Source organism: Coregonus clupeaformis, chromosome 39 (genome assembly GCF_020615455.1).
Source record: "Coregonus clupeaformis isolate EN_2021a chromosome 39, ASM2061545v1, whole genome shotgun sequence".
In the NCBI taxonomy this organism is placed as follows: Eukaryota; Metazoa; Chordata; class Actinopteri; order Salmoniformes; family Salmonidae; genus Coregonus; species Coregonus clupeaformis.
The window spans coordinates 912,090-984,178 of NC_059230.1; the positions used below are offsets into that span (position 1 = coordinate 912,090).

The 72,089-nt window shown below is 44.0% G+C and overlaps 1 protein-coding gene across 2 annotated transcripts; it reads right to left on the reverse strand.

Annotated features, from left to right (window-relative positions):
* Positions 1–24,328: 24,328 nt before the first annotated feature.
* LOC121554153 (histidine N-acetyltransferase) lies at positions 24,329–57,350 on the reverse strand. Of its 2 annotated transcripts, XM_041867617.2 has the most exons (5): positions 57,163–57,350; positions 31,390–31,613; positions 30,598–30,822; positions 30,011–30,280; positions 24,329–29,854 (listed from the first exon to the last, which is right to left on the reverse strand). In XM_041867617.2, the coding sequence occupies exons 2-5, from the start codon at positions 31,603–31,605 to the stop codon at positions 29,522–29,524; spliced, it is 1,044 nt and encodes a 347-aa protein (XP_041723551.1). In that variant the 5' UTR covers positions 31,606–31,613; positions 57,163–57,350; the 3' UTR covers positions 24,329–29,521. The 2 variants fall into 2 exon arrangements, 1 of the variants encoding a protein (XP_041723551.1); XR_005997647.1 differs by lacking the exons at positions 24,329–29,854; positions 30,011–30,280; positions 30,598–30,822; positions 31,390–31,613 and adding an exon at positions 43,874–44,250.
* Positions 57,351–72,089: the final 14,739 nt, after the last annotated feature.

Sequence of the window (72,089 nt, forward strand, 5' to 3'; positions counted from 1 at the left end):
TCTCCTCCTCCTCTCCTCCTCCCCTCCTTCTCCTCCTCCTCCTCCCCTCCTTCTCCTCCTCTCCTCCTCCTCTCCCCCTCCCCTCCCCTCCTCCTCCTCTCCTCTCCTCTTCTTGCTACTTTTCCTTTTCTCTGATGCTGTGTCATGTGTCTTTCTGTCTTTCTCCCTCTTTTTTTCTCTCTTCCTCTCCTTCTTTCTTTACCCCACCTCTCTCTCCTTCTCTCTTTACCCCACCTCTCTCTCCTTCTCTCTTTACCCCACCTCTCTCTCCTTCTCTATTTACCCCACCTCTCTCTCCTTCTCTCTTTACCCCACCTCTCTCCTTCTCTATTTACCCCACCTCTCTCCTTCTCTCTTTACCCCACCTCTCTCTCCTTCTCTCTTTACCCCACCTCTCTCTCCTTCTCTATTTACCCCACCTCTCTCTCCTTCTCTCTTTACCCCACCTCTCTCTCCTTCTCTCTTTACCCCACCTCTCTCCTTCTCTCTTTACCCCACCTCTCTCCTTCTCTCTTTACCCCATCTTTCTCTCCTTCTCTCTTTACCCCACCTCTCTCTCCTTCTCTCTTTACCCCACCTCTCTCTCCTTCTCTCTTTACCCCACCTCTCTACTCCTCATTTCCCCCCTCTCTACTCTGATACTGAGGCATGTGCTTGGCATGGACGCCCAGGGGTTCTGAGAGACGCTGCCAGCTGGGATGACTGTGCCAGCGTTTCTCGTGCACGAACACACACATGCATAAACACACTACGCGCACACACTCCCAACCCCCCTCCCGCCCTTTGCCCTGACTCTGTCCAATCAGCATTCCGCCCCTCCCTCACAGCGGAATTGAGAGGAGGAGTGGATAAGAGGGGGATAACAGGGGAACAGGGGGAGGGGGAAGGGAGGGGGAGGCGGAGGCGGAGAGGAAAATTCCACTGGGATATTGTCTGCTCCAGTGGTCTTATACACACACTAGTCTCGCGTTGCCATACCTCCAAAATCACATCGTTGTCACGCCTCCCATGGAGGTCTGGAAAATGTTGTATTGCAAAAATGGTTTGAATGGTCCCCTGGCTCCCAGCGACAAGATTTTGATTGGATGTTACATATAAAGAACACTCCGTCCACACGCCATAGGCAAAATTTCCTTTCGTAGAATAGCCGGAAGCAAAGTCATTAATATTCATGAGTTACGTTGGGTTATTGGTTAAGACTTCTTGGGTGTGTGCCGTAACACAGCTGCGCTGCAGAGTCATCTGTTTATCTTGCTCGCCACCCAGCATGACTTTGGAAACCCAGCTTTAGCTTAATTCATTGTGAAATAAATGAAATCTTCCCAGCTAGCTACCAATCTATTTTAGTGTCACTGTCCGATCATTCATAAAACGAGTCCACTGATTGTTATTTTGACTTTTCCACAGACTGTCTGTTGCTTGATATGACCAAGTTACCCCAAATGTATCAAAGAATAGGTCATCCATGATTTTTTTTTTTATAACATCTTTTTTTTCCTTCTTTAGGGGGTAGATCAGCTTTAATATTGCAGATAGATTGTAACTTCCATCAATGTAATTGTCTGCATCACTTCCAATCCCCCATGTTTTTTTTCTCTCGCATATATATATATATATACAGTGGGGAAAAAAAGTATTTAGTCAGCCACCAATTGTGCAAGTTCTCCCACTTAAAAAGATGAGAGAGGCCTGTAATTTTCATCAGAGGTACACGTCAACTATGACAGACAAAATGAGATTTTTTTTCTCCAGAAAATCACATTGTAGGATTTTTAATGAATTTATTTGCTAATTATGGTGGAAAATAAGTATTTGGTCAATAACAAAAGTTTCTCAATACTTTGTTATATACCCTTTGTTGGCAATGACACAGGTCAAACGTTTTCTGTAAGTCTTCACAAGGTTTTCACACACTGTTGCTGGTATTTTGGCCCATTCCTCCATGCAGATCTCCTCTAGAGCAGTGATGTTTTGGGGCTGTGGCTGGGCAACACAGACTTTCAACTCCCTCCAAAGATTTTCTATGGGGTTGAGATCTGGAGACTGGCAAGGCCACTCCAGGACCTTGAAATGCTTCTTACGAAGCCACTCCTTCGTTGCCCGGGCGGTGTGTTTGGGATCATTGTCATGCTGAAAGACCCAGCCACGTTTCATCTTCAATGCCCTTGCTGATGGAAGGAGGGGTTTCACTCAAAATCTCACGATACATGGCCCCATTCATTCTTTCCTTTACACGGATCAGTCGTCCTGGTCCCTTTGCAGAAAAACAGCCCCAAAGCATGATGTTTCCACCCCCATGCTTCACAGTAGGTATGGTGTTCTTTGGATGCAACTCAGCATTCTTTGTCCTCCAAACACGACAAGTTGAGTTTTTACCAAAAAGTTATATTTTGGTTTCATCTGACCATATGACATTCTCCCAATCCTCTTCTGGATCATCCAAATGCACTCTAGCAAACTTCAGACGGGCCTGGACATGTACTGGCTTAAGCAGGGGGACACATCTTGCACTGCAGGATTTGAGTCCCTGGCGGCGTAGTGTGTTACTGATGGTAGGTTTTGTTACTTTGGTCCCAGCTCTCTGCAGGTCATTCACTAGGTCCCCCAGTGTGGTTCACCGTTCTTGTGATCATTTTGACCCCACGGGGTGAGATCTTGTGTGGAGCCCCAGATCGAGGGAGATTATCAGTGGTCTAGTATGTCTTCCATTTCCTAATAATTGCTCCCACAGTTGATTTCTTCAAACCAAGCTGCTTACCTATTGCAGATTCAGTCTTCCCAGCCTGGTGCAGGTCTACAATTTTGTTTCTGGTGTCCTTTGACAGCTCTTTGGTCTTGGCCATAGTGGAGTTTGGAGTGTGACTGTTTGAGGTTGTGGACAGGTGTCTTTTATAAATAATAAAATAATAATAATTGGTCATTTAGCAGACGCTCTTATCCAGAGCGACTTACAGGAGCAATTAGGGTTAAGTGCCTTGCTCAAGGGCACATCGACAGATTTTTCACCTAGTGGGCTCGGGGATTAGAACCAGCGACCTTTCGGTTACGGGCACAACGCGCTTAACCACTAAGCTACCTGCCGCCCGGTTTTATACTGATAACAAGTTCAAACAGGTGCCATTAATACAGGTAATGAGTGGAGGACAGAGGAGCCTCTTAAAGAAGAAGTTACAGGTCTGTGAGAGCCAGAAATCTTGCTTGTTTGTAGGTGACCAAATACTTATTTTCCACCATCATTTGCAAATAAATTCATAAAAAATCCTACAATGTGATTTTCTGGATTTTTTTTCTCTCAATTTGTCTGTCATAGTTGACGTGTACCTATGATGAAAATTACAGGCCTCTCTCATCTTTTTTAAGTGGGAGAACTTGCACAATTGGTGGCTGACTAAATACTTTTTTTCCCCCACTGTATATATATATATATATATATATATATATATATATATATATATATATATATATATATATATATATATATATATATCATTTTCATGATGTCCATCTGGTTTGGTTCTATATGCCATATCTTTCTAACTGTGCTCTTTCACAAAAGCTCTCAACCTATAACCTATATACTTATTATGGACACAGTATCCATGATTAGTTGACTAGTAGTGGCTGCTGCCTGGCCAGTGAGCTAGCTAGCTACATTTCAGTAATTATCCTCCTAAATGTGGTGGTCAGTGGATAAACTAACTATGAGTTTAATATATTTGCTGAAAACGAACTAGTCGTCAGTTACTATTGCTCATGGTGTTATCATGTCTAACCATTTGGCTATTGTAGCCTGTGTCCATGAGCTCCCGAGTCTAGCTAGCATTGTCGTTTGGTGTCCACGATTAGCTAACTGTTAGCTAGCTAGTTGGCTACTGCATGGCCAGTGTGAGCCAGCATGCTAGCTAGCCACATTTCAGTCAGTAGCTATCCTTCTAATTGCGGTGGTCACTGGATAAACTTGCTATGAGTTGAACATATTTAGGTAAAAACAAACTAGTAGCCAGGCCCGCCACATGGAGCGCGATGAGACAAGGAAATCCCGGCCGGCCAAACCCTCCCCTAACCCAGACGACGCTGAGCCAATTGTGCGCCGCCTCGTGGGTCTCCTGGTCACGGGCTGTGACACAGCCTGGGATTGAACCCAGGTCTGTAGTGATGCCTCAAGCACTTAGACCGCTGCACCACTCGGGAGGCCCCGGATTTAGTACTTAACAATTAAATTCACAACAAAATAAAAACAAAGTGGTAGCTAGGGCCTGCTAAAATTATGTGCAACAACGTCATTTGGGCCGCCATGACTTGATCAACTGCTTAGCCAACTTGTTGTAGCTAGCTTACTAACGTTAACATAGCTAGCTACTGACAAATAAACAGCTTGCCCTGAAGTTGTAGATATGCTGCCCCAAAATTAAGTTATCAGAAATCAGTCCGTAGATCAGCATGTTTCTTCGCAATCGTTACTAGCGTTGGAGTAAGACAGGAGGCTACTGACTCGCGACAGAAGAGGCAGCGCTAGCTGCTTCTTCAAAACTCATTCATTGTGATGACATAATGTTGCTAAAGTAGCTTGCTAGTTGCATTTGGTATTCAGCATTGAGTGTGTGCACTAGGTTAGCTTCCTATTCATTTCAAACGAAGTGACTGGCTTAGAGTTACATTAGCAAGCTAATGGACAAATTTAAGCTAGTTGTCGTGCACACTGTCAAACTCCAGAAATACTGCTCCGTCAAGCACCAAACTTCTGCGCTAGATGTAAAATTCATAAATTGAGTGACTAAGACTTCCTCAGCAAAAGAAAACAACTTCACAATCAATTACGGATGTATTTATTGATGTAGCTAGCAGTGTAGACCATTTCTCCCCTCTTGCTGCAGCTTTAGTTCACCTCGAAATAACGTAATGTTTTGTCACAAGTGCTTGTTTTGACATTTTTGGTGCTCATGCACTGTTGCTCCTACGGCACTAATCTCAAGTGGGTTCAGTTCGCTTAAACGTTTGCTCCGTTGCGGAACGGTTTGTACTAAATGCCACAAAGTCATAAACCCCGCCTATTTAAAAAATATATCTTCTTAAAATCAAAGTAATTAAATCAGATTTTAAACCTAACCCCTAACATTAACCCTAACTTTAACTACACTGCTAACCTTATGCCTAACCCTAACCTTAAATTATGTCATTCATTTTTTTGATACAGCCAACTTTGTGGCTGTGGTAAGTAGTGAAAACGCAACAACTCTTCAACCAATGAGGGCCTATCAATTAAGACAGTCTTAACCAATGACAAGCATGCATTCTTTTGATCACGCGCTGAACAAGTGCATGCAATTTAACAAATAGGCCGTGCACATACAACTCTGACGTGTGATTCTCATACGCAACAATGTGAAACCTAACTATTTTCCTAGGAACCCTGCCATGTACAGTATGAACTTCCCCCTGATCTAGGATCAGTTTAGCCTTTTAGATCAAAATGAATAAGATCACATGGATACAGGGGGGATGTGATACTAGACTCCATGGCCCCAGATTATTACATGTCAATCTTGTGAAACATCATCCCTATTACCATTATGCTGACAGACAGTACAGTAGGAAAAAACTGTTGTGAACTGTTTGATCTTTAGCCTAGTTATTATCTCCTAATGTCGGCCCCATGGGGACCCCTCATTACCCTCACGCCTCAACTTACACCCTGTTGTGTGTGCTACAAAAGAGCAACAATTACACCCTTTGCATTAGAGAGGAAATCCTACACTCTTAGAAAAAACCTAGAACCTAAAAAGGTTATTTGGCTGTTCCCATTGGAGAACCCTTTGAAGAACCCTTTTTGGTTCCAGGTAGAACTATTTTGGGTTCCATGTAGAACCCTCTGTGGAAAGGGTTCTACATGGAACGCAAAAGGTTTTGGAACCAAAAAGGAATTCTACCTGGAACCAGAAAGGGTTCTATCTGGAACCAAAAGTGGTTCTCCTATGGGGACAGCTGTATAACCCTTTTGTAGCCCTTTTTTCTAAGAGTGTAGAACCTCTCCATAGAACATAGAACATGTTCCATACCTCTTTGCTTACACCGTCATGTATGACCCAGGGTAAAACTCAGCTTGACTGAAAAACAGATCCCTTTACAGAGTTTATATGTGCATCACATTTTGAGTCCTAATTGTCTCAAAACCCCCCACCACTCCATTACTACATCTTTCTATCCAATAACCCCTCCCACCCCACCACTTCTCAATCTCTCCAACCCACACCATCCCTTCACCTCTCCATCCCTCCACCAATCCACCTCCACCTCCACCCCTCCATCCCACCCTATCCCTCCACCAATCCACCTCCACCCCTCCTCCCACCCTATCCCTCCACCAATCCACCTCCACCCCTCCATCCCACCCTATCCCTCCACCAATCCACCTCCACCCCTCCATCCCACCCTATCCCTCCACCAATCCACCTCCACCCCTCCATCCCACATCCTCCTTCCCTCCATCCTTAGGGCCAGGTTTAGAGTACTACAAAGGTGTTATTACCATAGACTACTTATCAGTGGTGTAACCCTAACCCCTAGCCTGGAGTGGGGCTGTCTGTCTGTCTGTCTTTCATCTAGAAGATTAAAGAGAAGTGAGAGGAGCGACTAAGGCCTAGATTGAATCAGATCAAGTGTTAACCGGCGATAGCCGACACCCGCATAGCTGATGTTTTGTCGTTGTCGGAGATGGAACGGTGTTGTGATCATTGTGACGAAGCCACACCCGTCCCACTTGCGTTAGATGTTTAGAACAAGAAAGTGTAGGCTATATAGAAATAATGACGCTCAAATTGAATTAGGATTTCTATCATCCTAATGGAGGTGTAGATTACATCTCACATTCCAGTGTTTGAACTTGTAAACAAGGCTGCATGGGATTTATGTTAATGTGACTCTGTGCAGCCAATGGCAATGCCCGCTTTAGGTATAATGCCAGGAGCCGCTTGTGGATTTGACAGCTCTAACACAGTTCCACCTCAGACACCGCCAAAACAACCGCTATGCGGATGTTGGCTAAAACAGATCTGATTGAATCAGGCCCTAATGTGTGTGTATAGTATGTGTGTGTGTGTGTGTGTGTATGTATGTGTAACCGGTGTGAAATGGCTAGCTAGTTAGCGGTGCACGCTAGTAGCATTTCAATCGGTGACGTCACTCGCTCTGAGACATTGAAGTAGTTGTTTCCCTTGCTCTGCAAGGGCCGCGGCTTTTGTGGAGCGACGGGTAACGGTGCTTCGAGGGTGACTGTTGTCGATGTGTGCAGAGGGTCCCTGGTTCAAGCCCAGGTAGGGGCGAGGAGAGGGACGGAAGCAACACTGTTACGTGTGTGTGTGTGTGTGTGTGTATGTATGTGTGTGTATGTAAACACTATATCCTCTTACTATTTATAAACTGCTGAGGGGAGAACGGCTCATAATAATGGCTGGAACGGAGCAAATGGAATGCACACCTGGAAACCATGTGTTTGATGCCATTCCGCTCCAGCCATTACCACGAGCCCGTCCTCCCCAATTAAAGTGCCACCAACCTCCTGTGACAGCAGCATAGCCTCAATGCCTACCCTATTGCAGCGCCTTCAGGGTCATACACTCCTGTGTCTGTCTGTGTCCTATCCACCCACAGCACATGTGACTACTCATGTATACCAACAGTGCATTAGAAACAAATTAAACTTATTTGTAGCCTATAGCACATTTCATACACAGACTGCAGCTCAAAGTGAAAACTGTTCTTAACTGTATGTGTGTGTGTCTCTCTCTCTCTCTGTGTGTGTGTGTGTGTGTGTGTGTGTGTGTGTGTGTGTGTGTGTGTGTGTGTGTGTGTGTGTGTGTGTGTGTGTGTGTGTGTGTGTGCATGTCTGTGTGTGTGTTAACAGTACATGTTACTGGACCTGCCACCTTGTAAACTGAAGAGATCCTCACCTAAGATATTCATTGAGTGTAACTCTATAAGAGGCTGTAGAGTCTGTGTTGCTATGGCTGTAGAGTATGTGTTGCTATGGCTGTAGAGTCTGTGTTGCTATTTCTGTAGAGTCTGTGTTGCTATGGCCAGCGGTCAGAGTCTGTAGAGTCTGTGTTGCTATGGCTGTAGAGTCTGTGTTGCTATGGTTAGCGGTCAGAGTCTGTAGAGTCTGTGTTGCTATGGCCAGCGGTCAGAGTCTGTACAGTCTGTGTTGCTATGGCCAGCGGTCAGAGTCTGTAGTGTCTGTGTTGCTATGGCTGTAGAGTCTGTGTTGTTATGGCCAGCGGTCAGAGTCTGTAGAGTCTGTGTTGCTATGGCTGTAGAGTCTGTGTTGCTATGGCCAGCGGACAGAGTCTGTAGAGTCTGTGTTGCTATGGACAGCAGTCACAGTCTGTAGAGTATGTGTTGCTATGGCCAGTGGTCAGAGTCTGTAGAGCAGGGGTGTCAAACGTACGGCCCGCGGGCCGGATCAGGCCCGCAAACGGGTTTAATCCGGCCCGCGAGATGATTTATAAGTATAAAAATGCGCTGCAATTTTTCAATAAAATAAACTGCTGTTCCAATTGCGTCCACTGGATGGCGCAATAGCAATTGTGTTAAGCAAGCAAACTGTTTATACCGGGGCAGAGCAAGTAGGTCAAGCACGTGAGCCAATGAGCTACTTTGTTTTGCCCGCGATATTTATTACGGCTTCTACTTTTAACATTATGTGCTTTGGCACCCTCATTGCCCCAATATGTCTCTGTCAAAAAAGAGAAAAGTGGACGCAGAGTGCAGAGTGTTCCAAGAAAAATGGTAATCCTATTTAATCACGGAATTGAATGGGAAAGCTGTATGTTTGGTGTGTTCAGAGCATGTTGCAGTGCTGAAAGAATATAACCTTCGTCGCCACTATGTGAGTCTTCATGCCGACAAATATGACAACTTTCAAGGACAGCGGAGATGAGAGAAGGTGAATGAACTGTTGGCGGGTCTGAAGAAACAGCAGTCTGTGTTTACTCACAGCCGAGACATCAGTGACGCTGCAGTGAAAGCTAGCTACCTCATTGCTAATGAAATCGCAGTGGCTTCAAAACCATTTAGTGAGGGTGAATTTGTAAAAACATGCATGATGAAGGCAGCGGAGATTGTGTGCCCTGAAAAGCGGCAGGCTTTTGCAAATATCAGCCTGACAAGAAACACAGTTGCAGACAGGATTTCCGATCTTTCAGTGGATTTGGACAGCCAGTTGAAGCAAAAAGTAAAGTCATTTATTGCGTTTTCGGTTGCAATTGATGAAAGCACGGACATTACAGATGTTGCACAACTGGCCATTTTTTCATCCACGGAGTTGATGACACATTGACCGTCACCGAGGAGTTCGTGGAGTTGGTGCCGATGACAGATACAACGACAGCAGCTGATATTTTTACCGCACTCGTCGGCGCGCTGGACAGGGTCGGAGTGGACTGGTCCCGCGCTGTCAGCCTGGCTACAGATGGTGCGCCCTCAATGATCGGGAAAAAAGCAGGCGTTGTGACAAAGTTCAGAGAGAAAGTGCAATCTGCAAATGGAGGGACGTGATTTTTTGACTTTTCACTGTATTTTGCACCAGGAGGCTTTGTGTTGCAAGTCATTAAAGATGGATAACGTCATGAAGGTGGTCATCCAAACTGTTAATTTCATCCGATCCAGAAGCCTGAATCACCATCAGTTTGACAGCCTTCTCAGAGAGAAAGACCACATCTATGGCCTGCCATACCACACTGAGGTAAGATGGTTAAGCCGAGGTGCTGTGCTGAGGCGTTTCTTTGATTTACGAGAAGAAATTGAACAGTTCATGGAAGAAAAGGGCAAACCAGTGTTAGAATTTCATTCCGCAGAATGGATGCCGGACCTTGCATTTATGGTGGATGTTACAGAGCACCTGAATAACTTGAACAAACAGCTGCAAGGGCGCAACAAAGTTGTCACGCAGTATTATGACAGCATACGTTCTTTCAAGTTGAAGCTGTCATTGTGGGAGACGCAACTTGCCGGTGGTGATGCAGCTCACTTCCCCTGTCTGAAAAATGTGTGCGCGACCCAACATGTGGCAGACATGAAGCGGTTCAAAGATAAAATAACTGGACTGTTACGGAGTTTGAGCAACGCTTTCAGATTTATGTTTATATGTTTTTATGTTGATGTGCTATTGTTTTTAATTGTTTTTATTTTATTTGTATATTTAACCTATTCTTGACTCTGTGGTTCTTGCACTTGTTTGGGGAACAGGATTTCATTATTGTTATCTACATTTCTGCCTGAGAAATGACACCCTGATATAGTTCTGTGATCTGTGATATACTTCTGTGAATCACTGAGGCATTGTGTGTTTGTGTGTTCTTTGTCCTCAGAACTTTCAAATAACTTGAGGTGTTTTATGATTAATAGTGATGTTGTGCTTTTGGACACTGTCCTCAGGCTCCAGCTTTATGTTTATATGTTTTTATGTTGATGTGCTATTGTTTTTAATTGTTTTTATTTTATTTGTATATTTAACCTATTCTTGACTCTGTGGTTCTTGCACTTGTTTGGGGAACAGGATTTCATTATTTTTATCTACATTTCTGCCTGAGAAATGACACCCTGATATAGTTCTGTGATCTGTGAAACAGTTCTGTTAATCACTGAGGCATTGTGTGTTTGTGTGTTCTTTTTCTTTAGAATTTTCAAATAAACTTGACGTGTTTTATGATTAATAGTGATGTTGTGCTTGTACTATTTTGGACACACTGTCCTCAGGCTCCAGCTTTATGTTGTATGTTGATCGTATTAAAACAAAGAAAACAATCTGAAGTTGTTGTTTTTAAGTTATATATACCATGATTTTTCCGGTCCGGCCCACTTGGGAATAGATTTTCCTCCATGTGGCCCCTGAGCTAAAATGAGTTTGACACCCCTGCTGTAGAGTCTGTGTTGCTATGGCCAGCAGGCAGAGACTGTAGTCTGTGTTGCTATGGCCAGCGGGCAGAGATTGTAGAGTCTGTGTTGCTATTGCCAGCGGTCAGAGATTGTAGAGTCTGTGTTGCTATTGCCAGCGGTCAGAGATTGTAGAGTCTGTGTTGCTATGGCCAGCAGGCAGAGACTGTAGTCTGTGTTGCTATGGCCAGCGGGCAGAGATTGTAGAGTCTGTGTTGCTATTGCCAGCGGTCAGAGATTGTAGAGTCTGTGTTGCTATTGCCAGCGGTCAGAGATTGTAGAGTCTGTGTTGCTATGGCCAGCAGGCAGAGACTGTAGTCTGTGTTGCTATGGCCAGCGGGCAGAGATTGTAGAGTCTGTGTTGCTATTGCCAGCGGTCAGAGATTGTAGAGTCTGTGTTGCTATTGCCAGCGGTCAGAGATTGTAGAGTCTGTGTTGCTATTGCCAGCGGTCAGAGATTGTAGAGTCGGTGTTGCTATTGCCAGCAGTCAGAGACTGTAGAGTCTGTGTTCCTATGGCCAGCGGTCAGAGCGTTCTTAAATGAAGCTCCACTAAATCAATTGTAAAAGATGAAAAGTTTTCCCTATCTTAACCAAACCTGGTCCACCCCATTTCCCCTCTGTAGACCCCAAATGTCAGAGAATGTCCTTGATTCTGAGTGCAGCTCCGTGTCTATCTGTGTCTGTCTGTATCTGTCTGTGTCTGTCTGTGTCTGTCTGTGTCTGTCTGTGTCTATCTGTGTCTATCTGTGTGTGTGTGTGTGTGTGTGTGTGTGTGTGTGTGTGTGTGTGTGTGTGTGTGTGTGTGTGTGTGTGTGTGTGTGTGTGTGTGTGTGTGTGTGTGTGTGTGTGTGTGTGTGTGTGTGTGTGTGTGCGTGTGTGTGTGTGTGTGTGTGTGTGTGTGTGTGTGTGTGTGTGTATCTGTGTCTCCTGTGTGGTCTGGCCCAATTAAATCCTCACACGGAATATTGAATGGCTGTTGCTAATTGCGGGCAGAAAACAAAGAGTCTGGTCCCCACAGATACTCCCCAACCGTACCCCCAAACCCCCCCCCAACACTTACCGTCCCTCACTTCCCCCATCCCCCTCTCCCACCACCCCCTGAAATCCCCATTGATCAAATCAAATTGTATTTGTCACATGAGCCGAATACAACGGGTGTAGACTTAACCATGAAATGCTTGCTTACGAGCCCGTCCCAAAGATGCAGAATTAAAACATTTTAATAAAAAAGAAAAATAGTAACACAAGAGGAATAAAATACACAAGAATGGAGCTATATACAGTGAGTACCAGTACCAGATCAATGTACATAGGTACAAGGTATTTGAGGTAGTAATGTACATGAAGGCAGGGTAAAGGGACTAGGCATCAGGATAGATAATAATAAGGTATTTGAGGTAGATATGTACATGAAGGCAGGGTAAAGGGACTAGGCATCAGGATAGATAATAATAATAAGGTATTTGAGGTAGATATGTACATGAAGGCAGGGTAAAGTGACAAGGCATCAGGATAGATAATAATAAGGTATTTGAGGTAGATATGTACATGAAGGCAGGGTAAAGTGACTAGGCATCAGGATAGATAATAATAAGGTATTTGAGGTAGATATGTACATGAAGGCAGGGTAAAGTGACTAGGCATCAGGATAGATAATAATAAGGTATTTGAGGTAGATATGTACATGAAGGCAGGGTAAAGGGACTAGGCATCAGGATAGATAATAATAAGGTATTTGAGGTAGATATGTACATGAAGGCAGGGTAAAGTGACTAGGCATCAGGATAGATAATAATAAGGTATTTGAGGTAGATATGTATATGAAGGCAGGGTAAAGTGACTAGGCATCAGGATAGATAATAATAATAAGGTATTTGAGGTAGATATGTACATGAAGGCAGGGGTAAAGTGACTAGGCATCAGGATAGATAATAATAAGGTATTTGAGGTAGATATGTATATGAAGGCAGGGTAAAGTGACTAGGCATCAGGATAGATAATAATAATAAGGTATTTGAGGTAGATATGTACATGAAGGCAGGGTAAAGTGACTAGGCATCAGGATAGATAATAATAAGGTATTTGAGGTAGATATGTACATGAAGGCAGGGTAAAGTGACTAGGCATCAGGATAGATAATAATAAGGTATTTGAGGTATATATGTACATGAAGGCAGGGTAAAGTGACTAGGCATCAGGATAGATAATAATAAGTTATTTGAGGTAGATATGTACATGAAGGCAGGGTAAAGTGACTAGGCATCAGGATAGATAATAATAAGGTATTTGAGGTAGATATGTACATGAAGGCTGGGTAAAGTGACTAGGCATCAGGATAGATAATAATAAGGTATTTGAGGTAGATATGTACATGAAGGCAGGGTAAAGTGACTAGGCATCAGGATAGATAATAATAAGGTATTTGAGGTAGATATGTATATGAAGGCAGGGTAAAGTGACTAGGCATCAGGATAGATAATAATAATAAGGTATTTGAGGTAGATATGTACATGAAGGCAGGGTAAAGTGACTAGGCATCAGGATAGATAATAATAAGGTATTTGAGGTAGATATGTATATGAAGGCAGGGTAAAGTGACTAGGCATCAGGATAGATAATAATAATAAGGTATTTGAGGTAGATATGTACATGAAGGCAGGGTAAAGTGACTAGGCATCAGGATAGATAATAATAAGGTATTTGAGGTAGATATGTACATGAAGGCAGGGTAAAGTGACTAGGCATCAGGATAGATAATAATAAGGTATTTGAGGTATATATGTACATGAAGGCAGGGTAAAGTGACTAGGCATCAGGATAGATAATAATAAGTTATTTGAGGTAGATATGTACATGAAGGCAGGGTAAAGTGACTAGGCATCAGGATAGATAATAATAAGGTATTTGAGGTAGATATGTACATGAAGGCTGGGTAAAGTGACTAGGCATCAGGATAGATAATAATAAGGTATTTGAGGTAGATATGTACATGAAGGCAGGGTAAAGTGACTAGGCATCAGGATAGATAATAATAAGATTAAATAAAGAACAGATAGCAGCATATAAAAGTGTATCAGTGAGTGTGTATATAGTGTGTGCATAGGGTCAGTGCAGATAATCCGGGTAATCATGAATTAACTATTTAGCAGTTTTATGGCTTGGGGGTAGAAGCTGTCTCGGAGCCTGTTGATCTGAGAGGATGTGATGATTGGTTAAATTGTTGGACACAAAAGTCTACACACCCAGTGGACCCCTTGGACTGTCGGTAATTGAAGAACATTTGTCTAAAATCTTTGAGGTGGATCTTGAACCTATAGCTTTTTAGCTCTATGGGGGGGTTAGGGTCAAGGTTAGGGAAGGACTCTGTCTGTCTTTCTCCAGTGTGTGTGTGTGTGTGTGTGTGTGTGTGTAGGTGTGTGTGTGTGTGTGTGTGTGTGTGTGTGTATTAGCTGTACCATGGTAGAGGTGGTTGGGTTTAGATTCAGGATTGTGGGAGTGTACTGCCTGTCTGTCTCTCCCCAGTGAGGGGGCCACCATCTGGGGTCTTTTTCTAGAGCAGGTGGGGTCAGCTGGCCCTGGTGGATCAGCCTCTTCTAGCCCCACCTGTCAAACATGGACACCATTTGTTCTTACTAGAAAGAAACCCTAGTCTACTGGTTATCCCAACCCAAACACCGGAGCCATGTATTTAGAGAGTTGGGACATTGAGGATTCTGCATTATGATGCATTTACATGACACTACAACATTCTATGGCAGCCATGTTAGCTCAACATTAACATTAAATGGAGAATATTTAAATAATGCTATCTAACTGTATGTCTAGAATTAGAACAAAATAAAACATTCTAAACGATCAGGGGTTCTGACACCTTTTCAGCTCGAGACCCAAATGAGAAATTGCCTGTCCTCCTGTGACCCAAATCATCCTTCAACGACCCAAATTAAGGATAAATAGTGTGTGATTATAGATGCATTCTCATAACTCGTCACCCACCTCTCACATGCCCAGGACCCACTTTGGGTCCCGACCCATAGTTTCAGAAACCCTGCTCTAACTATATGGCGCTGCCCCAACCGTCTTAGAATAATGTACCTTCTCTCATGTAGTTCCCTTTTCTCTGTCCCAAAATAAAGTATTTACCTTCACTACCTCTTTCTGTTTATAGATGTATCTCTCTGTCATTCTCCCTTTCTTTCCAACCCTCTCCAGGCAGGTGTGTGTGTGTGCGACGTACGTGTGTGTGTGTGTGTGGTGTGTGTGTGTGTGTGCGTGTGTGTGTATGTGTGTGGGTGGTTGGGAGTGTGATCTGGTCATTGCATGTTGTCAAATATTCACAGCCATTTGTTGTTCCCCCTAAATCAACCCACCACCTCAGCAGAGAGGATACCATAGGCACCATTCCAAAGCTTTGGATTTCTATTAAACTGCCAACTTGTCCTTAACACGTGGTGTTGTGTTATTTAACAGTGCTATACAGCAGATAGATATCTTTAGATGTGTGGGTGGGTTGTTGTTTTTTAAATAAAGATAGACACAGAGAGAATTGGATAGGGCTTGAGCTGGAGAGAGAGAGAGAGAGAGAGAGAGAGAGAGAGAGAGAGAGAGAGAGAGAGAGAGAGAGAGAGAGAGAGAGAGAGAGAGAGAGAGAGAGAGAGAGAGAGAGAGAGAGAGAGAGAGAGAGAGAGAGAGAGAGAGAGAGAGAGAGAGATCATGTCACAGAGGCATTGGTAAGAGCTCCACACACACACATAAACACATAACACAAACACACACAACACACACACACAGCACACACACACAGCACACACTAGGCACCTGGAAAAAACAAACCAGAGGACTAAATACACCCACTGTCCTTGTCTCTGTGCTTTGTTTTGTTTTGGTGGGGGAGGGGGGGGTTATTTGTTTACTTTCTGGGTCGGGGAGAGCACAACACACACTGATTTTCTTGTCAAAGAAAAAGGGAACGACATTTGACTACCCAAAGTAGCTGGGCAGGTACTGTCGCTACAGGACTTTTCTGACAAATACTGACCAACAGCAACCTTGACTCATGGACCCCTGACTAATGGAAGCCCTGACTAATGGAACCCCTGACTGATGGAACCCCTGACTCATAGAACCCCTGACTGATGGAACCCCTGACTCATGGAACCCCTGACTGATGGAACCCCTGACTCATGGAACCCCTGACTCATGGAACCCCTGACTGATGGAATCCCTGACTGATGGAACCCCTGACTCATGGAACCCCTGACTCATGGAATCCCTGACTGATGGAACCCCTGACTGATGGAACCCCTGACTCATGGAACCCCTGCCTCATGGAACCCCTGACTGATGGAATCCCTGACTGATGGAACCCCTGACTGATGGAACCCCTGACTCATGGAACCCCTGACTCATGGAATCCCTGACTGATGGAACCCCTGACTGATGGAACCCCTGACTCATGGAACCCCTGACTCATGGAACCCCTGACATACAGTGTGCTTGTATTGCAAACCATAATGACAAGGAAACCCTTGTAACCCTTTTATAACCTCTATATAGCCTGTTATAACCTCTATATAATTATTTATAACATGTTATATCCTTTGATATAAGTCCCAGTTTGTGCTATGTGGTAATTGTGCCATTGTATTGTATTGTTGTGTTTCAACCACCTCTTGTTTTGCATTTGCATTTGCATTAAACATTGAGTTCCAACATCAACCGTGTCCCTGAGGCGTATATGCCGCTGTGTTTGGCTATCCTGTTGTTTAGTAATAGCTCTATCAAACCCAGTGTTAGGGCCAAGGCTGGGACCCAAAAGTGTAAGCGTGTGTCTGTGTGTGCATGCGCGACCCAAAATCCACAGTGTATTTTTAATGATACCTTGATGGAAAAATCCAATCATATTGGTTTTTCATGGTTTCGACCCAACCCTGTGACTCTCTATGCTCTACCACATATGAACTGCTTGAGTACCATTGTCTCCCATTTAAATATGTAAAATAATGACAATCAGCTCTGGTAGCCTACACTCTTAGAAATAAAGGTGCTATCTAGAACCTTAAAGGGTTATTTTGCTGTCCCCATAGGAGAACCCTTTAAATAACCATTTTTGTTTGCATGTAGAACCATTTTGGGTTCCATGTAGAAACCTTTCTATAGAAGGTTCTAAATGGAACCCAAAAGGGTTCTACCTGGAACCAAAAAGGGTTCTACCTGGAACCTGAAATCCTATAGCGACAACCTTTTTTCTAAGAGTATATCGGTGAAGAGCGTTGGGCCAGTAACCAAAAGGTTGCTTGTTCGAATCAAGCCCCTTTTAGCTTCACTATTTCAGAAACCATCCACCCATCAAGCCCCTTTTAGCTTTACCATTTCAGAAACCATCCATCCACCCATCAAGCCCCTTTTAGTTTCACTATTTCAGAAAACATCCACCCATCAAGCTCCTTTGAGCTTCACCATTTCAGAAACCATCCACCCATCAAGCCCCGTTTAGTTTTACTATTTCAGAAACCATCCACCCATCAAGCCCCTTTTAGTTTCACCATTTCAGAAACCATCCACCCATCAAGCCGCTTTTAGCGTCACCATTTCAGACAAGGTTTAAAAAACATTTTTACCCAACTTAACGTTGATTCTTATAACCCACACAACATTCTACTGTGTTTGTGTGTTTGTATGTAAACACACTCTTAAACTTAGTTACTATGATTGATATATGTGGCTGTCTCACCTAGCTATCTTAACATGAAGGCACTAACTGTAATCACTCTAGATTATTAAAATGTTAATGTAAAATGTAAAGAAAGAAAGAAAGAAAATGATATATGTAAGCCTATACATGTGCCAGTTTTGGTCAATTAAGTTCCATGGATAGGCTATAAGTGCTTGGGGGGAAAATCTGTGTATGTTTGTGTGTTTGTACATTGTGGTGCGTAATAACACTCTCACGTTGTGTTGGCGTTTTGTTTGTTTGTTTGTGCCCCTGTAAAACACACACATCTCACCACCCCACCTTTATTTCTCTTGTTTTCTTTTCTTTTTTTTGTCCTTGTAAATTTCCGTAACTAACACAAAAAGTGAGCTCTTTTAATATATAGAAAGAGCCTAACATTCTGGCATGCACTTGTTGTTTTCGTTTTTTAAACTTGTTTCTTTTTAGCTAACAACATCTAACAAAGGCAAAATCTAAACAGAACAAAAATAACAAAAATAATCATAAAGAAACAATCAACAAAGACCTTCTGAAAACGTCAGTCTGTAGTGCTGAGATTCATTTTCTAACAATATGCACTACGGCCCTGTTAGTTACTTTCATCATTACTTCATCTCATAATATACTACTACAAAAATACTACTCAAATACTACTACATACATAAACAGCCTGGACTTAGGTTTACTGTTATCATCACAACGTTAGAATGACTTCACAATAGTTTCTATAGTTACACAAAGTTTCTGTGTTCCACGGCTGTTTTGTCTTTAACAATGTTGCAATATACACTTAATAAGGTTTATATGTTTGTAGATGTTAAAAAGTCCTTGGTTAAACTACTTATCCAGAGAATGGAGAGAAGGGGAGGTATGTTGAAATGCACACATTTTTTACAGTATTACTACTACTACAACAATATTATATAAACGCAAGCAAAATTCAAAATGATTTTTTTTTATCAGTAAATACTACTACTGCCACTTTTGTAGCCATCACTTTACGATTATACAGCATTTAAAAAATTGTATTCCATGTAAGTATATGGCTAGGTTTACACCGAAAAATCATTTTGTGAGTGTGTGTGTGAGGTGTGTTATTTAACATTAACTTCTACCTTTGTGTCCCATACCTAAGTCTATACGTTAATATCTATACAACGTTAATAATACTAGCTAACCTGCCTAGTTTTGACAACGTTAATAATACTAGCTAACCTGCCTAGTTTTGACAACGTTAATAATACTAGCTAACCTGCCTAGTTTTGACAACGTTAATAATACTAGCTAACCTGCCTAGTTTTGACAACGTTAATAATACTAGCTAACCTGCCTAGTTTTGACAACGTTAATAATACTAGCTAACCTGCCTAGTTTTGACAACGTTAATAATACTAGCTAACCTGCCTAGCTTTGACAACGTTAATAATACTAGCTAACCTGCCTAGTTTTGACAACGTTAATAATACTAGCTAACCTGCCTAGTTTTGACAATGTTAATAATACTAGCTAACCTGCCTAGCTTTGACAACTTTAAAATAATGCATAACTCGAACATTAGGTCAAAACAGGAACAAATACTGCCCTAGACAAAGTAAAAATAAAATACTAAAATCGTATTAATTAGTATCTTAAGTATTGTCTTAAGAGATGTTTCTTAAGTATTATGTTGAGTGTGTTTGGACTCTGTGTAAACCTAGCCACATGTTTCTGTGCCATACCAATCGTCACTCCCCAACATTCACACATTTTTGCATCCGAATTGGAGAAAAACAACACGTCTCATAGATCTCTCGTAGATGGTAACGTTTTTTTTTTAAGTATTGTATTTAAAATAGTTTTGCATCTCTCAGTCTCACAAAAAAATGTATCTTCTGAAAACTGAAAAATAATAATAATCAATAATCATAATAATAAATAAAAATAAAAAAACGTAATGGGGGTTTTTCAATCATTTTTTTCTCTCCAAATCACCGCTTGAGAATAAGCGGAGAAAGTTGGGTATAAAATAAAATATTACAACAAATAAAAAGACCAAGAAAAAAAAATGTATACATTTTTTCCAGATTTCCAACATACATTTGAATGGCATGATCACTGTATTTACCACCTCGACAGACACACAGCTGTGAATCCAATAAGAAGTCTCACTAAAATGATTTTAAAACTGTAGAGTTATGAGACTAATAAATATATATCCTGTCTTTTATCACACAGGATCCTGTAATTTTAGCATATATTGATCAGTATAACCTGATTATAGGTTATAACCTGTTATAACTGTGAGTCAATGACATATAGGCTTCAACGCACAATATATTTCGTACTGTACTGTGCGTCTGTATATAATCGTGAAACTCTAGGGGACACTCGACAGCTGCAGCCATATCAAGGAAAAAGGGCTAAATGAAAACACCGGAACCATAACCTTTGCTCTATGACCTTTGACCTTGGTGGTTCCGAGCAGGGGTCAAGGTCTGGGCATTTTCTATATAAGGTATGTATGTTTATTCAGACATTGGTCATTTAGTTGGACCCATATAGTGAAAGCTTGGCAAGGTAAGTGTGAATATTTTTTGTTGTTGAAAATTTAAAACAATCATGAACAACAGTGGCCATGTATTTGACCTAAGCTGTCTGTTTGTTTAATTTGTTTATCTGGCGTCTCCAGATATATCTAATCTCAAAATCTCAAAATCTCTCTAATTATTGTTAAATCTGTTTCAGGCACAGCAGTTATTGGAATAATTCCATTTCTGTACAGGTACATTTACGAGGATTTGTATAGTATGTCGTACAGAGAAGCTGTGTTTGGACCTTGTTATCATAGATCATCAAAGCTGATTCTGATAACAATAGTATATAGATTGACAGATGGGACTTTGTTGCGTTGCCTGGGAGACCATCTGAGAAGTCTTTGGTAGGACTTTAACTGACGTTTAGACCCAAAACACCCCAGTGTTCAGGTGGATTCCACCTAATAAGGGGAATAATATCATATAATGCTGTTTCTTTTCTTTACATATTTGGATGTGAAAAAGAAAGAAATAAGGAAAAGGAGTAAGAGTTTTCACTCAACAACACCTGAGGAATGAATGTGGTGGTGGACTATTTGATCACAAAGCTCTAAAGCCTTTGAATTGAATTGAATGAATTTGTAAGTCGCTCTGGATAAGAGCATCTGCTAAATGACTTAAATGTAAATGTAAATGTAAATGAGAACTCACTGAATGACCATGTCTGGTGTTACACAGAAATCTGTCCCCCCCTTCCACATCTGGTGTTACAGAAAAATAATTCCCCCTTAAAATGTTTTCAGAACTTGGGTGTGGAGACGCAACCGGAAACTGTGTTTTAGTGTTTGTTTTTATCTTGCATATAGCATCTAAAACCTCTGTTCAAACGTACAAAATTACAATGTGACCAGGCCACATATATTTCTGTACTGTATATGCAGGACAGTCAGATGATATTTTGGGTTGGATAACATGCACGTAGCACACGGTTAGCACGATTAGCTATCACAACACAGAGGCTATACTGTGTGCATGGTAACAGATAGATAGGGTAGAAGGTCCAGTTGCGTTTCTCACCCATAGAAATAGAATTCCTAGAACGGCCATCCCCATTCAAATCAATGGTAACAGCGGCCATGTTTCTATTCCTATGGTTTCTACCACTCTCATGTTCCTTACAGTATTTATCATCAACAGTAATATAAGAGATAATTGCACAAAGGCACAAATACAGTAGTTGTTCACAGAAGAGGCAACGGCATGTTGCAGTATGGCCAAGTAGTAAGATTAGATTTGGGTTTTTTCACTGTTTTTCCCCCCTAGTTTTTCCCCTAAGCAGGACATTAAGAAGAACAGACTTAAAAAGCTTGTACCCACTGATTAATTCCAGTTGCCTTTTCAGTTTTGTTTTGTCTTTTCAGATTTGTTTACAGTTTGTTTTGATGGTGGTTTTAGTTTAATTTATAATTTGGCAAAGACTTTACATTTGCTAGTAGTCAGGCAATCAAGGGTTCATTGGTGCTTTTCTTTTTAATTCCTTTCCCAGGTTCAGACAAAATGGAGGTACAAAATTATCCTAATCTTTGTCATAGATTAAGATTTATCTTAACTGAACCTTTAGTTGAATACAGAGGGTTCAGAGGAGGAGAAAAAACAAATAAATGAATGGATGAAAAACTGAGAAGAAAAGGAAATATAAATTCAACGCCGCTTTCTCAAGTCGACAAGGCCATAACAAAACATGCATTAGGGTCGGTGCTTTTATTCATTTAGAAAATATAGAAAAACAGGATTATGAAAAATTCCACTTTTGTTACAGTATATGTGTGTTAAATGTGCAAGCATGTGTATGTCTGTGTGTTACATATGTTGCAAGTGCGTGTGCGTGTGTGTGTGTGTGTGTGTGTGTGTGTGTGTGTGTGTGTGTGTACATCTACATTACTCGTGGCTACTCGATCCCAATGACTGCACGAGACAGCTGTTTGAATCCATTCCAAGCTAAGCCATAATTGAACCATTAATGACAATTTTCATGCCATTATACCCTCAAAACAGACTCCATTCCAACAACCAAAGTGAGTCCCAAATAGCACCCTATTCGCTATATAGTGCACTACTTTTAACCAGAGCTTTATGGGCCCTGGTCAAAAGTAGTGCACTACATAGGGAATAGGGTGCTATTCAGGACGCAGTCGTAGATCCTTATTGAACACTCAGCCAAAACCACATCCAGCAGCAACAGCTTCCAACAGCCATAAAACTAGACAGTACTGTAGGTACCCACAACAAGCATCTGAAAAACTCTCTCTCTCTTTTTCCTAACCCCTCCCCCTCCCCCTTCCCCTCCCCCTTCCCCTCCCCCTTCCCCTCCCCCTCCCCCTTCCCCTCCCCTCCCCCCCTCCCCTTCCCCTTCCCCTCCCCCCTTCCCCCTCCCCCTCCCCCTCCCCCCTTCCCCTCCCCCTTCCCCTTCCCCTCCCTCCCCTCCCCCTTCCCCCCCCCCCTCCCCCTCCCCTCCCCCCTTCCCCCTGTTCTCTCTTTAGCAGAGTTGTTGTCCCAAACGTCACCCTATTCCCTATGGGCCCTAGTCAAACTTAGTACCCTACATAGGTAATATGGTACCATTTGTGACACAGCCAGAGTCTTTCCATTCACAAGCAGCTGAGAAATCTGTCTGAAAAGGGTCTCTGTCTCTCTCCCTGTGCAACCAGACACTGTGACACATCGACAGATTAGACACACACAGACGCAGCCACGTAGGCACGCACCCACACACACCCGCACACACACACACACACACCCACACGCACGCATCCACACACACACACACACACACACCCACACACACCCACACACACCCAAAGGGGAGAAAGTCCAGCTGAAACTCTAGCTAGCTGTCGTCGTAGCCTCTTAAATGTCACTGGGTAAGCAGCAAGCAGTTTAGGAGAGGAATAGACTCTCATGCCTGTGTGTGTGTGTGTGTGTGTGTGTGTGTGTGTGTGTGTGTGTGTGTGTGTGTGTGTGTGTGTGTGTGTGTGTGTGTGTGTGTGTGTGTGTGTGTGTGTGTGTGTGTGTGTGTGTGTGTGTGTGTGTGTGTGTGTGTGTGTGTGTGTGGTGTGTGTGTGTGTGTGTGTGTGTGTGTGTGTGTGTGTGTGTGTGTGTGTGAGTGAGTGTGTGTGTGTGTGTGTGTTTAAGGGGCCTTACTGTATCATGTATCCTAATATCAGCAGGTGATGGGCCTTCAACTCTATCTCATGTGGAGTTAGTCTATAGATATAAATACAAACCTTGCTGGCTCTCACCATACAGGATTAAACAATAAGCCAACTGTATTTTAGCTTGGAAAGGACACTGAGTGTGCGTCCCAAATGGCACCCTAATCCCTATATAGTGCACTACTTATGACCCCCATAGGGCTCTAGTCAAGAGTGCACTATGTAGGGAATAGCTTGTCATTCTGGACACAGCCTCAGTCTGCAGACAGAACAGCACAGCGCTCAGCACAGGAAATCAGCTTTAACTTCACTTCCTGGCTCTCTAGCTACCCTGGACAGCAGATGTAAACACTCGTGACAATCTATCACTCACACCACTGACACTGACTCTAGACCAGGGCTCTCCAACGCTGTTCCTGGAGAGATACCGTCCTCAAGGTTTTCACTCCAACCGTAAACCAGCACACCTGATTCTAATAATTAGCTGGTTAATAAGCTGAATCAGGTTAGTTACAACTGGGTTTGAAACTAAAAGCTACAGGAGGGTAGCTCTCCAGGAACAGGGTTGGAGAGCTCTGCCCTAGACACTACAAGGGTACATAGTGTGGATATATAAAAATGTATTAGGTATAAATAGTTTGACCGGCCTGGTCCTCTGTTGTCATTCACAGCTCCCTCTCTGTTGCTATCTCTGTCTCCCCCACATTTATGTCTGAACTTTTACCCACATACATGTGGGTAAAAGTTCAGACTCTACCGTGTGGAGCTTCATAGAGTGGTTATAAAGCATCTTAGTGTGGCTACAAAGCTTTGTATAATTTGTTCAGGGTTCTGTAACCTACTGTAACCATCGTCCTCTGGTTTTGCCTCTTAGGTAATGCAATAAGAGACAGAGAGACTCCTGTTTCTCAACCCTCATCTCCTCCTCTACAACACCCACACCATCCCTCCTTCCCTCTCTCCTTCCCCCATCCCCCTCTTCTTTATGACCTCCAGCTCCCTCCTGTCCCCCGTCTGTCTTCGCGACCAGGCCACGAAAATAAAGTGAAAAGCCATTTCGTAACTGAGGGATGAGGGTTTCCGTTTAATCTCTCCTTCTCCACCACCAAGCATAGCCATAGCTACCACTAGGATTAGCCACTATAATGGTCCTGAGATCAGTATGTGCTTAAGCCAACTTTCTCTGACTATCATAGAAAGAGGAGTTGGCTAAAACACAAACAGATCTGGGATCCGGCTATGTTATCAATACAAGCTCTACTCTGAACATCCTCCCATCTGTTTCAACCACATCACCATGGCACCTGTCATGCTTCCTGTCAGACAAAATGAAACAGATCTGGGATCAGGCTATGTTATCAATACAAGCTCTTCTCTGAACATCCTCCCCTCTGTTTCAACCATGTCACCATGGCACCTGTCATGTTTCCTGCCAGACAAAATGCTAACAACTGTAACAACTCTCTGATTCATCTACTTCATCTCAGCTCAGGCTTTTTATAATCCTGTCAGTGTGTCCGCATTCAAAATGACCAAATATAGATTTAAAGAGATTAAATGTTGAGACGGTTTTAAGAACAAGGTGAAAAGCGGTGAGGAATTTAAATGAAAAAATGGGATGGGTGGAAAAATACAAGGTATATAAGAGGAAATAATTAGTATAAAAAAAAGGAAAACCACCCCCCGCATACATTTGTACAATTAGAGAACACACAGTCACAGCTAGATGTTAACCAGCCATCAAATGAAGTACGGTTTGTACATCAAACTTGATCGATAACGTCTTAATTAATAAAACATAATTTTTTGGGGGAAAATAGCATTTTTATGTTTAATCAGCCAATATAGAATTAAGCATGCAAACAGATTCATAACGATAAATTATTAACTAATAGCGGCGATCTAATCTTTGCTTTTAGTCACGTAACCGTGGCAACCATAACGGTGTCTGATTAACGGTGGCTGATTAACATTGACGATGACAGCGCGACAGAACACATCAGTCGTTCAGTTGAACTATGAACGACGGATGTTACATCCTTTCGGTTTCACTGGCTGCCCTCCCCGCCATTATCACAGCAGCAGAGAGCCAATGAATCGGCTGAACGAAGCACTTACTTTACCGTCCTCAGACCGAGATCCGACTCAATGGTAGCACAGTACAGTAACAGTAACCACATTGTGTTAAGAACCCCTAATCAAGGGAGAGCTATAGTATTAAGAATCCTCCTCCTGGTTTACCACATAGTCATACAGTAGCTTACAAAGTGCATGTCACATACTAATAAACAGTGCTTTAGGAAACCATTAAAGATAGACCATGTCCATCATATCTATTCCCAAGGCTGTTGGTTTGACACCATTCATTCTCTCGGCTGTGTTTGTGTGGGCTTGGGGACAAAGGAGGAAGGAGAGTTTATATTTTAGAACAGTGGATGACTTGTACTGCTACATAATCTTTTAAGAGTGCCCGGAATTATTTTAATTCTGGAATGAGTCTGGAATTATCAGATTTGGAGCACTCTATAACCAATCAAATCTCTTTGGATCTCTACCAAACATTCTCCTTTGAGTTTTCCCTCAAACACACAATAAAACATACCCTTAGGAACCATCAAAGAAGTACCAAGACAAAAACACACCTACTGCATCTTATTTCAACATTCACATCCCCCTGAAATACTGTGCATATATCTGTATGTCAAATATATACATATACAGTATAGAAATATACCAGGTGACAGTGACAAACCACCAATTCACCAGACAACCATTAAGATAAAACCATAATGTATAGTCCGTATGAAGATGGAGAATAGCGGGGATATATAGTCTTTACTGGATGGGTATGTTGCGGACTGAGGCAGTTTGTACGACAACAACCTTGTCCCTATCGTAGTAGTGGATACAACATTGATTAGAACATGTTGTTGAGTGGGCAAATAGTGGGCATTTGGGCAATAGATTCCAAGGGCGTGGTGAGGCTGTGGGAGTAATCTTTGGGAAGGTGGAATTTCCTTTTGTGTGGATTTGATGCATGTCTGTGTGCATCATATCAGAGATTGTATGTTTACCTGGAGTGTTCACCCTCCAACCAAACACCCTCCAACCTGTCGTATCCCTGGACGTGCTGCAGTCTACTGGTATCCATTCTAGCCATATGGTCTTGTAAAGCCATTGGATCAGTCGGTCTGTGGACTCTGCAGGGTATATTGGCAGTCATACAATACAACACTGTCTGTGACCATGCAAAGTCCACCACTACCACCACCACCACCGTGACACTGCGGAATTATAAGACCACACTCCTCACTCGCACTCAGATGCTTTTAACAACTGAAAGCTCCATCTTTACCATGGCGAGATATGGAGAACAGGGAGGAACAGTAGAACTGCTTTCCATTTGCCAATCGTGCAGACAGAAAGACCATTCCGACACATATATTGGGTGTGGACTGGACTGGAGATTTTAAAATGTTAAACAGGGATATACTATTCTGTCTTATCAGAGAGCCAAATTAGTTCCTATTCTCCCAGCTCAGTGACCTTTTTGTAAATACACTGAGCTCTATTCATTAAATGTCCAACCACCACCAAGGTCAATTCAAAACGATTACTCTCTTCTGAATTGTTCAAACCAGCTTTTTTTTTATTAAAAGGGACAAATTTAACTAGGCGGTTTTCTGTATATGTTATGAACAATAAGTTAAGTAATTCTTCATGTTAAGTTTATAACATGAGTTTATAACACTACCCCATCATCTGATCTCCTGGGCACACACCAGCAGCAGGAAAGCAAGCAGCAAGCTCTCCAAGACCATTTACATACACCAGCTGGTCGGCATGGATATGACAGTACATCCAGGGATCCTTAGCTTTGACCAGCCAAGAGTTTTACATAACCTACATAGTGTTGTTTTAAACTCAGTGGCTTTTAATTGGTCTTTAATCTATTCATGAAGAGGGAGGGAAAGAGAGAGGGGTTGTACGTGCTTGTGAGGAAAAGCTCCACCTTCCCATATTATGGAGAATTTCTTAGAAATGATTTGATTGGGGGTTTCATGTGGGGTTTTGTATGTTGTGTAGGGGAATGCCTTTAGAGACAAGGGTGGGGTGGGGTAGGAATGCTTGTGTACTGCTTCTGCTCTTCACCACTGGAGTCAGGTCACTCACATCTTCATCTTAATCTTTGTCTTCCTCACGACTCGCCACCACAGCAAAAAAGGGGGGTCAGTCCAGGTTTGCTTCTTCGATCGGTGAAAAAAGTAGGAAGTGCTTCTAAGAGAACTGAGGAAATCATCGTCAGCCTTGACGAATTATTGTTTTGTTGTCGTTTTGACGAATATGGAATCCGGTATATAATTTGCTTCATTCTTCATTCCACTTTCTCCAGGCATCTCGTCCATTGTCCGATATCGATCCAGTCCTAAATCCTTAATTTATCATAAGTGATTGTGTTCATCCTTTAGAGTCACAGAAAGACAGACAGACCACGGATCAGTCTACCAAAAAAATGTAAAGCTATTCTCTTCCTCCGTCCATTTCATCCTTTACAACAAGGTCCCTTTTACAACGAGGGCAGGTTGGAGTCAATGAAGTGGCCAGTAACTGATCTGTAGTGGTTTTAGTCTAATGTTGGGGGTTGCAATGTAGGCTTGTTCAGTGCTATGTCATGTCAAGAGCATCATGTCTTAAAAGGAACGTTCAAGAGCCAAAAGCTTATAAAGCTTCTTAGAGAGGCTACGAAGCTTAGTAGAGTGGTTATGAAACCTTCGAGCGCAAAGGGTGTCCCATTTGTTTAGCTGAGCTCTGACCAAGTGCCAAAGCTTATGAAGCTTCTTAGGGTGGCTATGGAGCTCTGTAGAGGGGTTATGAAGCATCTTAGAGTGGCTACGAAGCTTAGAATGGTTTCAGAGGGCTGTTTCACAGCATGTCTGATGACTGAGTCTATGTTGATGAGGGACTAGGATTCAATCTTTACAAAGGTCGTCAGCTAATATTTGCGATGGCGACATTTACCGTTGAAATATTTCTCTAGCTACTGAACAATGTCGTTAATGTTAAGTCAATAATAACTATATTAGTTAAATTGTTTTAGTCTTTGTGGTATACTGTAACGTAAGTACAGCTCCCCTTTTCACACTATTAGCAATGTACTATAGAGTAAGCTTAGATTGAACATTAAGTATTAGAAAGCCTCCAGAAAGCTTCTACTGATAATATATTACCTCTTTAGATACTACGGTTGCATTCAAGTACACAAGGAAAAGTAATAATAAATTAGCAATAATGATCAAGTGCTTAAAAATATAAAAACCAAAAACAACTGAGCAATTGTTTTAAAAAAATGACATTGTTTTAAAAGCAAACTGGCCATGTTTTAGTGTTATAAGCTAAGTGTAATTATAGCTGTTCCGTTTCAGCCATTTTGTGTGAATTATAAGCGTGCAAATGCTCTGTAAGATTCACTGAAGGGCTATTGTTTGTTCGACAGTATTTTGGGATTTGGTGTTAGATAGAATAGGTCCATAAGGATTTCTACCGTTACCATGGGAGTGATGCGTTCTAAATCAATTATATTCTGTTATTTCTAAAAGTTAACCGACTCCTCTCCTCCTCACGTCATCACTTGCACTTTAGCACAACTGCCCATATGGTTTAATAAAGTGCCTCAAGAGTTGTGCAGACTAATTTGCAATTCAGAATGTGTACATATTTATACTTTATATTTACATAAAAAGGATTGAAAGGCATGATATACTTCAAGCTAGCTTGCATTTGTCTTTTTTTCTTTTTTAAAGGAATAACATTAGCATCCTGTTGTTAAGAGTTAGATTTGTGTAAATGACTGAATGGTAAAAAACTGTGCGAAACTAATTCAAACTAATTAGTCAAAAGTATTTCATGTAACTGCCTTTTTTTCGTAAAATATCTTTGTTAGCGGTAGTGTTCGAATCAAACATATTGCAAATATGATGCAGCTTCTGAGGTGTTTTGCTATAGTTGCTTAGGGAAGTTGTTGCCAATCATTCCGAAGTTTCTTGGGGAACTTTTCCATTACATTTTCTAAAGAGAATGCGGTTCGTTCGTTCATTGGGTCTCTGGTTTCTTCCTCCATCTTGCCTCTCCTCTTCCTCGTTCCTCTTACTCTGGCTACACGATATCCGACTCGACCACGCACTGCTCCGTGTATTCCTTCACCAGCTCCACATTCAGTGTCTGGCAACAGAATTCGGCCATGGGTTTCCACATGGGAGGATCCAGGAACATCTGGCACATGACGTGCCCCTTCAGGGTGGTGGCGTGGCGCCTCAGGTGACTCAGGAACTGCTGGAGCACCAGGCCTATGTCCTTGCCAAACACGTCGATGTTGAGGTAGTATGTGTCCGTCCCAACTCCGCGAGGACCTCCGGGCACCCAGAAGGGGTGGGTGCACAGGCTGACCACGGCAGGGGTGTAACGGTCGTCCACCATCCAGTCGATGTCCTTGAATGAATAAATTAATCCATTTTATTTGAGAAATTTGAAATTCGTATAGAGCTGCCTCAGCCATGGGAGTACAACAATACATTTTTTTAAAATCATCGATGATTAAAAACACAACGTTTTCTGAAAGTGATCCTCCTGTGATTATTATCTTACCTTCTTGAGAAGAATGACCATGTTGCTGGGCACGGGCTTGAACGGCTGCCAGTCCTGGACGATGGTAGCGTTAGGGAGCACGTTGGACATCAGGGCCTCGTTGAGGAACATCTGGTGGGCCTCGTTGAGGTCCAGAAGGACCGGGGGAACCAGAGGGGTGTCAGAATCCTGGGGGGTACCCTCGGAGTAGGTGGGGAGGGTCACAACCGGCCCCAGTTCGGAGAGCCGGAGCTTGAGATCTTCAGCATTGAAGCGAACCAGCAGGATGCCCTTAGGGAGCGAGGCAGTGGTGAAATGACATAGGGTAAACAGATGGTTGTATGGTTGGTTAATAGACCGTGAATCAAATTGATCACATACTGATGCATTGTAAAAAGTTCAATCTGTAATTTTGGTAAAACATGCTTCCCTGACAATTATTTGTAAATTGCAAAAGTAGATTTGAGTTACAATGGCTTGATTCAAGTCTGAGTCTAGTCACAAATATAACGACTATAGAAATAACTCGAAAACAAAACGGACAACTTGGAAAGACTTGACATATGGTACCAATCAACCAAGCAATTAACCAATCAACCAATACCTACCTGTTTGGTGATGAGGCGGTACTTCTGGAAGTCCTTGGGCCCCAGCTGGTCGTCGCGGGTCAGCCTGGTCACCTTCACCTCAGGCCACTTGGACTTGACCAGCTGAGAGCAGAACCTCAGCAGCACCCCTGCCACGCCCTTCCCCCTCTCCTGGGGGGCCACACGTAACCCCTCCACCAGCATGGTGTCACCGTCATCTATCACACACACCGACTCCAGGGCAATCTGGGGGGGGGGGGACGAAGAAGAAGAAGAGAGGGATAAAGCAGAGGGGAAGAGAAAAACAAAGGGAGATTATGAATAACTGAATATATAAATTTTTGTGAGTCATTTTCTTGTCATTTTCTCATGGTTATTTCTAGGTAATAGAACTCTCAATGGTTCCAAAGTAGGGCATTTCTCGCCTCCATGGTTCCTTTAGGACATTTCTAACATGGATTATATTTCTATGGTAACACCCTTGTAATGCTCTTGTCACACCTTCTCACACCACTTTGCCCTGCTTACGTGCAAACCAGTAGTGTGGCGGCGGGTTGGTCTCGGACAGCCAGGCAGTGTAGCAGATACTGGTAGTTTCTAATACAGCCCTTGTACCAGCCTTTATAAACATGCTATAACACATTTATAGCACCATTTCTCACCACTTTGCCCTGCTTGCGTGCCAGTATGACGGTGCGGTTGCTCTTGGACAGCCAGGCCTGTTAGTGTTCATAACACTCTTATAACACCTTAATAGAACCCTTATAAACATGCTATAACAGGTTTATGACACACTTTATAACCTTTTCTCACCACTTTGCCCTGCTTGCGGGCCAGTATGACGGTGCGGTTGCTCTCGGACAGCCAGGCGGTGTAGCGGGTCGGCAGGTAGTCCAGCCCTCCGTAGATGTCTTGGCTCATGGCCATGATCTCATCAAAGTCCTCCTCCGTCGCCACGGTGAACTGGAGGCCTGTCTGGGGCGGAGACTCGGGGAGCTGGGGGCGGGGCAGGCTGTTCTCAATCTTCATCCTTACAGCTGGGAGGGAGGAGGAGGGAGGAGAGGAGAGAGAAAGTGGGGATGGAGGAGAGGAAAAAGGTTGGAGAAGGAAGGGAAGAAGAAGAGGAAGGAGAGAAAGGGAGTGAGAGAGAAAGGTGGAAAAAGGCAAGAGAGAGTGATAGATCGATGAAGAGATGGGGTAGAGAGAAGGTAGGAACGAGGGAGAGAGTAGCGTGAGAGGGAGATAGATTGATATAAAGAGAGAGATGAGGAAGAGAGAGAAAGATAAAGGTAGAGAGAGAGTGCAACATTTCTATTAGGGACCAAGAGTAGGAGTATAAAGCAAATGGATAGGATTGCACATCCTTATCTGCTGTAAATGAGAATATGATCTCATTCAATTAATCTGGTAAAGGTAGATATTATAGGTAAAGAAATGTAAGGTCACTAAAGTTCATATTCAGTTTAGAGTGATTAACACAATGTTTAGCAAATGTATATATTGTTGCTTTATGTAATAGGCCTATAAATGTAGGATCTTAATTTGATCACCCTGATGCAGGAGATCTGCAATGCAGGAAATTTAAAACTTGTAGTGTATTTGAGGTTTTAAAAGGCTTCTGAAGTTTGTAATTTCCATTTAGACATTTTCGACGTGATTTTCCATTCCAATTGTTTTAATCAACCCCTACAAAAAATGTCTATGAATTATAATCCACTTAGGCTGCATTTACACAGGCAACCCAATTCTGATATTTTTCCACTAATTGGTCTTTTGACTAATCAGATCAGCTCTTTTGCAAATAACTGGGCAAAAGATCAGAATTGGGCTGCCTGTGTACACGCAGACATAATAATTCACATTTCCTGTTGCTGCAGGATTATTTTCCTGCTGTAGCAAACTGGCTCAAATTAAGATCCTACATCCGTACTCATGATTTCCAGTGTTGTATTTGTGACGCTCAAGGTGCGGGTTGATGGTCAGTAGTAGACTATCTGTTGATAGTGATTGACGCTAGACTGGAGGTATAAGCACAGAGGACACACTGATTATTCACTTTTGACAGTGTTGAATGTCATCAATACAATATGTATAACAGTGAATAATCTGTGTGTCCTCTGTCCTTGTACCTCCAGTCTGGTGTCAATCACTATCAACAGATATGAGAATGAGGCATAACATTCAGCATCAAGTCTACTGACCATTAACCCGCCTGCACCTTGTGTGTCACAAATACAACCCTGGATATCATGTGTATTACAGAAAGAGAAAACATATAAATATGCTAAACATTGTATTAATCACTCCAAACTGAATATGAACTTTAGTGGTCTTAAGTTTACCCATTAGAGTCCTGGAGAGGGGAGGGGGAAGTTGGGACGGTTTTATGACTTAACACCCGGTCATAAATAGTTTGCAGAAAAGGACTCCTTTTGGTCTCTAGTATGGGAAGACTGAGATGTTCTTTGTTCCAAAGACTTTTTGCCACCAAAACTTTTACGTCAATAAAAGTGGACATTGGAACATTATTTGGAATGGTCAGTGGGGATCTAAAGAATAATCATGTCATATTGTTTATTATTTTGTGATATCATTAAGGATGGTATCAAGAACTAATTGTAACTCGGAAAGTGTACATATTCTACTTGTCAAGTTAAATGTTATATAAAATATATGACTAAGTATGAGAGTATTTTGGTTAAGATAGCAATATGAGTTTAGCCTTCTAATGAGATAATTGTTTTCTCATTAGAACGTTTGCCCAGTCAGTAACCAAGGGAACACAGACATTGTGTCTGCGTGATGGAACTCCCCCTTTTTACCTGAGGATAAAAGCCTTGGTAACGAAATGTACATTTAGACCAGAAAACATGAGAGTGGCGACTGCACGTTTAGAATGGTTCGAACTTTGAACCAGAAAGACCAGGAAACGTAAGACGTTAGTCCACACGTTTGAAATGGTGAGAAACTCTGAAACTCTCAATCTCTACACAAGAAGAAGGAACTCACTAGACCGTAGCGTTAACAGTCTGCAGCTGGCATGTAAAGTAGACTAGAACTTTCCCTAAAGACACGAGTTGGGAAGGACAATCCCATCTCAGACAGTCGTTGGTACATCTGAAGTATCTATTCTAACGAACACTCCATTCGAAGACAAGCCGAGTCTCACCGAAGTGTGGTGGACACTCAAACCCTTTTTGAGAAAGTGGTTCAACAGAGAGAAGACGATCAAGGACAGCTACGCGTAAATATGCATTGCATTTGTTATCCGAACGAGCGGTGGTTTCCAAATGTAACAACGATAAGTTGAATATCTTTGTCTCTCCCTTTCACTCTCTTTCTATTGACCCCTCCTTCCCCTAACCAAGCAGTCATGCTGTTGTTAGTCCACTAGGGACCTGTTTTCATTGTATTACGTTAGTAATCAATAACCTATACAGTGTGTGTGTGTGTTTATGTATTCTGTGGTATTATTTAGTTCATTTGTAGTAAATAATTGAGCCAATTTGTGTATTGCTGATTCATCAATAAGGTTAGGGTTCTTGCAGGTTCAAGGATTATGTGACGTTCAGAATGAGACTGATGATGTAATGATTGGTAAGTGACTGTTATTGATATATAACATATATATATATATATATACATACATATATATCTTCTAAGAGTTTAATTCGGGAGATGGTAACTCGTTAAACAACTTCTTCCGTGGTGCCCCAAATTCCTAATGAGTTAATTGTTACATTATTAATTTAATTGAGTAACAATTAAACATAGTTAATTGATTTGATAAATAACAGTCATCACATTAATGCAAGTCACGTCACGACAACACTGTTTAGATGCCTCGGTTCTTTAAGGTTCACAACATTTCAACCACATCCCAGTAATTCACATCAATGGGTCAACTTTTACATCAATGGGTATTGGTCAGACAGAGTAAGTAGCTTCACAACACTTCAGCCACAGTGTATTGTGTATTGGTCAGGGAAGACATACACTCTTAGAAAAAAGGGTTCCAAACGGGTTCTTCGGCTGTTCCATAGGATAACCCTTTATGTTCCAGGGAGAACCCTTTTTGGTTCCACATAGAACCCTTTTGGGTTCCATGTAGAACCCTCTGTGGAAAGGTTCCTACATGGAACCCAAAAGGGTTCTACCAGCAACCAAATGGGTTCTAGATAGCACCTTTGTTTCTAAGAATGTAGACATTTTAACTTGCTACCACATCCCAGTGTTTTGACCATGGTGGGTCTTGGTCAGGAAAAATACAGACAGCATGACCTCTAACCACACAGACAACACAACCCCTAACCGCACAGACAACACGACCCCTAACCGCACAGACAACACGACCCCTAACCACACAGATAACACGACCCCTAACCACACAGACGGCACTAGTGTGGTTTCTGGTCTGGTCATTGTCAGGATGCCAGGTCACTTTGCCCGTCCAGTTTGCATGTGGCACGGAATGAGGCGACTGGCATCCGTCCCCCTCCCACCCCGCTCTACCAACCTCCTACCCCCCTAATCCCTTTGGTAACCTCTTTGGATTCCTTGGAAAACACTGGCTCGCTCGGAAAACTAACACATCTTTCCAGGCTTGGGAAAGAATGGGGCGAGACGGGCGAGAGGAGAGGAGGGCTCAGGTCGTTGGAATGGGATTCCAGAAAGGTGCAGAGATGCTTGGGCGGTTAAAGACTGTTTGTGTGTGTGTGTGCGTGCGTGTTTGTGTGTGAGTGTGTCTCCGTCCATGTGTAATACAGTGGGGAAAAAAAGTATTTAGTCAGCCACCAATTGTGCAAGTTCTCCCACTTAAAAAGATGAGAGAGGCCTGTAATTTTAATTATAGGTGCACGTCAACTATGACAGACAAATTGAGGAAAAAAAATCCAGAAAATCACATTGTAGGATTTTTAATGAATTTATTAGCAAATTATGGTGGAAAATAAGTATTTGGTCACCTACAAACAAGCAAGATTTCTAGCTCTCACAGACCTGTAACTTCTTCTTTAAGAGGCTCCTCTGTCCTCCACTGGTTACCTGTATTAATGGCACCTGTTTGAACTTGTTATCAGTATAAAAGATACCTGTCCACAACCTCAAACAGTCACACTCCAAACTCCACTATGGCCAAGACCAAAGAGCTGTCAAAGGACACCAGAAACAAAATTGCAGACCTGCACCAGGCTGGGAAGACTGAATCTGCAATAGGTAAGCATCTTGGTTTGAAGAAATCAACTGTGGGGAGCAATTAGTAGGAAATGGAAGACATACAAGACCACTGATAATCTCCCTCGATCTGGGGCTCCACGCGAAGATCTCACCCCGTGGGTCAAAATGATCACAAGAACGGTGAGCAAAAATCCCAGAACCACACGGGGGACCTAGTGAATGACCTGCGAGAGAGCTGGGACCAAAGTAACAAAGCCTACCATCAGTAACACACTACGCCGCCAGGGACTCCAAATCCTGCAGTGCTAGACGTGTCCCCCTGCTTAAGACAGTACATGTCCAGGCCCGTCTGAAGTTTGCTAGAGTGCATTTGGATGATCCAGAAGAGGATTGGGAGAATGTCATATGGTCAGATGAAACCAAAATATAACTTTTTGGTAAAAACCCAACTCGTCGTGTTTGGAGGACAAAGAATGCTGAGTTGCATCCAAAGAACACCATACCTACTATGAAGCATGGGGGTGGAAACATCATGCTTTGGGGCTGTTTTTCTGCAAAGGGACCAGGACGACTGATCCGTGTAAAGGAAAGAATGAATGGGGCCATGTATCATGAGATTTTGAGTGAAAACCTCCTTCCATCAGTAAGGGCATTGAAGATGAAAACGTGGCTGGTTTTTTTAGCATGACAATGATCCCAAACACACTGCCCGGGCAACAAAGGAGTGGCTTCGTAAGAAGCATTTCAAGGTCCTGGAGTGGCCTAGCCAGTCTCCAGATCTCAACCCCATAGAAAATATTTGGAGGGAGTTGAAAGTCTGTGTTGCCCAGCGACAGCCCCAAAACATCACTGCTCTAGAGGAGATCTGCATGGAGGAATGGGCCAAAATACCAGCAACAGTGTGTGAAAACCTTGTGAAGACTTACAGAAAACGTTTGACCTGTGTCATTGCCAACAAAGGGTATATAACAAAGTATTGAGAAACTTTTGTTATTGACCAAATACGTATTTTCCACCATCATTTGCAAATAAATTCATAAAAAATCCTTCAATGTGATTTTCTGGATTTTTTTTTCTCATTTTGTCTGTCATAGTTGACGTGTACCTATGAGGAAAATTACAGGCCTCTCTCATCTTTTTAAGTGGGAGAACTTGCACCACTGTATGTGTGTATCTCTGACTCCATCTGTGTGTGTGTTCTCAGCCCCACCCACGCATGGACAGTTATTGTTAGTTGGCCCCAGGGGGAATGAGGCTTCTAGCTGAAGCAGTGAAGCAGGGCCAGACATTTCTGATAATCTGTCAATGGGAGATGGGCTGGAGAGGGGGCGGCAAGGAGGGAGGGGGAGAGAGGCCGGACGCCTGCCTGAGACAGAGAAAACACTGTCCCCAACACACTCTCTCTCTCTCTCTCTCTCTCTCTCTCTCTCTCTCTCTCTCTCTCTCTCTCTCTCTCTCTCTCTCTCTCTCTCTCTCTCTCTCTCCCTCTCTCTCTCTCTTTTGGAAGCTATATAAATGCATTTATTAATGTCTACATCTCTTTATTCTATTACAGACACCTTAATGCATACTTCTAAACTATATTATGTGAGATAAACATAAAATATATATATATATATATATATATAAATACATTTTCCTTACAAATAGTTTTTGGGAGAGTACTAATATTCCTGTCCCCACTACAACAGAAAATACTTAAATACATGTAATTTTGTTCTTGAAACATTTAATTGAAGTACTGTAGAATTCCATTCATTACTATGGAGGACTACTCCTACTGGGGAGTACCAATATGGCCGACCGGTGTTTAAAATGCCTCTCAATGGCCATTACATAGCATCAGCAACCCAAGGTTTATATACGTCATTGGGTGCCGTACACACACAGGAGGGAGAAGGGGATGGGGGGCAGTGCCTGTGTCTCACACACACACACACACACACACACATACACACACACACACACACACACACACACACACACACACACACACACATACACACACATCGAATCACTAAGTGCCACATACCTTTAGCATCACACCAATACACATCTACCTCTCAGCAGTGCCCTTCTAATCAATCAACCATACACACACACACACCGCTGTCTACGACCCTTGGTTAAACCTTCACTTGTTTTCCCTCTGTTAACCTCAGTGAAATGTAATACCACATGAGAAAGTCAATTCCTCCTCAGGTAAACCTATCCAGTAAGGAAATACCATCAGAGGAGCATGATGGGGGATAGAGGAGAAGAGAGGACAGTGGGGTTGTTTCTGCATGATGTTCTCATAGCCGCGAGAAGTAGTTTGGGGGTGTGGGTGCTATCGTTCCGCTAATACAGGACTAGTAAAGGCCCAGTACAATAATACCTACTTTTATTATTAAAACTATTTTATACCGATTTTTCAGGGGGTGCTGTTACAGCACCCCTACTTCCCGCGGCTATGGATGTTCTTGCTCACTGTTGGGCGGTACAAAGGTTGTTTCTGGATGATGTTCTTGCTCAATGTTGGGCAGTACAAAAGTTGTTTCTAGATGATGTTCTTGCTCACTGTTGAGCGGTACAAAGGTTGTTTCTGGATGATGTTCTTGCTCACGGTTGCATGGTAGGCAAGCCACGCCCCTACTAAGCCACACCTCCAGTTTTTATACATTGAAACATTAAAGGTTCCTCCAAGAACCCCTCAACTAACCGAATGAGCAAATATGAACCATTGAATAGCAATGGTTCCTTGAGGAACTCCAGGGGTTCCTTGAGGAACTCCAGGTGTTCCATGAGGATATCCAGGGTTCCTTGAGTCACCACTAATTCTAAGAGTGAAGGTTGTTTTCTGCAGTTCCTCCTTTTGTCATAGCATCAGTGTTACAGATAGGAGTTGAAGTTCTATTGGTAACAGGAGTTATGGATGCGTCAAACTCAAACTATGTTTATGACTGTGGCCTCGATAATGATCATTCCCTATTGAAACATACAGTACATGATATCCTTTAACAATTTTGGACAGTAGGCAGGCAACGTAGTGTACAAAGAGGCAGCGGGTGATATGCTCAAACCACATACTGTATACTGTAATATATCAACAGAATGTAATAGAACAGAATATAATCCCATCTGCCCTGAAATTGTTTCTCTCTTCCTTTGATACAGCAGTGAAACAGACTAGTAGTCACATGATGTCAGCAGAGGACAGCAAAGGGGAGGATTTAGTATTACTGTGCTGATGTCACACTGTTGTGATGCTCTGACTACACACACACACACACACACACACACACACACACACTGTCCTGTAATAAACACAGAGGTTTTGACAGAGATTAGAACACTACTGTCTGTTATCCCTTTACATAATTGAAGGGGACACGGCAACAGATGTGTCAAGACTTCAAATTGATGTCTGCATCCCAATTATTCCCTATTTAGTGCACTACTTTTGGACAGGCCCCATAGGCTCTGAGGGCCCATAGGTTCTGAGGGCCCATAGGCTCTGATCAAAAGTAGTGTACTATATACAGTTGAAGTTGGAAGTTTACATACACCTTAGCCAAATACATTTAAACTCTGTTTTTCATAATTCCTGACATTTAATCCTAGTAAAAATTCCCTGTCTTAGGTCAGTTAGCATCACCACTTTATTTTAAGAATGTGAAATGTCAGAATAATAGTAGAAATAATGATTTATTTTCTGCTTTTATTTCTTTCATCACATTCCCAGTGGGTCAGAAGTTTACATACACTCAATTAGTATTTGCTAGCATTGCCTTTAAATTGTTTAACTTGGGTCAAACGTTTCGGGTAGCCTTCCACAAGCTTCCCACAATAAATTGGGTGAATTTTGGCCCATTCCTCCTAACAGAACTGGTGTAACTGAGTCAGGTTTGTAGGCCTCCTTGCTCGCACACGCCTTTTCAGTTCTGCCCACAAATTTTCTATAGGATTGAGGTCAGGGCTTTGTGATGGCCACTCCAATACCTTGACTTTGTTGTCCTTAAGCCATTTTGCCACAACTTTGGAAGTATGCTTGGGGTCATTGTCCATTTGGAAGACCCATTTGCGACCAAGCTTTAACTTCCTGACTGTCTTGAGATGTTGCTTCAATATATCCACATCATTTTCCTTCCTCATGATGCCATCTATTTTGTGAAGTGCACCAGCCCCTCCTGCAACAAAGCACCCCCACAGCATGATGCTGCCACCCCCGTGCTTCAGAGTTGGGATGGTGTTCTTCGGCTTGCAAGCTGTCACGCCCTGGCTCTGGGGACTATGTTATGTTGAGCCAGGGTGTGTAAGTCTATGTTGGTATATCTATGTTGGCCTGAGTGACTCCCAATCAGAGGCAACGAGTGTCAGCTGGTTGTCTCTGATTGGGAGCCATATTTAACTATCGGTCTTTTCACTTTGTGTTGTGGTTTCTTGTTCCGTGTTTGTTGGTTTATGTAACCAGGGACGTCACGTTTCGTTTTTGTTATTTTGATCGTGTGATCATCTTGATAAAATAAAATGCTCGCATTCAACGCTGCGCCTTGGTCCTCCTCATTGGTAGATGATCGTGACAGAAGAAACCACCAGAACTGGACCAAGCAGCCTAGTGAGGAGCAGAGAGGGTGGACTTGGGAGCAGTGGAGTAGGAGTCTCGACTGGGCCAAGCCAAGAGAAGAGGAGAGAGGTTGGACTTTGGAGCAGTGGGGTGAGAGTCTGGCGAGAACGATGGAGGCCTGGCCCACGGGGAGGAGAGACCCCCAGAAAATTTTTAGGGGGGGGCTCACGACGTCGGGGCAGCAGGAGGCCGCGATAGAGCGGTCCAGCGGGTTGGCAGAGGAGGCCGCCAGGTTACGGGAGTCACTGGTCACCAGGGGGAGGGGAGGTTGTAGAGGCACGGCGAGAGGTACTGGCGTGTGTTGCCAGTCCGGTCCGGCCTGTTCCTGATCCCCACGTAGGGCCAGTGGTGTGTGTTCCCAGTACGGGCCGGCCTGTTCCCGCCACTCCCACCAAGTCTGTGGTGCGCGTCGCCAGCCCAGTCCGGCCCATCCAAGCTCCCCGCACCAAGTCAGTGGTGCGCGTCGTCAGCCCGGTCCGGCTCATTCCTGCTCCCCGCACCAAGTCTGTGGTGCGTTTCGTCAGCCCTGTCCGGCCCGTTCCTGCTCTCCGCACCAAGTCGGTGGTGCGCGTCGTCAGCCTGGTAAGGCCCGTTCCTCCTCCACGCACCAAGCCAGGGGTGCGCGTCGTCAGTCCAGCACAACCCGTGCCTGGGTCATGTCCGGAGCCGGATCCGCCGCCGAGGCGGAGTGCCCACCCGGTCCCTCCCCTGTTGTGGTTGTTTGGCGCGGTCGGAGTCCGCGCCTTTGGGGGGGGGTACTGTCACGCCCTGGCTCTGGGGACTATGTTATGTTGAGCCAGGGTGTGTAAGTCTATGTTGGTATATCTATGTTGGCCTGAGTGACTCCCAATCAGAGGCAACGAGTGTCAGCTGGTTGTCTCTGATTGGGAGCCATATTTAACTATCGGTCTTTTCACTTTGTGTTGTGGTTTCTTGTTCCGTGTTTGTTGGTTTATGTAACCAGGGACGTCACGTTTCGTTTTTGTTATTTTGATCGTGTGATCATCTTGATAAAATAAAATGCTCGCATTCAACGCTGCGCCTTGGTCCTCCTCATTGGTAGACGATCGTGACACAAGCTCCCCCCCTTTTCCTCCAAACATAACGATGGTCATTATGGCCAAACAGTTCTATTTTTGTTTAATCAGACCAGATTACATTTCTCCAAAAAGTACGATCTTTGTCCCCATGTGCAGTTGCAAACCGTAGTCTGGCTTTTTTATGGCGGTTTTGGAGCAGCGGCTTCTTCCTTGCTGAGCGGCGTTTCAGGTTATGTCGATATAGGACTCGTTTCACTGTGAATATAGATACTTTTGTACCTGTTTCCTCCAGCATCTTCACAAGGTCCTTTGCTGTTGTTCTGGGATTGATTTTCACTTTTCGCACCAAAGTACGTTCATCTCTAGGAGACAGAATGGGTCACCTTCCTGAGCGGTATGATGGCTGCGTGGTCCCATGGTGTTTATACTTGAAGACTATTGTTTGTACAGATGAACGAGGTACCTTCAGGCGTTTGGAAATTGCTCCCAAGGATGAACCAGATTTTTTTTTTTGAGGTCTTGGCTGATTTCTTTTGATTTTCCCATGATGTCAAGAAAAGAGGCACTGAGTTTGAAGGTAGGCCTTGAAATATATCCACAGGTACACCTCCAATTGACTCAAATGATGTCAATTAGCCTATCAGAAGCTTCTAAAGCCATGACATCATTTTCTGGAATTTTCCAAGCTGTTTAAAGGCACAGTCAACTTAGTGTATGTAAACTTCTGACCCACTGGAATTGTGATACAGTGAATTATAAGTGAAATAATCTGTCTGTAAACAATTGTTGGAAAAATTACTTGTGTCATGCACAAAGTAGATGTCCTAACTGACTTGCCAAAACTATAGTTTGTTAACAAGAAATGTGTGGTTTAAAAACGAGTTTTAATGACTCCAACCTAAGTGTATGTAAACTTCTGACTTAAACTGTACATGGAGAATAGGAAACAGTAACAGCAGCGTATGTGATGAGTCAAAAATGTTAGTGCAAAACGGGTCAACGCAGATAGTCCTGGTAGCTATTTGGTTAACTATTTAACTAACTATTTAGCAGTCTTATGGCTTGGGGGTAGAAGCTGTTCAGGGTCCTGTTATTTTCAGACTTGTTCATTGGTACCGCTTGCCGTGCGGTAGCAGAGAGAACAGTCTATGACCTTCCTCTGACACCGCCTGGTATAGAGGTCCTGGATGGCAGGGAGGTCGGCCCCAGTGATGTACTGGGCTTTCCACACTACAATCTGTAGCGCTTTGCGGTCAGATGCCAAGCAGTTGCAATACCTAGGGCTGTGGCAGTCATGAAATTTGTCAAGCAAATAACTGCTAGACACACGGTAATTTACCACAATTAACATAAACACATTTAGCATCTCTTGGCTTTCATGCATAGCCTACAAGCCACTGATGCGGACCTTTAGAACATCTACATTTTAAAAAGTCTAATAAATCCATTTAACATAGCCTACAACATCACAATAAATCCATTATTTATTTTAGACAGGTCTAAAGAAACATGATATGAAGAAAATGTAGTCTATTTCAGAAGAACAGAATAGCATACCCTGAGTTGTCCTTATGTTAGGCCCTGATCTGGCTATGCCATATGGCTGTGGGCTACACTAGTTCATTTAGCAGACAAGATTTGCTTAGAATTCCAAGGCATTATTTTATAGTATAAATAATACAATTGACTGAATAAAATAGAGTGTTGAGTGGTTAACAAAGAAACAGGTCCTCCTATATGCTTAATTTAGAGTTACAGTATTTATGTAACTTTAGTTTTGATACAAATGTTGGGTTATATGTTTTGATTTTTAAAACATTCTAAGGCTGCATGATGAGACTCTAATGATGATTTGAAAGGCATGAGCTCTGCTTTGTTTCTTGTGCAGGCTGCACACATTTCATCAGTCTCTCATTCACAATTTGACAAGCACTTGAAAATCCATGCCTTTTGCGGTAAGTGGCCATTGTGCTCTTGGGCTGAACATAATAATTATAATTCCCTTCTCCGAGCTGCGCGCTCCGAAACACCTCTCACTCACATGGCTCTCTCAGATATCTCAATTCATATTAGCCAATGCCAGTCATGTGATCGGGTCCTTCTCACAGGCATCTTGGGTCCTTCTCACAGACTACAAGTGAAGACAGACACATCGGGGACGCAACTGTGCAAAAGCACTAGCCTATGTCAATCTACTATCCCCCATAGTACAAAAGTTGACCTTCTGTGCGAGAAATAAATATTCCAAACATAGTCTGGGACAGTTGTGGGATGCGATAGATCTCAAATTAATACAACCACTACCAACAAAAACATATTTAAAAGCAATGAGGCTGATGCAACAGGTCAGAACGTTTAGCTTAAAATGTTGATAAACTATTAGGCTATTTCTTCACATTATAAGCTCAGCAAAGCTCAGCAATGCAGTAGGTGTGAACGGATCAGGAGGCATGAAATGAACAGACCAGAGGCAGTGTTCAGGTTTTGGTTCCTTTACTTTTGTATTGTTACTGAACGGGTTTTCTTTCGCCCAACAAAATAATTCCAATACAGGGTAACGTCCAACGCTGAAAAACAGCGTAACAACAAAATAAACATAAACTAAGCCGTTGACCAGAAGGCCGTGGCCCAAAAAGGGAAAGCAAAACAAGAAACGGCTACTCCTGTCTTTAGACTTTCATCTACACATTTTAGTTACAGGCGGAACGCTTCTCTCTATCTATAGGATGCCTTGGTTAACAGAGAGACAAGGTGCCCCAGACGAAGAAGCTTTCACTGAGGTAGGCCAATACAATGTCCTCCCAGGTCCCCGTCTCTCCTCCCAATCCTCCCCCAGCTCCTCTCCTGGCACACCTATATAGAGGAAGACACAAAGCAATTAGTGAGCCCAGCTGTGTGCTAATTGGCTTTACACTGAGTACCTATCCCCTGAGGAGGGTACTGTCCTGTCGTCTTCCTCCGGCTGGTCACTGAACTCTCACATAGGCTATAAGTGTGAATGTTCCAAAATGCAATTAGCGGGAAAAACGCTGTTCTCAAAAGTGACTGCAAATGTGATTATGCATGTAATGATTTATTACAAAGGTGCATTTCTATGGTGAAAATTATCTTCCCCAAACTTAAAACTCACGCGCCGCCTAAGTATGGCAGTTAGGCTCTACACCGGTTGTAAAGCGGAAGAATGTGCTTCATTTTAAGAAGTTATTTGTGATACAAACCTTATCAAAACATATATGGCCTATGGCCTACATTACATGAGGTGAGACTATGACTTGAAAAAGTTGCAAAAAAAAGGAATGCGCTGTTTCTTGCCTTACTGCACAAAAGATGGGCATCATTCACAAGTGATAGGCTTCTATTGTCACCCATCAGAATATTATTGATTTAATCTTGTCTTTATATATACTAAATAATATACGTGTGAAATTTGATTTGATTTAGAATGGACCATTATCATGCACCTGTCTCGAAACAGGGGCAAGTGAAAAAAATATATGTAATCTATACACTTAAATAGCAAATGGAGGACACATTTCAAATCAAATCAAATTGTATTTTCCACATGTGCCGAATACAACAGGTGTAGACATTACCGTGAAATGCTTACTTACAGACCTTAACCAACAATGCATTTATTATTCAATAAAAAAGTAAAATAAAACAACGACAACAACGACAACAACGACCGGTGCAGAATCAATGTGCGGGGGCACCGGCTAGTTGAGGTAGTTGAGGTAGTTGAGGTAATATGTACATGTGGGTATAGTTAAAGTGACTATGCATAAATAATTAACAGAGTAAGAGCAGCGTAAAAAGATGGGGTGGGGGGGCAGTGCAAATAGTCCGAGTAGCCATGATTAGCTGTTCAGGAGTCTTATGGCTTGGGGTAGAAGCTGTTGAGAAGTCTTTTGGACCTAGACTTGGCGCTCCGGTACCGCTTGCCATGCGGTAGCAGAGAGAACAGTCTATGACTAGGGTGGCTGGAGTCTTTGACAATTTTGAGGGCCTTCCTCTGACACCGCCTGGTATAGAGGTCCTGGATGGCAGGAAGCTTGGCCCCAGTGATGTACTGGGCCATACGCACTACCCTCTGTAGTGCCTTGCGGTCGGAGGCCGAGCAGTTGCCATACCAGGCGGTGATGCAACCAGTCAGGATGCTCTCGATGGTGCAGCTGTTAACTTTTTGAGGATCTGAGGACCCATGCCAAATCTTATCAGTCTCCTGAGGGGGAATAGGCTTTGTCGTGCCCTATTCACGACTGTCTTGATGTGTTTGGACCATGATAGTTCGTTGGTGGACACCAAGGAACTTGAAGCTCTCAACCTGTTCAACTACAGCCCCGTCGATGAGAATGGGGGCGTGCTCAGTCCTCTTTTTTTTCCTGTAGTCCAAAATCATCTCCTTTGTCTTGGTCACGTTGAGGGAGAGGTTGTTCTCCTGGCACCACACGCCCAGGTCTCTGACCTCCTCCCTGTAGGCTGTCTCATCGTTGTCGGTGATCAGGCCTACCACTGTTGTGACGTCGGCAAACTTAATGATGGTGTTAGAGTCGTGCCTGGCCATGCAGTCAGGTGAACAGGGTGTACAGGAGGGGACTGAGCACGCACCCCTGATGGGCCCCCTTTTTGAGGATCAGCATGGCAGATGTGTTGTTACCTACCCTTACCACCTGGGGGCGGCCCGTCAGGAAGTCCAGGATCCAGTTGCAGAGGGAGGTGATTAGTCCCAGGATCCTTAGCTTAGTGATGAGCTTTGAGTGCACTATGGTGTTGAACTCTGAGCTGTAGTCAAGGAATAGCATTCTCATGTAGGTGTTCCTCTTGTCCAGGGGGGAAAGGGCAGTGTGGAGTGCAATAGAGATTGCATCATCTGTGGATCTGTTGGGGCGGTATGCAAATTGGAGTGGGTCTAGGGTTTCTGGGATAATGGGATAATGGGATAATGGTGTTGATGTGAGCCATGACCAGCCTTTCAAAGCACTTCATGGCTACAGACGTCAGTGCTACGGGTCAGTAGTCATTTAGGCAGGTTATCTTAGTGTCCTTGGGCACGGAGACTATGGTGGTCTGCTTGAAACATGTAGGTATTACAGACTCAGTCAGGGACATGTTGAAAATGTCAGTGAAGACACTTGCCAGTTGGTCAGCACATGCTCGGAGTACACGTCCTGGTAATCCGTCTGGCCCTGCGGCCTTGTGAATGTTGACCTGCTTAAAAGTCTTACTCACATCGGCTACGGAGAGCGTGATCACATAGTCATCCGGAACAGCTGGTGCTCTCATGCATGCTTCAGTGTTGCTTTCCTCGAAGCGAGCATAGAAGTTGTTTAGCTCGTCCGGTAGGCTTGTGTCACTGGGCAGCTTGCGGCTGTGCTTCTCTTTGTAGTCTGTAATAGTTTTCAAGCCCTGCCACATCCGACGAGCGTCAGAGCCAGTGTAGTACGATTCAATCTTAGTCCTGTATTGACTCTTTGCCTGTTTGATGGTTCGTCGGAGGGCATAGCGGGATTTCTTATAAGCGTCCGGGTTAGAGTCCTGCTCCTTGAAAGCGGCAGCTCTACCCTTTAGCTCAGTGCGATGTTGCCTGTAATCCATGGCTTCTGGTTGGGGTATGTACGTACGGTCACTGTGGGGACGACGTCATCGATACACTTATTGATAAAGCCAGTGACTGATGTGGTGTACTCCTCAATGCTATTTGAAGAATCCCAGAACATGTTCCAGTCTGTTCTAGCAAAACAGTCCTGTAGCTTAGCATCTGCGTCATCTGACCACTTTTTTATTAACCAAGTCACTGGTGCTTCCTGCTTTAGTTTTTGCTTATAAGCAGGAATCAGGAGGATAGAATTATGGTCAGATTTGCCAAATGGAGGGCGAGGGAGAGCTTTGTATGCGTCTCTGTGTGTGGAGTAAAGGTGGTCTAGAGTATTTTTTTCCTCTGGTTGCACATTTAACATGCTGGTAGAAATTAGGTAGAAGGAATTTAAGTTTCCCTGCATTAAAGTCCCAGCCACTAGGAGCGCTGCCTCTGGATGAGCGTTTTCCTGTTTACTTATGGCCTTATACAGCTCATTGAGTGCAATCTTAATGCCAGAATTGGTTTGTGGTGGTAAATAGACAGCTATGAAAAATATAGATGAAAACTCTTTTGGTAAATAGTGTGGTCTACAGCTTATCATAAGATACTCTTTCTTAGGCGAGCAAAACCTTGAGACTTCCTTAGTATTTGATTTTGTGCACCAGCTGAAGTTTACAAATATACACAGACCGCCACCCCTAGTCTTACCGGAGTCAGCCGTTCTATCCTGCCGATGTAGCGTATATCCCGTCAGCTGTATGTTGTCCATGTCGTCGTTCAGCCACTACTTGGCGAAACATAAGATATTACAGTTTTTAATGTCCCGTTGGTAGGATAACCTTAATCGTAGGTCATCTAATTTATTTTCAAATGATTGAACATTGGCTAATAGGATTGATGGAAGAGGCAGTTTACTCGCTCGCCGTTGGATCCTTACAAGGCACCCTGACCTACGTCCACGATATCTCCGTCTCTTTCTCCTGCGAATGACAGGGATTTGGGCCTTGTCGGATATCCTTCGCGTCTGACTCGTTGAAGAAAAAATATTTGTCCAATACGAGGTGAGTAATCGCTGTCCTGATATCCAGAAGCTCTTTTTGGTCATAAGAGACGATGGCAGAAACATTATGTACGGAATAAATTACAAATAACGCGAAAGAACACACATAATAGTACAATTGGTTAGAGGGCTGTAAAACGGCAGCCATCTTCTCCAGCGCCATCTCCTAATCCAATCTGTGCTAGCAAAACAGTCCTGTAGCTTAGCATCTGCATCATCTGACCACTTTTTTATTAACTGAGTCACTGGTGCTTCCTGCTTTAGTTCCCGTGGTTCATTTTCATGCCAGCCAGGTAGGCTATACTCTTGTTGTAAAGAGATATATATAAATATAGAAGGCCCAGACTATAGAAAGCTGATGTGATCCTCTTCTTTTTAATAGCCTAAAGAAATGTTGTGCAACATGAGGTCATGGGCTCTCATGAAGTGTTTGATTAGATTTTCGATTACATTTGCATTGATGTCAGATTGATTAGAGGGACAATAGAGTGCTGAGTACCAGGCAGTTAGCAAGTTTGGTAGGCTACTAATGACCATCAGCAGCATCAGAGCTTGGAGTAGCCTAGTTACCGTGACTAAATGGTCACATGGAATTTGACTGCCTTCATGATTCGTGACTGGATTACAGACAGCCCTAGCCATACCAAGCGGTGATGCAGCCAGTCAAGATGCTCTCAATGGTGCAGCTGTATAACTTTTTGAGGGCACATGCCAAATCTTTTCAGCCTCCTGAGGGGGAAGAGGCATTGTCGTGCCCTCTTCACGAATGTGTTGGTGTGTGTGGGCCATGATAGATCCTTAGTGATGTGGACACCGAGGAACTTGAAGATCTCAACCCGCTCCACTACAGCCCCATCGATGTGAATGGGGGCGTGCTCTGCCCTCCGTTTCCTGTAGTCCACGATCATCTCCTTTGTCTTGCTGACATGTGTTGTCCTGGCACCACACTGCCATGTCTCTGACCTCCCTGTAGGCTGTCTCATCGTCGTCGGTGATCAGGCCTACCACCGTTGTGTTGTCGGCAAACTTAATGATGGTGTTGGAGTCGTGCGCGGCCACGCAGTCGTGGGTGAACAGGGAGTACAGGAGGGGACTAGGCCGTACCCCTGAGGGGCCCCTGTGTTGAAGGTCAGCGTGGCGGATGTGTTGTTGCCTACCTTCACCACATGGGGGCGTCCCGTCAGGAAGTCCAGGACCCAGTTGCAGAGGGAGGTGTTTAGTCCCAGGGTCCTTTGCTTAGTGATGAGCTTGGAGGGCACTATGGTGTTGAACGCTGAGCTGTAATCAATGAACAGCATTCTCACGTAGGTGTTCCTTTTGTCCAGGTGGGAAAGGGCAGTGTGGAGTGCAATAGAGATTGCGTCATCTGTGGATCTGTTGGAGCTGTATGCAAATTGGAGTGGGTCCAGGGTGTCTGGGATGATGGTGTTGATGTGAGCCATGACCAGCCTTTCAAAGCATTTCATGGTTACAGATGTGAGTGATACAGGGCGATAGTCATTTAGACAGGTTACCTTGGCGTTCTTGGGAACAGGGACTATGGTGGTCTGCTTGAAACATGTAGGTATTACAGACTGGGTCAGGGACAGTTTGAAAATGTTAGTGAAGACACTTGCGTGTTTGGTTTATTCGGATCCCCATTAGCTTTTGCAGAAGCAGCAGCTATTCTTCCTGGCAAGGAACAAAACACTGATACACTGATAGACAAGGACAGTCACACAAATAAAACATACAACGATAATAATAATAATATTACAGTGTCTGTGTGTGTCCAATATTACACACAAATGGGACGCTGAAGAGATACATTATTCGAAGCATTTTTATGAATTATATCTTGTATTTTTAGAATGCTTAAAATGTTGTAGAATGGGACTTTGAAGTTTTAAGGTATTTAACAGCATGGATTGTGTGTCGCTGATGTTTCTTTATGCATATTGATTAATTTCAATGTTATTTTGCATAAGTGTATGCAAACACACTATCACAGCTTATTGTGAAACAGACACAAATTACTTATTCAAAATTCATGACAGGTACACAAAAAGAAAAAGTCCACTTTTTCGTGTGTGTTACACAATTTAATTTTTTCATAACGCATGTGTTGTAGGTAATGTTAGCTAGGCTAGCTAGGTGGCTAACGTTAGCTAGGCTAGGTGTTAAGGTTAGGGTTAGGGGTTAAGGTTAGGGGTTGGGGTCAGGTAACATGATAGCTAAGTTGTTAAAGGGTTAAGGTTAGGGTTAAGGTTAGGTTAAAAGGTTCAGGTTAGGGTTAGGGGAAGGGTTAGCTAACACGCTAAGTAGTTGCAAAGTAGCTAAAAAGTAGTAAGTAGTTGCAAAGTTGCAAAATTACCTAAAATGTAAAAGTTGTCTGTGATGAGATTCGATCACGTAACCTTTGGGTTGCTAGACGTTCACGTTATACTGTTGTGAAATGTATTCCTTCACGTTATACATACCAACCTCCCTCCTTTCGTTTCTGTCTTAAGTAACCTACTGTCTTTATCTGTGATTGAAATTCTCTTAAAAAATGGTGTACTGCACACAAATACATTTCACAATAATCTGTGATACCGGGTTGCTAAACAACGTGTTTCAAGCAACTTCCTCTGTTTCGATGACAAAATCCTGTATTTCCTCACCACTTTATTTACCTGTCTGTCTGTCTGTCTGTCTCGCTCTCTCTTTCTCGCTTCCAACTCTCAGGATGGAAACCACAGCATGGAATAACACCAGCTACTTCTCTACCAACTCATCCGCTCCAAACCCATCCATCCCTTATTATGTTGAAATCTCCTTTCTCCTGGTTGCTATAGCCATGGGTCTCCCCGGAAACCTCCTTGTGGTTTGGACCATACTATTCCGCCTGAATCGCCATTCCATCACGTCCCTCCTCATCCTCCAGCTAGCGGCTGCTGACGCACTCGTGCTGCTCTCCGCTCCCTTCTTCATTCACCAGCTCTTCATGGGCAGAGTCTGGGAGTTCGGAGAGGGAGTGTGTAAGTTCCTGCACTACGTCTGCGGCATCAGCATGTACCTCAGCGTCCTGTTGATTACCTTGATGGGCTAAACATCAGTCCTGATTCCTGAATTAGGCTACATTGAAGAAACTGGCATTTAAATAAATCTCGCTTTCTCTTTTGCTGCAGTGTTCTCCCCCCCTCTCTGCCTCCCTCCCTCTCTCTCGCTCTCTTTTTCTCTCTCTTTCTCCCTCCCTCCTCCCTCCTTCTCTACCTCCCTCCTTCCTTCCCTCCCTCTCCCTCCCTCCCTCCCTCTATTTCTCCATCCATCCCTCCCTCCCTCCCTCACTATCTCTCTCTCTCTCTCTCTCTCACTCTCTCTCCCCTCCCTCTCTCCCTCCCTCCCTCCGGATCTAGTCCATGTGTTCATGCTTGTGTGTTTACATCACTCTCTGTGGTAAAATTCCATGACATATTTATACACTTGTCCTCTGGATTTCCCCTGTACAGTATTTCACTCCCATAGCTGCTGATCTGAGGTCAGTTTTGCCCCCCCCCCTCTAATGGTTAAGGTTAGTATTGGTGGAGGGTGCGCTGATCCTAGATCTGTTCCTACGGCAGCTTGCACTCAGAGCTCTCATTCGTATAATGGTTAATCAGTCGGAGTTAGATCATTTCTCCGCTAGAGAATGTCACACACGCTATGGGCCATCACATTTAACTGTCATCAATATGTGGCCTAGTTTTAGAGGTTTTTGAGGGCATCATCATCAAACACGAGTGCAGTAAATCTCTCTCTCTTTCTACCTCTTTTTACTGTCTTTCTCCATCACCCCATCATTTTACAGAACGTCTCCTCATTTATATAAATGTCTCTCTCTCTCTCTCTCTCTCTCTCTCTCTCTCTCTCTCTCTCTCTCTCTCTCTCTCTCTCTCTCTCTCTCTCTCTCTCTCTCTCTCTCTCTCTCTCTCTCTCTCTCTCTTATCCTATCATTATCTTTTTGTCACAATCCCAAACTTACTATCCTGATATCTGGCATAATTTCAAAAGACTCATTTCCTCTCCCATCTCTCTCTGATTATATAAGTTTATTAAGGGGGATTACAGACAATGACGGGATGGGGGGTGGGATGGGATGGGGGGTTGGAATGGGATGGGGGGGGAGGGGGGATGGATGGGATGGGGGATGGAATGGGATGGGGGATGGGATGGGATGGATGGGATGGATGGGATGGATGGGATGGGATGGGGGGATGGGATGGGGGGGATGGGGTAGGATGGGATTGGGGGATGGGATGGGATGCAATGCGCTGGGATGGGGGTGATGGGATGGGATGGGATGCAATGCGTTGGGATGGGATGGGGGATGGGATGGAACGGGATGGGGGATGGGATGGGATGGGATGCAATGCGTTGGGATGGGGGGGATGGGATGGAACGGGATGGGGGGATGGGATGGGATGGAACGGGATGGGAGGGATGGGATGGAACGGGATGGGGGGATGGGATGGGATGGAACGGGATGGGAGGGATGGGATGGGGGGGATGAGATGGAATGGGATGGGGGTGAAAAGAGAGTGAAACAAAACATTACAAGTGCGTACACAGTTTGTTCGTATCATTATGTCAATACAAAACAAAAAAACTCTTATAAAACACATATGAAACTAACAATCCTAGTCTTATCCAGCTGTGAATGATGAAGGCATGAGTCTGTCTCCCTAGAGGCCCATTACACTGATGTGGCTGACACAGGAAAGATGCCTCATCATTGTCATTAGGACACGCAACGGAAAAGAAAATTAGCATTTATTTTTGGAAAAGTCCAGGTAGTCCCTCCCTGTTTCAGTCTGTTGTCTTCTGTTTTGTGCCCAATTAACATGACCCTTTAGGTTGGCATCAAGAACAAGCAAACGCAGCAAGAGACTACCAAGACTGAACAGCTGATGGTTATCCTGTTGACGATTAGGGTGGTAAAATACAGAACTTTTCTTGGATCAGTATGTAGGCTATGCATGAGGACCAGCTATGTGTGTGTGAGTGTGTGTGTGTGAGTGTGTGTGTGTGTGTGTGTGTGTGTGTGTGTGTGTGTGTGTGTGTGTGTGTGTGTGTGTGTGTGTGTGTGTGTGTGTGTGTGTGTGTGTGTGTGTGTGTGCGCGTGAGTGCGTGAGTGCGTGCGTGAGTGTGGGAGGAGGTTAGAGACCTGGCCGTGTGGTGCCAGGATAACAACCTCTCCCTCAACGTGATCAAGACAAAGGAGATGATTGTGGACTACACGAAAAAGAAGAGGACCGAGCACGCCCCCATTCTCATCGACGGGGCTGTAGTGGAGCAGGTTGAGAGCTTCAAGTCCACATCACCAACAAACTAACATGGTCCAAGCACACCAAGACAGTCGTGAAGAGGGCACGACAAAACCTATTCCCCCTTAGGAGACTGAAAAGATTTGGCATAGGTCCTCAGATCCTCAAAAGATTCTACAGCTGCACCATCGAGAGCATCCTGACTGGTTGCATCACTGCCTGGTATGGCAACTGCTCGGCCTCCGACCGCAAGGCACTACAGAGGGTAATGCGTACGGCCCAGTACATCACGGGGCCAAGCTTCCTGCCATCCAGGACCTCTATACCAGGCGGTGTCAGAGGAAGGCCCTAAAAATTGTCAAAGACTCCAGCCACCCTAGTCATAGACTGTTCTCTCAGCTACCGCACGGCAAGTGGTACCAGAGCGCCAAGTATAGGTCCAAAAGGCTTTTAAACAGCTTCTACCCCCAAGCCATAAGACTCCTGAACATCTAATCAAATGGCTACCCAGACTATTTGCATTGCCCCCCCACCGCTCTTTTATGCTGCTGCTACTCTCTGTTTATTATCTATGCATAGTCACTTTAATAACTCTACCTACATGTACATATTAACTCAATTACCTCGACTAACCAATGCCCCCGCACACTAACTCGGTACCGGTACCTGCTGTATATAGCCTCGCTATTGTTATTTTTACTGCTGCTCTTTAATTATTTGTTACTTTTATTTCGTATTATTTTATTTTGTATTTTTTTGTGATTTTTTGGGGTATTCTTTCTTAAAACTTAATTGTTGGTTAAGGGCTTGTAAGTAAGCATTTCACTGTAAGGTCTACACCTGTTGTATTTGGCGCATGTGACAAATAACATTTGATTTGATTTGATTTGTGTGCGTGTGTGTACTGCAGGGTCAGTACTCAGTACTGTGTGGGTATAGAGGGCACCCCAGTGAGTCTGAATCAATGAGCTTCACCAGAATTGCTTTTGGGTGAAAAGGGACAGGAGGGAGGGGGTAGGGGGTAGGGGGTGGATGAATGTGACCAGGCGAATGAAAATCGGGTGGAGAGCGGGTGGTGATTGAGTGTTTATAGAGTTATGGGTGTGTGCTGTGTGCACATGGGTGTCCAGAGGGGGTGAATGAATAAAAAGGAGAGCGGATGAAGGGGGGAGCGTATGGGTGTGGGTGTGTGTGTGTGTGTGTGTGTGTGTGTGTATGTGTGTGTGTGTGTGTGTGTGTGTGTGTGTGTGTGTGTGCGTGCGTGCGTGCGTGCGTGCGTGTGTGCGTGCGTGTGTGTGTGTGTGCGTGTGCAAACTAAAGCTTTACTCCATAGATGACTTTGCAGTTGCCCCGATCAACCGTGAGTAGTAGGGGCCCTTCATGATAAAACTGCTCAGGCGGGACAATGGTGCAAGACTCTCCCCCTCCTCCCCCTCCTCCCCCTCACCGCTGCTCCCCCTCCTCCCCCTCTTCCCCCTCAATTCTGCTCCCCCTCCTCCCCCTCTACCCCCTCACCTCTGCTCCCCCTCCTGCCGCACCATCACCTATAGCATGAATAATCTCCCAGCTTGCGTCCCAAATAGCACCCTATTCCCTATTTAGTGCACTACTTTTCACCAGAACCCCTATGGACCCTGGTCAAAAGTAGTGCACTACATAAGGAATAGGGTGCCATTTGGGACACACTGCCACTCCTATCTAACTTAGTCTGAGTCTATCAGGTTACTTGTTACGGAGCCTCTGTTAAAAGCTGCTTTGCTATATTGTTATAGATAGATGGAAGGATGCTAGCATATAAGAAACTTGCTAGAAACGTGTAAATGTGCAAGAAGCAGAGGGATGGAAGGATGGATGATGCTACAAGGAATTAATACATTTGTCTGAGTGAGACATCGTTGGAGGAGAGAGAGAGAGAAGAGAGACAGATAGAGAGAGAGAGAGGAAGAGAGAGAGAGAGAGAGAGAGAGAGTGGTATGAAAGAGAGGGGGAGAGAGAGAGAGATAGACAGAGTGGTATGAAAGAGAGGGGGAGAGAGAGAGAGATAGACAGAGTGGTATGAAAGAGAGGGGGAGAGAGAGAGAGATAGACAGAGAGAGGGAGAGCGAGAGAGGGGGAGGGAGAGAGACAGAGTGGTATGAAAGAGAGGGGGAGAGAGAGAGAGATAGACAGAGTGGTATGAAAGAGAGGGGGAGAGAGAGAGATAGACAGAGTGGTATGAAAGAGAGGGGGAGAGAGAGAGAGATAGACAGAGAGAGGGAGAGCGAGAGAGGGGGAGAGAGAGAGAGATAGACAGAGAGAGGGAGAGCGAGAGAGGGGGAGGGAGAGAGACAGAGTGGTATGAAAGAGAGGGAGAGAGAGAGAGAGATAGACAGAGAGAGGGAGAGCGAGAGAGGGGGAGGGAGAGAGACAGAGTGGTATGAAAGAGAGGGAGAGAGAGAGAGAGATAGACAGAGTGGTATGAAAGAGAAACGTGTCTATCTATAAAATGTTGGGCAGTTGATGCTCCGAATCTGCTCCCATCTTTCTCCCCCCTTTCCAACTGTCCCTTGATGCGTCTAATCATGAGTACACAGTCACGTCTCCCCTCTTTCATTCCCGAATTCCAAACTGCCAAGTGGAATCAGATCACAGGGAAGGAGAAAAATAACCATTGTCCATAATGCATGCATATAATATGTGCCTATACATTTTCTTTACATTTTAAGGTAAACATATACCTAGAATTACAGGAATGCTGTTTTAGCTCATTTCTGAGAAATAGCCTAGACCTATAGGCCTACCTAGGGACCTACGTAAATGGCACCACACATGCATCAGCTTATAGAGAACCTCTAGCTGTCACGACTCTTCTACCCAAGCACATGCTGTATGCAGACATACCGGAGGCGGCCGCACCGCTCAGAGGCTCCCTTACCGATGCAATGGCATTGCGCACATACGTTTTCATAGAACACATGCACGCACCCGAAATTTAAGGAATACTCCTAATCAATGTTGTGGATAAAGGAATTATTCATCATAGCTTGGCCATCTCTGCCCCCCTATATCCCCCTCTTCTGCCCGCCCCCACACAGAATCTATCTGTCCATATGGGACTCCTTTTGCCGGGGCTTTCAGCGTTCCACACTGACTGCATAGCTATCATTGGATATAAGAAGAAACAAATATCACAAAAGTGATGCCGCAAGGTGATATCTGATCAACATATGTGTGTTTTCGTTTTCGTTTCAGACTATGAACGTATTAAATTAGTCTGAGGGGCTGTCAGGTCCAGGATTGCATCCTCAACGGTGATTGGATGAATCTTTGATCATATCAATTTTCAATCAGATGGGCTACCGGCATCACTCATCTATATTCATTGCATATAGGCCTAGAACACACAGACAGACACACAATGCCACAATGCTATACAGTAGACAATCAAACCTACATTAGGCTACAAATGTGGAGTATGAACCCATTTCATTAGACTATCCATCGATTAATTGCGTTATCATTACCATCCCGTTACTCAGTCTCTCAAATAAATTCCTTAAATTGGACACAAAATGGCCGATAAGAATAGGATGGTGGGATAGTCGGGTCCTAATATGAGAAAACGCTTGGTTCAGAGACTGAAGGTTATGCAGAATACCCGATCACACGTAGGCTATAGGCTACGTTGCCATCTATGAAAACAGTATTTAGAAGAGAAAAAAAAGAATCGTTAAAATAGTACTAAAAAAATATTACGAAATCATAATGATCGATCATAGATGGATACCGTTATCGTGAGTGATCGATAGGCTAGACTGTTCACAGCCGACAATGTGCTCCAAATGTCTGGCGCTGCCGGCCGGTGGAATTTTTTTCCCTCTTACCGTTAGTGAAGCCCGGAGGTCTCGTGCGGGTGTTGACGGTAACAACAGGCAGGTGTGTTGCCAGGTGCGAGATGTGGATGGTTACAGCGGCTACTGTTCAGTTTCAGGATAAAATACAAATTATCCCAGCCACCGGCTCGAACTTTCAATTTAAGAGATGTATAAGTTTAAGCCCCTCCTACAAACCCTCTCCCCCTCGTAGTAGGCTAGGCTAGGCTCTTCTGTCTAACCCCACACTATCATCACCAGTATAGCCCCCACCCCCTCTCTCTCGCTCTCTCGCTCTCTCTCTCTCTCTCGCAATTTGAATTTAATACATTGCTAAAGTAGGCCTAAAAACATGATAATATTAACATTTAATATCGAACACAATTAAAGAGAAAAAATGTTGTAGGCTATAGTATAAGTTCATTTGTAGTTCATGTTTACTACACAGTATAGAATAGAATAGAATATAATAGAAATGGCAGGCATACCCTAATTTAATAATAATTGCTTTGTAATCAATTGCTTTGTAATCAGTGTAATCATATGCATTAAATGATGGATCCCAAAGTTAGGAATAGCTATGATCTTTCTTTGTCATATCATATGGATGAACAGTGGATTCATGAATGCAGCATGCTTATGTTATGTCATAGGGTATCTTGGGGGAAAACGCCCCCCTTAAGGGAAAAGTCTATTTTCTGACAGAAAAAGGCCAAGTTTGGTAAGATTTAGATACAGTATGTGCACACTGGCTATCCTTAAGCAAACACATTTTGGGGAAAAACGTCCCCTGCTCTATGGGGCAAAATGCTCCCTGAAGATTAGTGTGTTAAAATCCATTTTATATGTTTTATTTAGGCGTTTCAGAGTAATTGACTCTCAAAAGCTAAAGTCTAGGTATCTTATTTCAAATTTAAAAATCAAATATCGGAACAAAAATACATTTCATACTATTAATATCCTCACTATAATTAGGTTTTATTTTCGCCCCTTCCTGTCCAAATCATTCTAAAGTATCTCAAAATCTATTGTGTAACTCAAAGAAGTTGCTTATAGATGATTTGGAAAATGCTAATATAAGTACCATTGACTTGCATTGATTGCACTGGGGGCCGTTTGCCCCACTGCGGTGTGGGTGGGGTTGGGGTTACTTGATTAAAAACGGATTATCATTTTTTTCTCTAACCAAGTGGATTATTTATCTTTAGTTTATCTCTGACACAGAGCATAATTCATGGTTCCTTCTATTAAGGCAAGTCGTCCAGGTCGTGAGGCAGCAAAGCATCCCCAAACCATCACACCACCACCACCATGCTTGACCTTTGGTATGATGTTCTTACTGTTGAATGCAGAGTTTGGTTTTCGCCAGGCATTACTGGAACCATGTCATCCAAAAACGTATACTTTTGAATCATCTGTCCATACAACTTTCTTCCAAGAGTCTTGATGTTCATCCAGGTGCTTTTTTGGCAAACTTGAGTCAACTTTTTGGACGAGATGGGTCCCATTATGCCTGGCGAAAATCAAACTCTGCATTCCACAGTAAGAACATCACACCAAAGGTCAAGCATGGTGGTGGTGGTGTGATGTTTTGGGGATGCTTTGCTGCCTCACGACCTGGACGACTTGCCTTAACAGAAGGAACCATGAATTCTGCTCTGTATCAGAGAATTCTACAGGAGAATGTCAGACCATCCGTCTGTGAGCTGAAGCTGAAGCGCAGCTGGGTCATGCAGCAAGACAATGATCCAAAACACACAATCAAGTCTACATGAAAATAGCTAAAAAGCAACAAATTGGAAGTTTTGGAATGGCCTAGTCAAAGTCCAGACCTAATCCCAATGAGATGTTGTGGTAGGACTTGAAACAAGCAGTTCATGCTTGAAAACCCATATGCCATTGAGTTAAAGCAGTTCTGCATGGAAGAGTGGGCCAAAATTCCTCCACAGCGACGTGAGAGACTGATCAACAACTACAGGAAGCATTTGGTTGGAGTCATTGCAGCTAAAGGTGGCACAACCAGTTATTGAGTGTAAGGGGGCAATTACTTTTTCACACAGGGGAATTGGGTGTTGCATAACTTTGTTTATGAAATAAATATGTAATTGTTGTGTTATTTGTTCACATATGTTCCCTTTATCTAATATTAGGTTTTGGTTGAAGATCTGATAACATTCAGTATCACAAATATGCAAAAGTAGAGAAAATTAGAAAGGGGGCAAATACTTTTTCATAGCACTGTATATACACTACCAGTCAAAACTTTGGTCACACCTACTCTTTCAAGGGTTTTTCTTTGTTTGTACTATTTTCTACATTGTAGAATAATAGTGAAGACATCAAAACTATGAAATAACACATTTGGAATCATGTAGGAAACAAAAAAGTCTTAAACAAATCTAAATATATTTTATATTTGAGATTCTTCAAACAGCCACCATTTGCCTTGATGACAGCTTCACCTGGAATGCTTTTCCAACCGTCCTGAAGGAGTTCCCACATATGCTGAGCACTTGTTGTCTGCTTTTCCTTCACTGTGTGGTCCGACTCATCCCAAACCATCTCAATTGGGTTGAGGTCGGGGGATTGCGGAGGCCAGGTTGTCTGATGCAGCCCTTCATCACTCTCCTTCTTGGTAAAATAGCCATTACACAGCCTGGAGGTGGGTTGGGTCATTTTCTTGTTGAAAAACAAATGATAGTCCCACTAAGCCCAAAACAGATGGGTGCCGTATCGCTCTAGAATGCTGTGGTAGCCATGCTGGTTAAGTGTGCCTTGAATTCTAAATAAATCACAGACAGTGTCACCAGCAAAGCACCCCTCCTCCATGCTTTACGGTGGGAAATACACATGCAGAGATCATCCGTTCACCCATACCACGCCTTACAAAGACACAGTGGTTGGAACCAAAAATCTCCAATTTGGACTCGAGACCAAAGGACACATTTCCACCGGTCTGATGTCCATTGCTTGTGTTTCTTGGCCCAAGCAGGTCTCTTCTCCTTATTGGTGTCCTTTAGTAGTGGTTTCTTTGAGGCAATTCGACCATGAAGGCCTTATTCACACAGTCCCCTCTGAACAGTTGATGTTGAGATGTGTCTGTTACTTGAACTCTGTGAAGCATTTATTTGGGCTGCAATTTCTGAGGCTGGTAACTCTAATGAACTTATCATCTGCAGCAGAGGTAACTCTGGGTCTTCCATTCCTGTGGCGGTCCTCATGAGAGCCAGTTTCATCATAGCACTTGATGGTTTTTGCGACTGCATTTTAAGAAACTTTCAAAGTTCTTGAAATGTTCCAGATTGACTGACCTTCATGTCTTAAAGTAATTATGGACTGTCATTTCTCTTTGCTTATTTGAGCTGTTCTTGCCATAATATGGACTTGGTCTTTTACCAAATAGGGCTATCTTCTGTATACCCCCCCTACCTTGTCACAACACAACTGATTGGCTCAAACACATTAAGAAGTAAAGAAATTCCACAAATTAACTTTTAAGAAGGCACACCTGTTAATTGAAATGCATTCCAGGTGACTACTTCATGAATCTGGTTGAGAGAATGCCAAGAGTGTGCAAAACTGTCATCAAGGCAAAGGGTGGCTACTTTGAAGAATCTCAAATATAAAATATATTTAGATTTGTTTAACACTTTTTTGGTTACTACATGATTCCATATGTGTTATTTAATAGTTTTGGTGTCCTCACTATTATTCTACAATGTTGAAAATAGTAAAAATAAAGAAAAACCCTTGAATGAGTAGGTGTTCTAAAACTATATATATATATATATATATATATATATATATGTACATGGTTTCCATGTGTTTGATGCCATTCCATTTGATCCGTTCCAGCCATTATTATGAGCCGTAATAATGGCTGGAACGGAGCAAATGGAATGGGTTCAAACACATGGAAACCATGTATTTTATACCATTCCACTAACTCCGCTCCAGCCTATACCATGAGCCCGTCCTCCCCAATTAAGGTGCCACCAACCTCCTTTGATATATATTTTCTAAATTACAAATCATTAGATCAATGTACCTCAAAATCGTTTTGAGAACGCAATGTGGTTTGTGGTAGAATGACAGCACGGCAGCAGGGTGTGGGATGGTCGGGTGACTCGGGTCTGGTATCGGGAGGATCAGAACAACTGGTCTTGGAAGTAGTGATGGAGGATAGCCCAGCCTTAATAATAGTCTGTTCTGTTCAAATGTGTCTGGAACTAAAACATAGACCCACAACCTCTAGTCCTGGGTCAGAGTTGGTGACCACCGGGTTAAGGAGTGATCTATTAGTGCTTTTCCATCTAGACTTACCCCCCACACCAGTGTGTCGCCGTTGTTTAATGTTAATTCTAAGCTCTAGTGTTATTGTGTTTCCATCAGGAGTGTGCATCATTCCCCTGCATCATTCAAGACTGTTGTTTTGTGAGGTGAACCTGGGCTTGACCCCAAGTCAGTGAGACACGGGTGCCAGTCCTAGTAGATGGGTAAAATGCCGGGGTAAATCGTAATTGGAAACAGATTAAATGAATGCCCTATATACCCATCGCCTACACCAGTGTCTATGTGAATCTAGGCCAGCCAATTGGCTCTCAGTGTCACGTTCGTTGAAGGACGGGTCAGACCAAGGCGCAGCGTGAAATGCATACATGTTTATTATAAAGATAAACACTCAAACAAAAACAACAAAACAATGTAACGTGAAGTCCTCAGGTTAAACACAATACAAGCCTCTACACGGAACAAGATCCCACAACTAATGATAGCAAACAGGCTACTTAAGTATGATCCCCAATCAGAGACAACGAGTGACAGCTGCCTCTGATTGGGAATCACACCCGGCCAAACATAGAAACACAAAACCTAGCAAGTGAACATAGAAATAATGACATAGATCTCCACACCCTGACTCAACATACAAGAGTCCCATAAGTCAGGGCTTGACAGTACCCCCCCCACCAAAGGTGCGGACTCTGACCGCACAAACCTGACATAACAGGGTAGGGTCCGGGTGGGCATTCCGCCTCGGAGGCGGATCCGGCTCCGTGCGTGACGACCACATTCTCTCAGCCTCCCCGTTGCGCCCCTGGTCTGGTCTGGACCTCAGCGCGCTGCTTCCCCTCTCCTTCCTCCCACGATGCACCAAGCCCTGTCTGGACCCTGGTGTGGGAGACCCCGAACCTGGAGAGGGGCTGACGTCTGGGTCTGGACTGGAGCCGCTGACCGGAGCTGGACTGGGCACCTGTGGAGCGGACTGCTCTGGCTCCGGAGTGGAGCCGCTGACCGGAGCTGGACTGGGCACCGGTGGAGCGGACTCCTCTGGCTCCAGAGTGGAGCCGCTGACCGGAGCTGGACTGGGCACCGGTGGAGCGGACTACTCTGGCTCCGGAGTGGAGCTGCTGACCGGAGCTGGACTCGGCACCGGTGGAGCGGACTGCTCTGGCTCCGGAATGGAGCCGCTGACCGGAGCTGGACTGGGCACCGGTGGAGCGGACTGCTCTAGCTCCGGAGTGGAGCCGCTGACCGGAGCTGGACTCGGCACCGGTGGAGCGGACTGCTCTGGCTCCGGAGTGGAGCAGCTGACCCAGTGGAACGGGCACGGGCTGTGCCGGACTGGACACACGCACCACTGGCTTGGTGCGAGGCGCAGGAATGGGCCGGGCCGGACTGGCGACACGCACCACTGGCTTGGTGCGGGGAGCAGGCACGGGCCGTACCGGACTGGGAACACGCACCACTGGCTTGGTGCGAGGAACAGGAACGGGCCGGGCCGGACTGGGAACACGCACCACTGGTCTGGTGCAAGGAACAGGAATGGGCCGGGCCGGACTGGGAACACGCACAACTGGTCTGGTGCGAGGAGCAGGAACGGGCCGGGCCGGACTGGGGACACACACCACTGGCTTGATGCGGGGAGCAGGTACGGGGCGTACCGGGCTGGCGACACGCACCACTGGCTTGGTGCGAGGAACAGGAACGGGCCGGGCCGGACTGGGGACACACACCACTGGCTTGGTGCGGGGAGCAGGCACGGGCCGTACCGGACTGGGAACACGTACCACTGGTCTGGTGCGAGGAACAGGAACGGGCCGGACAGGACTGGTGAGGTGCAATGGTGACACAGTGCGTAGAACCGGAGCAGGATATACTGGACCTTGGAGGCGCACTGGAGACCAGGAGCATTGAGCCGGCACAACCCATCCTGGCTGGCTGCCCACTTTCACACGACACGTGCGGGGCGCTGGCACAGAACGCACTGGGCTGTGCATGCGCACTGGCGATACAGTGCGTATCTCTGCATACATGGGTTCCTCAATTAACCCACGCTCCTTATGTTGCCTAACCAGCTCCTCTCTCCGTGCATCTACTTCCTCCTTCTCCCTACGAGCCTCCTGCAGTGCCTCCTCTTGAATGGAGCTCTCCCGCTCTATTCTCGCTATCAGCCCCCGGAATGTGGTGGCCTCCTCTCTTACCCTGCAGATCCGATCCTTCTCTCTCTCTCGGCAATCCTCTTCCAGTGAGGACTCCTCCGGGAGCCCCCACGAGTTAGGGAACAGAAACTCATTGTCGTCGTCATCCTCCGACTCCTCAGTATAAAACTGTTCCCACTCTTGTTCCCATGGTCGTAGGGACTCAACCTGGAAACTCACCGGGTGCAGTGGTCGGGGCTCTTCTCTCTCGCTCCCCGACCACCCCCTTAGCCCCCCCAAAAAATTATCTTGGGGCTGCCTCTCGGGCTTCCTCCTCGGCCGGTGCCTTCTGTGTTTCCATTGCTCCTCTCTAACCCGGGCCTCCACTGTCGCCTCCCAAGGACGGCGATCCATTCCAGCCTGAATTTCCTCCCATGTCCAAGATCCCTTTCCATCCAGGATCTCCTCCCATGTCCAGGATGTCTGCTCCTGGGCAAGCTGCTTGGTCCATGTGTGGTGGGATCTTCTGTCACGTTCGTTGAAGGACGGGTCAGACCAAGGTGCAGCATGAAATGCATACATGTTTATTATAAAGATAAACACTCAAACAAAAACAACAAAACAACGTAATGTGAAGTCCTCAGGCTGAACACAATACAAGCCTCTACACCAGGGGTGTCAAACGTACGGCCCGCGGGCCGGATCAGGCCCGCAAACGGGTTTAATCCGGCCCGCGAGATGATTTTGAAAAAAATAAGATATATATATATATATATATATTATTTTTTTGTAAGTATAAAAATGCGCTGCAATTTTTCAATAAAATAAACTGCTGTTCCAATTGCGTCCACTGGATGGCGCAATAGCAATTGTGTTAAGCAAGCAAACTGTTTATACCGGGGCAGAGCAAGTAGGTCGAGCACGTGCAGCCAATGAGCTACTTTGTTTTGCCCGCGATATTTATTACGGCTTCTACTTTTAACATTATGTGCTTTGGCACCCTCATTGCCCCAATATGTCTCTGTCAAAAAAGAGAAAAGTGGACGCAGAGTGCAGAGTGTTCCAAGAAAAATTGTCATCCTATTTAATCACGGAATTGAATGGGAAAGCTGTATGTTTGGTGTGTTCAGAGCATGTTGCAGTGCTGAAAGAATATAACCTTCGTCGCCACTATGTGAGTCTTCATGCCGACAAATATGACAACTTTCAAGGACAGCGGAGATGAGAGAAGGTGAATGAACTGTTGGCGGGTCTGAAGAAACAGCAGTCTGTGTTTACTCACAGCCGAGACATCAGTGATGCTGCAGTGAAAGCTAGCTACCTCATTGCTAATGAAATCGCAGTGGCTTCAAAACCATTTAGTGAGGGTGAATTTGTAAAAACATGCATGATGAAGGCAGCGGAGATTGTGTGCCCTGAAAAGCGGCAGGCTTTTGCAAATATCAGCCTGACAAGAAACACAGTTGCAGACAGGATTTCCGATCTTTCAGTGGATTTGGACAGCCAGTTGAAGCAAAAAGTAAAGTCATTTATTGCGTTTTCGGTTGCAATTGATGAAAGCACGGACATTACAGATGTTGCACAACTGGCCATTTTTTCATCCGCGGAGTTGATGACACATTGACCGTCACCGAGGAGTTCGTGGAGTTGGTGCCGATGACAGATACAACGACAGCAGCTGATATTTTTACCGCACTCGTTGGTGCGCTGGACAGGGTCGGAGTGGACTGGTCCCGCGCTGTCAGCCTGGCTACAGATGGTGCGCCCTCAATGATCGGGAAAAAAGCAGGCGTTATGACAAAGTTCAGAGAGAAAGTACAATCTGCAAATGGAAGATGTGATTTTTTGACTTTTCACAGTATTTTGCACCAGGAGGCTTTGTGTTGCAAGTCATTAAAGATGGATAACGTCATGAAGGTGGTCATCCAAACTGTTAATTTCATCCGATCCAGAAGCCTGAATCACCGTCAGTTTGACAGCCTTCTCAGAGAGAAAGACCACATCTATGGCCTGCCATACCACACTGAGGTAAGATGGTTAAGCCGAGGTGCTGTGCTGAGGCGTTTCTTTGATTTACGAGAAGAAATTGAACAGTTCATGGAAGAAAAGGGCAAACCAGTGTTAGAATTTCATTCCGCAGAATGGATGCCGGACCTTGCATTTATGGTGGATGTTACAGAGCACCTGAATAACTTGAACAAACAGCTGCAAGGGCGCAACAAAGTTGTCACGCAGTATTATGACAGCATACGTTCTTTCAAGTTGAAGCTGTCATTGTGGGAGACGCAACTTGCCGGTGGTGATGCAGCTCACTTCCCCTGTCTGAAAAATGTGTGCGCGACCCAACATGTGGCAGACATGAAGCGGTTCAAAGATAAAATAACTGGACTGTTACGGGAGTTTGAGCAACGCTTTCAGATTTATGTTTATATGTTTTTATGTTGATGTGCTATTGTTTTTAATTGATTTTATTTTATTTGTATATTTAACCTATTCTTGACTCTGTGGTTCTTGCACTTGTTTGGGGAACAGGATTTCATTATTTTTATCTACATTTCTGCCTGAGAAATGACACCCTGATATAGTTCTGTGATCTGTGATATACTTCTGTGAATCACCGAGGCATTGTGTGTTTGTGTGTTCTTTGTCCTCAGAACTTTCAAATAACTTGAGGTGTTTTATGATTAATAGTGATGTTGTGCTTTTGGACACTGTCCTCAGGCTCCAGCTTTATGTTTATATGTTTTTATGTTGATGTGCTATTGTTTTTAATTGATTTTATTTTATTTGTATATTTATCCTATTCTTGACTCTGTGGTTCTTGCACTTGTTTGGGGAACAGGATTTCATTATTTTTATCTACATTTCTGCCTGAGAAATGACACCCTGATATAGTTCTGTGATCTGTGAAACAGTTCTGTTAATCACTGAGGCATTGTGTGTTTGTGTGTTCTTTTTCTTTAGAATTTTCAAATAAACTTGACGTGTTTTATGATTAATAGTGATGTTGTGCTTGTACTATTTTGGACACACTGTCCTCAGGCTCCAGCTTTATGTTGTATGTTGATCGTATTAAAACAAAGAAAACAATCTGAAGTTGTTGTTTTTAAGTTATATATACCATGATTTTTCCGGTCCAGCCCACTTGGGAATAGATTTTCCTCCATGTGGCCCCTGAGCTAAAATGAGTTTGACACCCCTGCTCTACACGGAACAAGATCCCACAACTAATGATAGCAAACAGGCTACTAAAGTATGATCCCCAATCAGAGACAACGAGCGACAGCTGCCTCTGATTGGGAATCACACCCGGCCAAACATAGAAACACAAAACCTAGCAAGTGAACATAGAAATAATGACATAGATCTCCACACCCTGACTCAACATACAAGAGTCCCATAAGTCAGGGCGTGACACTCAGAGTAATTTGGGATGAGCAGGCAGCACTATCTAACCAGGACAGCGTGAACCTCTCTAACCAAAGTGCCCCTCAGATCAAACCAATGGTGCCGGAGGAGATGGCTGCGATTTTACGGCCCTCTAACCAATTGTGCTATTACAGTTGAAGTCGGAAGTTTACTTTAGCCAAATACATTTAAACTCAGTTTTTCACAATTCCTGACATTTAATCCTAGTAAAAATTCCCTGTTTTAGGTCAGTTAGGATCACCACTTTATTTGAAGAATGTGAAATGTCAGAATAATAGTAGAGAGAATGATTTATTTCAGCTTTTATTTCTTTCATCACATTCCCAGTGGGTCAGAAGTTTACATACACTCAATTAGTATTCGGTAGTATTGCCTTTAAATTGTTTAACTTGGGTCAAATGTTTCGGGTAGCCTTCCACAAGCATCCCACAATAACTTGGGTTCATTTTGGGCCATTCCTCCTGACAGCGCTGGTGTAACTGAGTCAGGTTTGTAGGCCTCCTTGCTCGCACACGCTTTTTCAGTTCTGCCCACAAATGTTCTATAGTATTGAGGTCAGGGCTTTGTGACGGCCACTCCAATACCTTGACTTTGTTGTCCTTAAGCCATTTTGCCACAACTTTGGAAGTATGCTTGGGGTCATTGTCCATTTGGAAGACCCATTTGTGACCAAGCTTTAACTTCCTGACTGATGTCTTGAGATGTTGCTTCAATACATGCACATAATTTTCCTTCCTCATGATGCCATCTATTTTGTGAAGTGCACCAGTCCATCCTGCAGCAAAGCACCCCCACAGCATGATGCTGCCACCCCCGTGCTTCACGGTTGGGATGGTGTTCTTGCTTGCGAGTGTCCCCCTTTTTCCTCCAAACATAACGATGGTCATTATGGCCAAACAGTTCTATTTTTGTTTCATCAAACCAGAGGACATTTCTCCATAAAGTACGATCTTTGTCCCCATGTGCAGTTGAAAACCATAGTCTGGCTTTTTTATGGCGGTTTTGGAGCAGTGGCTTCTTCCTTGCTGAGCGGCCTTCAGGTTATGTCGGTATAGGACTCGTTTTACTGTGGATATACATGTAGATACTTTTGTACCTGTTTCCTCCAGCAACTTCACAATGTCCTTTGCTGTTGTTCTGGGATTGATTTTCACATTTTTCGCACCAAAGTACGTTCATCTCTAGGAGACAGAACGCATCTCCTTCCTGAGCGGTATGACGGCTGCGTGGTCCCATGGTGTTTATACTTGCATACTATTGTTTGTACAGATGAACGTGGTACCTTCAGGTGTTTGGAAATTGCTCCCAAGGATGAACCAGACTTGTGGAGGTCTACACATTTTTTTCTGAGGTCTTGGCTGATTTCTTTTGATTTTCCCATGATGTCAAGCAAAGAGGCACTGAGTTTGAAGGTAGGCCTTGAAATACATCCACAGGTACACCTCCAATTGACTCAAATTATGTCAATTAGCCTATCAGAAGCTTCTAAAGCCATGACATACTTTTCTGGAATTTTCCAAGCTGTTTAAAGGCACAGTCAGCTTAGCTTCTGACCCACTGGAATTGTGATACAGTGAATTATAAGTGAAATAATCTGTCTGTAAACAATTGTTGGAAAAATTACTTGTGTCATGCACAAAGTAGATGTCCTATAGTTTGTTAACAAGAAATGTGATGAATTGTTGAAAAACGAGTTTTAATGACTCCAACCTAAGTGTATGTAAACTTCCGACTTCAACTGTATGTGTGTTTTTTCACATTATTAGTAATTTATTCTGTACAATATGTTTCTGCCACCGTCTCTTATGACCAAAAAGAGCTTCTGGATATCAGGACAGCGATTACTCACCTCGTATTGGACATTTTCTTTAAATGAGTCGGACGCAAAGGATATTCTACAGACAAGCAAAAAGGCCCAAATCTCCGTCATTCGCATGAGAAAGAGACAGAGATATCGTGGACGTAGGTCGGGGTGCCTTGTAAGGATCCGACGGCGAGCAAATAATCTGCCTCTTCCATCAATCCTATTAGCCAACGTACAATCATTGGAAAATAAAAGATCAAGAATATCCTACCAACAGGACATTAAAAACTGTAATATCATATGTTTCACCGAGTCGTGGCTGAACGACGACATGGATAACATATAGCTGGCGGGATATACGCTACATCGGCAGGAAGAACGGCTGATTCCGGTAAGACAAGGGGTGGCGGTCTGTGTATATTTGTAAATAACAACTGGTGCACGAAATCTAATATTAAGGAAGTCTCAAAGTTTTGCTCGCCTGAGGTAGAGTATCTCATGATAAGCTGTAGACACACTATTTACCAAGAGAGTTTTCTTCTATATTTTTCGTAGCTGTCTATTTACAACCACAAACCGATGCTGGCACTAAGATTGCATTCAGTGTGCTGTATAAGGCCATAAGAAAACAGGAAAACGCTCATCCAGAGGCAGCGCTCCTAGTGGCCGGGGACTTAAAAACTAAAGCAGGAAGCACCAGTGACTCAGGTAATAAGGAAGTGGTCAGATGACGCAGATGCTAAGCTACAGGACTGTTTTGCTAGCACAGACGGGAATATGTTCTGGGATTCTTCCGATGGCATTGAGGAGTACACCACATCAGTCACTGGCTTCATCAATAAGTGCATCGATGACGTCATCCCCACAGTGACCGTACGTGCATACCCCAACCAGAAGCCATGGATTACAGGCAACATCCGCACTGAGCTAAAGGGTAGAGCTGCCGCTTTCAAGGAGCAGGACTCTAACCCGGACGCTTATAAGAAATCCCGCTATGCCCTCCGACGAACCATCAAACAGGCAAAGAGTCAATACAGGACTAAGATTGAATCGTACTACACTGGCTCTGACGCTCGTCGGATGTGGCAGGGCTTGAAAACTATTATAGACTACAAAGAGAAGCACAGCCGCGAGCTGCCCAGTGACACGAGCCTACCAGACGATCTAAATAACTTCTATGCTCGCTTCGAGGCAAGCAACACTGAAGCATGCATGAGAGCATCAGCTGTTACGGATGACTATGTGATCACGCTCTCCGTAGCTGATGTGAGTACTACTGATGTGAGACTTTTAAACAGGTCAACATTCACAAGGCCGCAGGGCCAGACGGATTATCAGGACGTGTACTCCGAACATGCGCTGACCAACTGGCAAGTGTCTTCACTGACTTTGTCAACATGTCCCTGACTGAGTCTGTAATACCAACATGTTTCAAGCAGACCACCATAGTCCCTGTGCCAAAGAACACTAAGATAACCTGCCTAAATGACTACCGACCCGTAGCACTCACGTCTGTAGCCATGAAGTGCTTTGAAAGGCTGGTCACGGCTCACATCAACACCATTATCCCAGAAACCCTAGACCCACTCCAATTTGCATACCGCCCCATCAGATCCATAGATGATGCAATCTCTATTGCACTACACACTGCCCTTTCCCATCTGGACAAGAGGAACGCCTACGTGAGAATGCTATTCATTGACTACAGCTCAGCGTTCAACACCATAGTGCTCCCAAAGCTCATCACTAAGCTAAGGACCCTAGACTAAACACCTCCCTCTGTAACTGAATCCTGGACTTCCTGGACGGGCCGCCCCCAGGTGGTAAGGGTAGGTAACAACACATCTGCCACGCTGGTCCTCAACACGGGGGCCCCTCAGGGATGCGTGCTCAGTCCCCTCCTGTACTCCCTTTTCACCCATGACTCCATGGCCAGGCACGACTCCAACACTATCATTAAGTTTGCCGACGACACAACAGTGGTAGGCCTGATCACCGACAACGATGAGACAGCCTATAAATCTATTAAAAATACAAAACTGAAATATGACATTTACATAAGTATTCAGACCCTTTAATCAGTCCTTTGTTGAAGCACCTTTGGCAGCCATTACAGCCTTGAGTCTTCTTGGGTATGACGCTACAAGCTTAGCACACCTGTATTTGGGGAGTTTCTCCCATTCTTCTCTGCAGATCCTCTCAAGCTCTGTCAGGTTGGATGTGGAGCGTCGCTGCACAGCTATTTTCAGGTCTCTGCTGAGATGTTCCATCGGGTTCAAGTCCGGGCTCTGGCTGGACCACTCAAGGACATTCAGAGACTTGTCCCGAAGCCACTCCTGCGTTGTCTTGGCTGTGTGCTTAGGGTCGTTGTCTTGTTGGAAGGTGAACCTTCGCCACAGTCTGAGGTCCTGAGCGCTCTGGAGCAGGTTTTCATCACGGATCTCTCTGTACTTTGCTCCGTTCATCTTTCCCTTGATCCTGACTAGTCTCCCAGTCCCTGCCGCTGAAAAACATCCCCACAGCATGCTGCTGCCACCACCATGCTTCACCGTAGGGATGGTGCCAGGTTTCCTCCAGACGTGACACTTGGCATTCAGGCCAAAGAGTTCAATCTTGGTTTCATCAGACCAGATAATCTTGTTTCTCATGGTCTGAGAGTCTTTAGGTGGCTTTTGGCAAACTCCATAAGGGCTGTCATGTGGCTTTTACTGAGGAGTGGCTTCCGTCTGGCCACTCTACCATAAAGGCCTGATTGGTGGAGTGCTGCAGAGATGGTTGAATTTTTTTGGTATCCTTCCCCAGATCTGTGCCTCGACACAATCCTGTCTCGAACCTCTACTGACAATTCCTTCGACCTCATGGCTTCTATTTTGCTCTGACATGTATTGTCAACTGTGGGACCTTATATAGACAGGTGTGTGCCTTTCCAAATCATGTCCAATCAATTGAATTGACCACAGGTGGACACCAATCAAGTTGTAGAAACATCTCAAGGATGATCAATGGAAACAGGATGCACCTGAGCTCATTTTCGAATCTCATAGCAAAGGGTCTGAATACTTATGTAAATAAGGTATTTCTGTTTTTAGTTTTTAATACATTTGCAAAAAATTCTAAAAAACCTGTTTTCATTTAATTATTATGGGGTATTGTGTGTAGATTGCTGAGGATTATTATTTTTTAAATCCATTTTAGAATAAGGCTGCGCCTCCTGAGTGGTGCTGTGGTCTAAGGCACTGCATCGCAGTGCTAACTGTGCCACTAGAGATCCTGGTTCGAATCCAGGC

What these genes read in the sequence shown, in the direction of transcription:
- LOC121554153 (XM_041867617.2), bottom strand. Translation starts at nt 31,605, where the DNA reads ATGAAGATTGAGAACAGCCTGCCCCGCCCCCAGCTCCCCGAGTCTCCG. An exon ending in ACCGCCTCATCACCAAACAG is followed by an intron (nt 30,281 to 30,597) that starts GTAGGTATTGGT and finishes TCGCTCCCTAAG; the next exon opens with GGCATCCTGCTGGTTCGCTT. An exon ending in TGGTCATTCTTCTCAAGAAG is followed by an intron (nt 29,855 to 30,010) that starts GTAAGATAATAA and finishes TATTCATTCAAG; the next exon opens with GACATCGACTGGATGGTGGA.